At 40.2% G+C, this 60,948-nt stretch overlaps 1 protein-coding gene across 2 annotated transcripts; it reads left to right on the top strand.

Annotated features, from left to right (window-relative positions):
- Positions 1–608: 608 nt before the first annotated feature.
- Positions 609–40,855, top strand: epha4a (eph receptor A4a). Of its 2 annotated transcripts, none has more exons than XM_079612669.1 (18): positions 609–831; positions 1,926–1,993; positions 4,278–4,941; positions 20,544–20,699; positions 25,278–25,613; positions 26,909–27,033; positions 28,155–28,314; positions 28,735–28,846; positions 31,260–31,318; positions 32,048–32,161; positions 32,318–32,503; positions 36,116–36,177; positions 36,288–36,497; positions 36,783–36,932; positions 37,036–37,229; positions 38,019–38,177; positions 38,539–39,421; positions 39,794–40,855. In XM_079612669.1, exons 1-17 carry the CDS (start codon positions 732–734, stop codon positions 38,651–38,653), a joined length of 2,970 nt encoding a protein of 989 aa, XP_079468795.1. In that variant the 5' UTR covers positions 609–731; the 3' UTR covers positions 38,654–39,421; positions 39,794–40,855. The 2 variants fall into 2 exon arrangements, with proteins under 2 accessions (XP_079468795.1, XP_079468794.1); XM_079612668.1 differs by having other exon boundaries at positions 36,756–36,932.
- Positions 40,856–60,948: the final 20,093 nt, after the last annotated feature.

Here is a 60,948-nt window from a genome sequence, read left to right as displayed (position 1 = left end):
CAAAATCGCAGTTTAAATGGTCTGGTTTACGTTTTGAACAATCTATTCTTCCCACTGATAGTTTTAGGATTGTTTTAATTTCATTCATAATATTAATTATGTTTCCCCTGAATACATTGCCTTTTAGTAATGCTATGAAAGTATTTATAGACACGAACTAGCAAGTTTCGAAACTCGCTTTTGTCTGAGTGTTGTTGATTTGAGGAATACATTGCAAACACTAGACGGCGCACTTGCTCTTCCCACATTAGAGCTGGTAAACTTAACTTTAATGACTTGCGCGCTCCATACAGTCTTTTGCATGACGTACACAGATATAATAATCATGATCAGGACATTTCCCATATATTATGGACCAATTTCTATATGTAAAGAAGAGATTTAACAACAGCATCTCTCTTTCTTTCTCTCGCGTTCTCTTTCACGCGCACACTGCATTTTCTCTCTCACACGCGCGAGCTTAGTTGTTAATACGCAAAATATTAAAATAAGAAAGACTTCTTATACTTCTCCAATTCTCCAATTATCACATACCTGGGAAATGGGCTGGCTATTTCCCCGAATGGACAGAATGTTGACTTTTTGTGTCTCGCTGTGACAGGCACGTCAGGCAGTAAAGATCCGCCCCTCGGCGGTGTTCAGCAGCGCTCTGTGCATCACTCTCAAACGCTAATTCCACCGGGACAGACGCAACTTCGGTCCGCACGCGGAGCGGAGGAGACGCACACGAAATGACACCAATGGCTGCGCTTGTGTTCACAGCGACTTTTGCGCTAATAATCTGGATACCGACTTTCACATTAACCGCACGGGTCTACCCTCCTAATGAAGGTAAGGATTTACCAAAACCAAAGGAAAATCTCTCCAAGAGTAATTTTTTTGTTGTTGTTTGGGTTACGACTCGGGACGGTATAGAGTGGCACACTGCTACTACGACTGACGTTTATTTTTTATTTGTATTTTTTATTTCGAGACTTTATCCCGTCAGCGAAAAGGATTTATATAATTTTTCTCCGAAAGTCCCTTTGGGGATCTCCAAGTGCCTGTGGTTCCCAAATCCGCAGATCCCATGGAAGACTGCGCTGTTTATTTCATCAAACGAAGTTTAAACTCGGACTCTATATGGAGGAAACACTCTGGCTTCTATTTTTTTTGAAACAATTTTTATCTTATTTATTTATTTATTTATTTATTTTTATTTCAAGAAATGTGCTTGGATGACCAGAATAGAAATTTAGGCGAGCGTATTCGAATAATTTGATGGAAACTTGCACGACTCCTTTATTATTCTTATTTATTTGGAGTTTTTTTCAGAATCGAAATGTACGAAATTCGTTCATCTAACCAACAGAGACACGCACGAGACCAATGATTAAAGCATTTCAGTATAATTTAGACTGTAGCCTCTGTTAAACTCGCATAAATATCTCATTACACTGTATGCTTTTAATTTAGGGTATGCTAGGGCTTTGTTTTGGTGTGCAAAGGCTATAGGCTACACACAAATAGACAAATTCTGAAACCTGTAGAAAAAAAAAAGAAAGAAAATATACTTGTTGTAAACATAAACCTTTTATATATTCCTTGCACATTCACTGATTATGTTCTTCTCTCAAAGGACTGGATTTTGTTTGGACAATAGCCAGATTTGAACACTGATTAAAAAAATACTTAATCATGCCACAATTAAACTTTATAAAATACTTATTTTGGCCAAATTTATGTGTTATTTAACCATATCCAATACATTTCCTTAATAAGCATAAATCAGTGTACTTTGAGGAAATGGAGAGAGTAATAACTGTGCAGTTGGGAACAAAAGGGTAGCAAAAGAAAGAAGTTGTGACTTAAGAGACAGTTTGGTCAAGTCATAAGGAGGTTGATGATCCATCTTCAGTGACTCACAGCATTTTGTCTTTCCGCAGTGACGCTGCTGGACTCGAGAACTGTGCAAGGAGAACTGAAATGGGTTGCGAGTCCGACGGAAGGAGGGGTGAGTCTACAGAGGACAGACAGTGTTGCTTTTACTTTTGTATTTGTGTTGAAAAGATTCTATTGACAACTCTTGAAGGTGCTGATCGTTCTGGAAACTATATGTGCACATGAAAAGCAGACTAGAGAATTTAAAGAACATTTTTGGAGCACAGCGGAATTGCTTCTCCACACTGTACATACAAAAAGAAGGTTTAACTATAAGGCCTCATGCTATGCTAAAAGCACACCAAAAATGGACGGAAAACGGCTTAAGATGCATCACACAATCGGTATTTTCTGCATTAGTGGATAGATGAAGCACAGAAGACTAATGAGATCTACACAAACATCCATAATTATAAATCCTGACAGATGAAATGGCTTTGTTCTTATAATTTGATGTTTCATACAGACTGAGAAACGACTTGAGTTTAAGTGCTTGTGCTCAGGATAATTCATCTAGAAATTTTATGCTTTGTAATTATAATGTTCATTTCTTTACATCATTTATGAGCTGGCATCTTAAAACTTAAAATTTCTTGGTGCACTATATGTTGCATGTACAATAAAGCTAGACTTTTTGATTTATTAAAATGAGTACAAATAAGATAATTGAAATGTATTGAAGGCTACGTATGTGCTGATGGTTAACATGCCGAGATTTAAATATTTAGTTTATACATTTTTCAAATTTTTACATTTATTTAAAAAATATATAATTATTTTGGCCACACTTTACATTAATATTCATACTTAATTATAATTATTATGCAGTCAGCAACTGCATTTATTAGTTTAAGCACATTATATTTACACATTATTATTGTTAGTGTTATGATTTAATTAGTACAACATACCTTTTTTAAAAACACTAAAACTGCATAAAATAATACATTACATTAACAAAAACATGTACTCATTTTTAAAATGTTTTTATTGAAATATTGAAATCAATCTACTCAAGTATAAGTGAAGTTATTTATCTGCGATTTGTTTGATTGATTGATTACACCACAATAGTCTTCCTTTTTCTCTCCGTACCCACTTTGGTTGGTTTCAGGTTTAATAGTGAACTTGGCATTTGAGGATATGTGGTTCCCCCCCCACCCTCTTCTGCTTTATCTCATCCACCCGTTTGATTGACAGGGTCCCGACAGAACCCCCTCCCTCATGCAAACGGGCCGAATGTACAGCTTTATCGGTGTGACAGCTGGGATTTCTACACATACGACTTACAAAGAGTAAAAAAGCGAGAAGAAAAGACAGCGTCATAGATCGTGACAGGCCTTTTCAAAACTCTCCTTCATTGCATACATCTCATTTGAAACTCTCACCAGCAGGAAGCATCAAACTCTAGGCCCCATGGTATTACAATGGCTTAATATGGGATTAATGGTGACCAGGAAGTTAGGGCATTCTTGTAAATGTTGCTGGGTACTGCATTTGTTTGGTAGATGTGCAAGGGTTTTTCATAATACTGTATTTTTATTGAAAACCATACTTTCCCCTTAGTTTTAAGAAATTCACAGCAATCAATCATTTGTAGTATCGCCATATCTATCTCCCAAAAAACAACTGTTTTTGAAGCCCTTGAAAGGCTTAAACGGCACTTTCAGTTCTGATACACAGAAATGGAGCTTCACAATGCTTCGAAGAATCCTATTACCTCAATTATGTTAATTATTTAACAATCTCCAATAACATCTTTGTATGGCCAAGGAGTTTGTTTGCAAAGAAGTGTAAGTTTTGAGTATTAAAACCGCTTGTCTTAAAGGGATGGTTCCCCAAAAAATGAAAATTCTGCCATCATTTACTCACCCTCATGTTGTTCCTAAACCTGTATGAATTTTCTAATGAGGAACGCAAAAAGACATATTTGGGAGATTTTTGTTTAGTTTTTTTATCCACGCTGTGAATATTCTGTGGGGTTCCAGTGATGTTTTGGACCCAATTGACTTTCCTTGTATGGACAACAACAGTTGAAATATTCTTCAGAATTCATCTGCTTTTTGCAATAAAAAGAAAGTCATACAGGTTTGAGTAAATTATGGCAGAATTTTCATTTTTGGGTAAACCAGCCTTACTATTCACAAATCAGTGCACAGAATCTGGCAGATGTGTGATTTAAATTCTCATTATCATATCGTAATCAATGAAATCATTGCATCATTGCAGCTGTTGGTCTGAGGAAAATCTCCAGCTCTGGGTCTGGAATTGTGTGCACCTGCTGTGAAAAAAGTCTCCCTAGCAGAATCTCTATAGGCCTACTTACCTCTCTGTCTTTCCCTCCGTCTCTCTCACAGTGGGAAGAGGTGAGCATCATGGATGAGAAGAATATACCAATCAGGACGTACCAGGTATGCAACGTAATGGAACCCAACCAGAACAACTGGCTCCGAACAGACTGGATCCCCCGTGGTGGAGCTCAGCGCGTCTACATCGAGATCAAATTCACCCTGCGTGACTGCAACAGCCTGCCAGGAGTCATGGGAACTTGCAAGGAGACCTTTAACCTCTACTACTACGAGTCCAACAATGACAAAGAGCGGTACATCCGAGAGAACCAGTTCATCAAAATCGACACCATCGCGGCCGATGAGAGCTTCACGCAGGTGGACATAGGAGACCGCATCATGAAGCTGAACACGGAAGTGCGGGATGTAGGAATTTTGACACGGAAGGGCTTCTACTTGGCCTTCCAGGACGTGGGGGCCTGCATCGCCCTGGTATCCGTACGGATCTTCTATAAGAAATGCCCCCTCACTGTACGCAACCTGGCCCAGTTTCCAGACACCACCACCGGTGCGGACACCTCATCACTAGTGGAGGTACGCGGATCTTGTGTGGACAATTCAGAGGAACGAGAGGTCCCTAAAATGTACTGCGGAGCAGATGGAGAATGGCTGGTGCCTATTGGAAACTGTTTGTGTAACCCTGGCTATGAGGAACACGGAGGAACATGCCAAGGTAAGAGCTCGGATAACTCCCTCGCTCGAGTTTTTCCAACAGAGCGTTTCACCAGGTTCTGTTATGACGAGATTTATGCACCTCCCACATGGAAAGTAAAAAAAACACCCTGATCGGCCAGCAGCAATATATTCCATAATTTAAGATGAGATCATTATAAGTGAGGCTGACCCGGATGCACTTTTCCCCTCTCAGGGATGTGAGAGTTTACTCAGATGTAGACAGCTGGGTGCTCGGCAGATCACTGTGGATTAAGTGTTGTTATTCGAGAGGTCTGGTTATGATTATGAATCGCCCTGTTTGATATCAAAACACCTCCCAGTGGATTTGCGCATGAGAAACGTTGGCGCTAATTATTTTGTTGGAGCAACAGCCGTGTGGTTTATGTGCAGAATCCGCTTAATTAGATCATGGGCGAATGCTCTATACCCTTTTCACTCTCGTTCTCGTTTGCTATCTCTCAAGAGCATGTGCTGTGTTTTTCAATTCACATTAAAGAAAAAAGATGCGATTGGCAAAACACTGAAAGAGCAAAACAGATAAAAGAAGAAAAGGAGAGGATCAGATAGATTGCTTCTGTCACCAGAGGACCGTTTCTCTTTCTCCATGCTGGCTTTGATTCCCAGTGTCCGTAGTCAGGCCATACGGCACTGAAAAAGCCATGATATACTGTTTGGGGTAATGCTGAGGTCAGTGCAAGCAAAAAGGAAGAGCCAGAGGACATGTAGACAGTTTGAGCACGCCCTTTCTTTCTTTTCCGTCTGGTCCAGGAGAGGGTCATCGCTTGAGCGGGGTGATAAACGGCCGACTGGCCAGTCTAACGGCCTTTATTTATGAGCGCTATCTCAGCGGGCTAATTGCATGACAAATACGGGCTGTAATTTAGGGCTTTTGCGGGCTCAAAGGGGGGCGGTCGGCATTCACCGCGGGCGATCTCTCTCTCAGTGGATGTGCTTGTGTGGGTGGTTGAAGGGGTACACTGGGAAAGGCCATTCTCAGGGATCTGGCCGTTTTTCTTGGCCACTCTTTTATTAGCAGAGCTCGCTGGCAGTGGCCGGGTTCCCCACTCGCTCCTTAGCTTTCCGTCTCTCTCCCTCTGCTCTCTTTTGCCGTTCAGATATGTTGAAATGAAGGAAAAAGGCTGTAATTTACCAAGAGCAGAACGGGGTTTCTACACAGACATTTGGTGGAACGTTTTACTTTTAAATCACTTCAGGGCTTGCGTTGATGATTTCATTACTCTGAGATATTTGGAAGAGAGTGGTTTTGATATTTCTGTTGTTTGGCGTCTGCAAAAGTTTTTAGATTTCATTTCACAACTCGCATGTAAAAAAACACACACTAAAACACAAAAAAAGTCCTAAAAGCTGTAGAGGATAATTTTGGCCACTTGTTTGCACAGGGCTGAAGTGTAAGGATGGCCTGCTAGTCAGGTCAGTTGAATAAAACCATCACTTGCTCTTTCAGGACAGTTAGAGTTAGGGTTAGGGTTAGTGCTGCAGCCAGTGCTGAGTCACCAATGTAACAGTCATCGATCTTATACATAAATTTTTACACATTGCAAACTATGTTTGGTTTTCTGTGACTTACTGTATTCTCTATTGTTGTTGCACGTTCTGCTGATCTGATTGTCATCAAAAACGTTAGTAGCTGGCAAACATAGAGGTTGAATTTGCAAAAATGACTTGACCATTTTGAAAGCATAACTAAGAAACTACGTAAAGAAAACTTGGCACTTAATGCAAAAAAAAAAAAAAAAAAATATATATATATATATATATATATATATATATATATATATATATATATATATATATATATATATATATATATAAAAAAACTGCAGTGTTAACTATGGACCAACAAAAAAAGCCCCCCCCAAAAAAACAACAACAACAACAAAAACAACAACAACAACAATTCTTATTGTTGAGCAATGGTGCTGCATAAACTATATTTGTTGTTAAAAAAGGAAAGATTTTCTAAGCAGTTTTTGATATTGGCCAATGCAAAAAGTGACCAATAAAAACAAATCACAATTCATATTTAGAATTTAGTAGCCAATACTCCAATACTCCAAGTGCCTTCTTTACATATCCTTAGACCATCTTCTTTATATCTGTGTTATTTAAGCATGAGTCTGTCATCAATGTCTGATTAAGCCATCACACGCTGTCTTCAGCATGGCAACGGGCAGTTGTTTCCTCATTGAAGCGGGTTCAAAAGGTGGCTTTCTATCCCAGCATGCAGATGCGAGTCACTGTCTGTTTAATAAGTCTGTGTGTGCAGCCCAGGCCAGGGGAGGGATGCAGAGGTTCACCTTCAATGTGAGGGCTTAGGCGAGGGCGAGAACTTTCTCAATGGGGCGTCCCAAGAACCTTGTGAAAAAAGCCCATTGAGGATAAGGGATACAAGCCCTGTACCCTAGAAGGCCTCAATGGGAACCTCTCCCCAATTGTTGGGATGTCGTGATCGGGGATGGGGGTGAGAGGGGAGGAATACTAGACAGGGTCAGGGGTGACCCCTGGCTTTATCCTCCTCTCCTCCCCAAGAGACGGGGGTCATGGCCGAGATTGATTAAGACGTCAAAATTTTGACAGCTGCAGCCTAGATGGACAGGTCCAAGAACAGAGGAGCGAGAGACGGCCACAAAACAGCCGTCGTTCGGTTGGTGAATGGAGCGGAGACTTGGCCAGAGGATTTGGTGTCTTTTCTTCTTTTTAAGAGTTTGCTGTTTTCTCACTGCTCATCTGCTGTGTTGAGTAGGAGGTGAGGACAGAGAGGAAATCTCTGCTTGTTAGTGGGCGTCCGGCGAGCTGGAGACGTGTAAAAGCCCGCTGAGATGCTAGGCTGCAATGAAGAATGACAGCCCACTCTCAGCGTTTCACTACACTGTAAACGTACACATAGTTTAGTGAAACAGCACGGCGATGTAAACCAACATTAGTGAGTTTTCAGCTCTTTTGACTAATATGCATCTTCAAAAAATGTGCTACAGTATTTTTAAAAAATGTACCCCCATGATAGTGTCTTTTAGAAAAGAAGTACTGGTACTGTTACCTTGAAACATGTCCAAACAAGCATGGTAGTACCATGGTACAGACCATGGTACAGAAATTAATGCACCATACTATTTAAATAGTACAAATTAAAACTATTTCAAAAGATAATATGGTATTACTATAGTGCATTTTACAAAAAACATGATAGTACTATGGTACTTCTACAACATTTACAAAAAAAGTATAAAAAAATACCATGGGATTGTAGACATGTAGCATAGTACTACCATAGAATTCTTGGAAGTACCATAGTACATGGATTTTAGCACCATGGTATATCCCAAAGCCATGATACCATCTTGGTACCATAGTACCACAACAGTAGGAGGTTATATAAATGTCCAAAAAAAAAACATGGTAGTTCCATGGTACTGTTCGGTAGTTTGTTGTGATTATATTATATTATATTAATTATATTAGTGCCATGGTTCTTTTTTGTCAGTGATACCATGGTATTTTAAATGTACCATGCAAGTACCATAGAATATATCAAAGTACCATCTGATACATCACTCAACCTTTGTGCCACCGCATTCTTTTTTTAATGGGTGCTAATGTAAAACAGCTCACGCATATTTAAGTAATTAGAAAGGATAAAGGGTTTGAAAACTAGAGCATGATGGGAAGGTGTGATAATTTGAAACACTGCTCTTTGAATCAGAACAGACAGCAGTTTGTGTAACTGGAAGGAAAACGATGCTTGACAAGACATTATTTATGTATGTGAGCTGAGATAGACCCTCAAGAGAACGCCGTTTGTATCGACTTCTCCATGCAAAAGTACATTTTAGCTTTAATCACACATTAAGCAAATTGGCGTACTTGAGAAGAGGTATTGATCCGGTTTTGTCATGTGTTATTGTTGAGACGCAGCTTTTTTTCCCTGTGTAAACTTTGCACCTTAGCACCTGTATGCGGCTGTGTGTGCCTAATTAGAAAAAGCTTGCATGTGTATCTCTTCGCTGTCATAATTATGAGCAGGTGTATGAGACTCATCATCCTCAGCTGTGAGTCGTTTTTGCTCTTTTCTTTGTTAAACAATAGCCGCCGCCTGCCAAAATGCTCCTACGTATGAATATTCATCACTTCCTTTTTGCTTTTGATGGCAAGCACATATGTTGATTCCTGTCACGATCCTCCTCAGTTCTCCCCTATGAGCCCCTCCATCGGCCCCTGAATGGACTGTCAGCTGTCCCAGGAAAGAGAGATGGAGAGAGGTGTCCTTTGATATCAGACAAATACACCATTTGCATATTTCGTCCGTGAAATGCAAAGCCAGCAAACTTGTCTCTCAAAGACAATGGGCGGCTCGTCCTTTCAGCGAGATCGAGCGAAGGTTGGGTCCATCCTCTTCGTTCTGTGATCATGGCAGCATGCTGCATATGTTTGAAATCATTTGGATAATATGATTCGCTTGATTAATTCCAGATCTTTTGAATCGGCGGAGTCTGACGTTCGTGTTTCGAGTTCAGACACTCTGGTCTGTCTGCGTCTCTCCCGCTGTCTCTATGTGTGCAATTGCTTGCTCATGTGTGTGTTGTTCTCCTTGACCTCTTCCTGTCTATCATCATCCGGTGCTCCCATACGGAAGCTCCCCTGACAGCTCGCAGCCCTTCAGTTGTCATGTTGTGATGGATGCACCGGGGGCGGAAAACGGCCTGAAGGACAGAACTGGTGGGAAGGGTGAGGGATGGAGGTGACAGTCCCCCTCCTACTGAACTGTTAGCTTCTATGCTAATGCAAGTTTATAGGTGACAAATGCCCTTTTTTACTGTTCGTTCAAATGATCACTGCATTCAAACTATAATACTGTAGCCTATTACCTACTGATGTAATGTCTGTGCCTTTGTGCAATCACAATAATTTCTAATAGGATATTTTCTACTTAATTTTAGTATATAACATCATTAATAAATTTATATTTCTCAGGAGGAGTTGTTGAAACTACCTGCTAACCTTGTTTTGCTAATGGTCAAACTGTTTGCACCCATGCTAATCTGTTATCTGACATGAAAAAGATTATGAAGAAATACTCAAAATGACATGGCGATACCAAAGTACTCTTTAAAATACCTTGTAATTTGTCTGTGTTTTCCAGGAGATCCGGCTGTCTCCAAGAAATGCCCCTATTCATGGTACCGTTTAGTACCATGGTATATATCAAAGTACCATAGTATGATACCATCACTGTACTTTTTTTGTAAGGCAAAATGCCTGAAATAACCAGATTAAGTACTGTAGAAACTATCCAGCGTCCTTGATAAATTCACATAATTTCCCAAGAAAGTCTGTTGAAACTACATGCTAAGCAAATTTTTGCTAATGTGAACTAGCTCGCTTTCCCTTTTGAGAAATTCTGATAGCGCTAGTCTCATCTCTCTTGTGTTTAATTATATTTTAATTACGCCGTCTGGAACACATTTATTGCCGGCGGTCTGGATCCCTTAGATCAGAAGAGCTGAGCGCAGATCTCCTTTAGCGTCACAGGAACAGCGGTGTGGACAGCACTGTCTCAGCATCCACATGCCAGCGTTTATCTTTTTGAGTGGATGAGCCTTATTGACTCACTGCTTGAGGGTCTGTCCTCCCATTCTTCCTGATTAACCCAGCATCCATTTAGCCGCTGCTCTCCACACATGCTTCATGCCAAAGAGTTTGTGTTCTTTTGACAAGATGTCCATCAACGGCGGACTTGAGCGTCCAACCCAGCTACTTTATGCGATCCTCCCCATCAGTTAGTGCCTTGCTCCTTTCTTTTCCCGCTTCAAACATGGAGCCCTTAAGTTGGCTTCCTTCCAGAGAAAGGTCATAGGTCAAAGGCAGGAAGGCCCGAGCCATCATTTTCTTCTGAAAGAGATGTTGAAACGGCTGACCTGTTTTATGCTAGAGGGGCACGGTTAACTTTACAGTCAGCATGGCTGCTGTGTGTCTTTTGTCTTCGGCTTTGATTCGGACGCTGCCAAAATTTTCTCTGTACAAATGCACCAGATGGAGCCCATGAATGCTGTTGTTCTTTTCTACTAATGAAGTGTTTATGAAGGCCTAATATGAATGGTTTGATTCATAATGATTGATGTCACAAATTAATCTTAGTGCTAGTAGTTTGAACAAAATGACAAAACTTTTTTTCTGCAGTGTGAATGACAACTGAAGTGGCTCAGTGTTTTCTCACTTAGGTAAATATGCAAACGTGAATGAAAGAAATGTTATTCATAGACGCACACAAAAGCACTTTTTGAACTCTCCATTGCACAAACATGCATACTCGGCAGCATACTCAGGGATTCCTGACTGAAGTGCTCTTCGCAAAACTCACTCTCGGCACTTCTAGATAGGACGTCAGTTAACAGATGTCAATTAGCTGAGAGCGTGTCTACAAGAACGGGAGCTGGAGAAAGGACAGACTTAGTAATGGGATTATTTTGGGGGTTGGCAGACCTGTTTCCACAATGCAAGGCAACACTAGTGATTAGCCCAGAGGGGTCACAGCGGCGACTTCACAATGCACATTAATACTAGTAATTATTTGGAGGGGCTGAAGCATGGCTGGATCTAATGCTTGCCATTAGACTTGAGGGTTTATTCCATTCCTGGGGTTTTCGTTAGAGTGGATTGGTCTCTCTCAGACCAGCTGCTGTGGAAAAAGCCACTCGGTTTGTCACTGAACGCAATTAGTTGTGACTTTATGTCTTTGTTAGCGCTGAGAGAAAGACACAGAAAGGCGGGAGGGGAAGATGAAGAGCGTTTGCTGAAGCACTTCGGTAGACGTAAATCTCATCAAGGAATTTCGAAACATAGGAATGGGATCCTTAGAAGCATTGTAATGTAGCTACACATTGTTGCTTAGCAGTTTTGTTACCAAAAAGTAACTGTGAAATGAGAGAATGAGTTGGTGTCCTTGAGGAGTAAAAAGTAGCAAAAGTGTGCTAAGCTACTAAGGTAAATTTTTGAATTGCATACACATTGAATTGCAAACTAAAGCTAGTTTCAAATACACAAACCAAAAAGCTTAATTATAAGTACTGTACCTGTATGGCATTTTACTTCAGTTTTTTGCTAAATATTTTATATACTAAGTATTTTTTAAATTTAGTAATTAAGTCATCCTAATTGAGATTTATACATAGATGAATTTATTATTGTACAAATATTTTCTAATAAATCTTATAATATAATTTTAGATATTTACACATTTATCTCTTTAATAGCTTCAGTGTTGTTAGTTACTTTTTGTTAGTAGCTTGTTGTATAGCTAACTACTTATTTTTCCAAGTGTTTACTAGAAAGAATGCTGTAATCTGAGAAGTTCTTTAGAGATGTATCGTTTAAATCGATAGTTAGTAAGGAACCAAACTTATGCATTTTATAAGTAGAACACACTCCTCCTGGCCTGTAAATGACCCTTAACAGCATTACAATGTTGCGTGCCTCCTATAACACATGTGGCTTACTTAAAAAACCCTTAAAAAGTATGTTTCCCTTAACAGACTCCCAGCGCATTTCTGTGTGTGTGTACACAGACTTTTGCAATCCAACCACACATGCATTTCTCTTGATTATATTTGCACTACTCAACCTTCAAAAACTAACACACGTGACCAAAAGCAAAGCTGTAATTTGAAAAAGAGACTGTTGCGAAGTGTAATTCACTCATCGTTGCCGTGGTGTTGACACATTTACCCTTTAATATCCCTTGCTGGACATTAATCCGAGAATCCAGAAACTCTTTCTGCTCGCTCACCACCTCATCGGCACACACCTCTGCTCTGAGGCACGAGCTTGTGGCCGCACATTCATAGTAACCACAACCCATAACCCTTTGCATGTGCATTCAGTATGTCTAAGGAATTCTTGCGCTGTGTTGAATTTTGGATCACTTGAGAGGGAAAAAAAAATCTAGTCTTAATGTTGCTTATTTTCACTGTAAGTTGTTACTGCTTTCTTTGGCTCTGATTTGATGCATGTAATCAAACTGTTAGATTTTATCCGTTCCATTTGAGATTTAAAGAGTCTGCCTGTTTCTCCAGTGCAATGTTCTCTATGTCATGAGCTGTTCTTGGTGTTTTTTAAGGCATAGATTGCGCACTAAGCGGGCAGCACAGTGCATTCTCCCTGTCTTTGTGTGGCAGCCTCCCTTTGAAGGCCCTTGGCTAAGAGGAGGTGGGGGACCGAAGCCGACAGCGAGAACATTAGCATGTGAAAAGCTCCTAGAATCAATAAGGGCCTTTCTCTATCTCTCCTTTTCCCTCTCATTCTCTATCTCTCTCTCTCTCTCTCGTGCGCAATATCTCTACCCAGAGGCCACGACCCTCCCTGGCATCTACCAGCACCGAACAGACCTTACCTTCATTTTTTCTGTGTTCACCGTGGTCCTCACGGGGCAACTTTAGCGTCGGTTCTATCTGGAAATCCGATGCTGAAACTTAAAGACCTTGAGCATTATATGATGACATGAACTTATGCAGGTTTTAAGTTGACAAATTTTGAATTTTATTTGAGAAAACAGGAGGTGATTTAAATTGACCACATGAGCATCACAGCTCAGTGTGCAAACCAATAAGCCGTAGCTCATCTTCTGGTTTTGAAATGCACATTTCTTAAGGCGTTTGTCTTGGAGAATCTCCTTTTTTTCACCATGAGCTGTCAAAGCATGTCCCGCTGCTACTGGCTGCAGCCCAGCCCTGAGTAGCCCCTTTGCAGTCTCTGCGGTCTGGCCGCTGAACAAAACAAGTGGACGGGACACGACCTGTTCTCAGAAGCATCAGCTCTTCAAGAGAGCACCACTTAGCCAGGGTTCATGTCGAATACACCGCCCCGACCCCTCTGCAGAATTTAATATAGCGGTCCAGAGAGAGCCCACTGCCAAGCCTGCTTGAAGCGAGTGCTATTTGCTAATGATTGTAAGAGTAATCCTGCCTGTGAGATGTGTTGAAAGAGACAGACAGGGCTGAGAGGGGTGGTTTATGGGGTGCCAGAAAAGCAATCGCAGGCCAGAGCATTTGCAATGAGGGGAAAAATGTTGGCTTTGCAATGAGGGGACAATGATTCTGCGCTCTATGGAGCGAGGCAATTATGACCATGAGTGAGTAGTGGAAAAAGACAAGAGAGAAAAAAGAGAAATCGATGAAGTTAGAACAAGGGAGTGAGACAGTGTAAGTTAGAGAACCTTCGAGGAGAACATCAATATTTATTTGATGCTGATAGTGGACAAAAGGATATTAGGATATTAGCTCCATGGTGGTATTTGTGGAAGTACCACTGAGTACCATGTAGCAGCCATATCACCCTGTAGCCCAAGACTAGTTGCCCATTGAAGCTAAGCAGGGTTAAGCCTGGTCAGTACATGGACGGCAGACCTCCTGGGAAAACTAAGTTGCTGCTGGAAGAGGTGTTAGTAAGGCCAGTAAGGCTCACCCTGTGGTCTGTCTGGGTCCTAACGCCCCAGTAAAGTAATGGGGACACTATACCATCAAAGAGCACCATCCTTCTGATGAAACGTTCAATCGAGGTCCTGACTCTCTCTGGTCATTAAAAATCCCAGGATGTCCTTTGAAAAAGAGTAGGGGTTTACCCCCAGCATCCTGGCCAAATTTGTCCATTGGCCGGTGTCCATCATTGCCTCCTAATCATCCTCATATATACTGATTAACTTCATCACTCTCTCTCCACCAATAAGCTGGTGTGTGGTGGGCATTCTGGCACAGTATGGCTGCTGTCGCATCATCCAGGTGGATGCTGCATGTTGTTGGTGGTTGAGGATATTCCCCCTTTCATATGTAGATATATTTGAGTATGCAGACAAGCACTGTATAAATGTAATAAATTATTATTATTATTATTACCATGTAAATACAGTGGTACATGAATTTCACAGTAGTATCTGATACCATCACTGTAAAAAATCAAAAATGTAAAAAACGGACACACATTTTTTGGTTTCCACCAGTTCGCAAATCACACTTCTGAAAGTTCAAAATTGCACATTCTTATTTGACTATAACTCCTTGTTTTGTAGATATCTAACCCTACATGTTTTTAGCCACATGAGAGTGCATAATATTGATTGAATTTGCATCTTTTGGGTGAACCTCCCCTCCGCATACACACACATTGCAAGGCAGCTCCTCCTTGTTTGCTATGCAGGAATTGTTTGGAATGTGAGATGTTTGGCCCCCTGCCTCTCTCAGCTGCCCGCTGCCCTCAGAGGACAGTAGACAAGACAATGAGCTGCATTTCAGAGAGACTTCACCTCCATATCCCTGCTGCTGCACCGTCCCTGCCCCCACAGCAGACTGAGAGGAGAAAAGAGTGTTTTCTTGTCACCTGCCTGAGCCAACCCTTCATAAAGAACTTCCTGAAATGCTGTGTGTGTGTGTGTGTGTGTGTGTGTGTGTGTGTGTGTAGTGTAGGTGGAGTTCCTGTCTATCAGATCTGAACCTCTAGCTGGGATCTTGATATGATTCAGAAAGACCTACCCTGGAGTTGTTGTCTATACTGCTTTGCCCCCTTCTTCCTTTTCCTTCAACGCGTTACGTAGCTCCTTATATAAAATACAGCAACACACACACACTTCTGTACAGCAGATGGCCACGTAATAATTTACCTCAGAGCGGAGCTCTCGCACATAAAGGTTAACACACGTCCTTTGTGTGCATTCGCCTCTAGCTGTACCACTGTACCTTACTTTGGTAAGACCTTGGGACTGTCTTTAGAAAAGTTTCAGGAAACTTTTGACAGGTTCAGGGGGGATCAGAGAGCGAGAGAGGGCAGGAGAAGGGTACGAAGAAGCAGAGGCAGACAGAAGAGCGATAAATAAAACCTAGGCGAATATATATAGATTAAAGCCAGTAGAGTTTGACGCAGCTTGGCCCCTCGCTGACAAACAAGCTTCTCAGGGTTTAGAGCCACATCAATCACAGCATCATCTTGCTCACGCACAGTACAGCGATGAGGAATGCTTGCATGCAGTGAGTGGATCAACGCATCAGTCACTGCAGATGTAATTAATAAACAGATGAAGGTGGGAACCGATCAATGAGAGAATTGGTGTGTTCGAGCTGGAGGGCAGAGATTATAATCATCTCTCTTTTTCATGTCTGGTTTTTGCTGTATTTCTTTTTCTGTACATTCAGATGTAGCCTCAGATAAGAGTGAAAGCAGTGTTTGAAAAGTAAAAAAAAAAAAAGGATCACTTAGGGAATTTTGGTCAGGTATAAACCAGTGGTAAACTGAGTAGTGACTGGTGGTGGCAATGCTTGAATAGAATTTAGTAAACATATAGTAATGACAGATAAGTGTGTAAATACTATATAGAAGATAATATAGATATTATTTAACTATATATTTAACAGGCAGTATGTGTGTGTGTATATTTATATTGCAAATAACATAACAAGGCTGTTAAATGACAAAAGGGGCAAGGAACTGCATTAAAGACCATGAACTAGATAAACGTCATAAAAGGACTCTTGAACCTGGTAACTCATGAGATAATGTGATTGAGTGTGTGTGTGTGTGTGTGTGTGCGTGTGTGTGTGCGCGCATGTGTGTGTGTGTGTGTGTGTGTGTGTGTGTGTGTGTGCGTGCGTGCGTGTGTGCGTATGCGATGTGGATTAGCCGCTGTTGATCCTTCTGAGCAGCGGCTTCGGAGATAAGCCAGCATCATAAAAGTGTCATAAATATGTTAGCCATTAGCTCAGGTCTTGACTTCACTTTCTCTGCCTTCGGCAAGTCTCTCTCTCTCTCTCTCTCTCTCTCTCTCTCTCTCTCTCTCTCTCTCTCTCTCTCTCTCTCTCTCTCTCTCTCTCTCTCTCTCTCTCTCTCTCTCTCTCTCTCTCTCTCTCTCTCTCTCTCTCTCTCTCTCTCTCTCTCTCTCTCTCCGGAGTAACAGCCAAAATTGTCCAATGTGCTCAATTTATAATCAATTTCTCAGTCACATTTCCCAACTTGTAAAGCTGTTTATGAATCCATCCACATATTTCCATCAACATATTTGATTATGGGAATGTTTCAAAATGTACAAAAACCTTCACGACTTACACGTAAACTACTATGATTTTTTTTTTTGCGTAACTTTGTTGTTTTTATTATTGATATGACTTTTTATTTGATAATTTTTTTAATCACTCCGAGGTGCATGATGTGGTGCAGAAAAAAAGGGGCAGAAACGGAGAGAGATAGAGACGTAGAGAGTCACACTTCACTTGTGTTAGAAATATAACCTGGCAGAGTTAAGTCAGTTTTGAATTTCCGAGAGGACACACACACTCGGAAGACCACCCAGTGCTGAAGCTCCATTCACTCTCATTTTCCTGTCCCCCTCTCTTTTTTTTCTTTCCACTTCTCCTCACATTTCTATTTATTTTTCCTGCCGTTTTACCTCTTTGTCCACTATTTATTTATTTGCGATCATCTGAATAGAAACCACAAATGTCTCTATTTACACAAGTATCAGACCTCTTTACGTGTCTAACCGAACGTCCTCGGATTACATGCATCTAATTGAAGTATTTTGTCTCGTTTTGAACATCTTTCAATACTCATAAACCGCCACACATACCTTGCAGAATTCCATAATTCATTCACTTCCCAACACAATGCCCTATCCGCTTTTGTCCTCAACTCCACCCTGCGTTTTGTATTTCTATGGAAGACAACAGGTGACTGTTTTAAGGTCTAAAGCCTATAGAAAGCATTCAGTCTGAGATGGTGTCTTCATTGAGATAGAGATTGTCCCTGCAGTGGACGGTAGGACGAGAGCGCTGACCCTGAATATTAGGGCATGGGCTGGTAATTACGACCCTATTATGTCAAAGGCAGTAAGCTCATCTCTTCAATCGTCCACCAGAGTGGACAATGAGACTGTGATTGTCCTGCTATTGTCCAGCCCATTGGTCATAGGCTTCATGAGGAGAGAGTGGAAAGGTCAGACCTGTAGGGGGGACAAGAGTTGTGTGTGGAATGGAAACCAGGATCTGTTAGGGGTCTCATGAGGGATCTATGGAGGACTTAGGAAGGGAGAGGACAGCTGGTCATCCTCTGTAAGGGTCTGGGACTGAGAAAACACTCAGGCTCTTAAGCAGGTGGAGGGTGTTAGATATCCTAAGTGCTTGAGAAAAGTGCTACAAGTCAATGAGTGCATTCGCTTATAAACAAGACCGAAGCTCCTGCACTCGAGGTCTTCTGGTCTCTCAATCACACCTCATACCGTGGTGTTAAGCTTCCCAAGAATCCTCTTCAATTAACTCTGTCCTCCGGCTGGTGTTAAGATGAACCAAAGCTGATCAGATGAAGCCTCTAGCTCTAATTCCTATCCTTCCCCTCCAACGCACGGCAACAAAGCCCTCAGTCCAGTGGAGGTCGCGACCCAGGTCCACAGCTCTTCTCCCTGAGCTCGTCCTATCTTTCTATCCCTTACCCCCCTACTGTTGTTTTATGGACCCTGTTTAGAAGATGACAAAACTGTGTTAATCTCCTCTCAGAAGATGTACGTTAACTCTCTCCTCTGATCAAACTTGCTGTTGCGGCTGATTGCGAGTGATTGGCCCCTGGGTAGTCTGTGATGGAGGTAGAGATGAAACGAAGAAATGGAGGAGAGTGGAAGGTGGTGATTCCCGAGGGCGAGCACTAATGCAGCCCCGGGGTTCCTGACACTTATGTGAGATTAAAAAAATTGGCCAGCAAAGAGAGAAAATAAGAGAGAATGAGGCAGAGAGTGATGAGGGACACTTGTCTGAAGTACTGTTGGTCTTGACCTCCTGCATCTTGTCAATCAAAAGCAGATAACTTGTCTGTCCTCACTTGAAGCGGACTATGTGATGCAACAATATCATAGCAATCAGTTGGTTTTTCACGTTCAGGGTTTAGGGTTCACGCCAGATTTACTAACAGCTTGCGCCGGTGCAGACCTAACTTAGGAGTTTCCCTTTCAGACGCAAAATTTATGGGAGGAGAGTATTATTTTTTTTTTGTAATTGTACCAGTATTTACTGGTATTTGTGCCATTATTTAACGCCCCAAAAAAGCATGTCTTAACCCATTTTGATTTGCGCGTCGTCAGTAGATCGCACAGAGAACTTTCCAATCTCATCAGTGCTTATGGAACTGAGAGTATTATGGAAATGCGCTCTCACGCTGATTTGCCCTGTTTTGTAAATCTGGCCCTTAATATGGAGTTATAATTATAGTTATAGTTATACATATATTTCACTGTGGCCGGGGCTACGTGGCTGGTTAGGAGCCTTGTAAAGGATAGTCACGCTAGATAATAAAAAATAAAAAATACATTTAGGAACCCGGATGATGTCACGTTCCATCTCAGTATGATGCATGATATTGGTACTGGTTTTTATTTTATTTTATTTTTTATTTTAAGTTTTAAGTTATTCATATTGATCCAAAACCACCAAAATGAGTTTACCCATGTTGGATTTTCTCCCAAGAGGCCAATCATTGATGTTTATATCCCCTGTTGGTCTAACATATTTTTGCATTGCCAACTTGCAGGTCAGAGTTCACCAAACACAACACTTTCACTTTCACCCAGTGAAAGGCAAATAATCTTCACATTTGTTCGCATTCATATGCATGGGAGTGAATGGCACACAAAGCCCAGTCTGACTGCCCTTTAATGCCCATCCTCTCGACACACGAAAGCTTGTTTGTCCTATTTGCCATATAAAAGCCTTGTGTTTCTTTCCCATAATGCTTTGCTAAGAGCATGTATGATTATCGCTAAAGGCATTATATTATGATTTGTGATATTCTGTACAGAGCGTTTACATTGATAGGGCCTTTTAGGGAAACACATCTGCACACTATCTACAGATCAATAAACTCTTAGATAAATGTCATAAGTAGTGCGGCTTTATTCTTGTTCATATGCTATCTGTACTTCTGCGGGTATCGATGGCTTTGTAGAGGGGAAAAAAAAGTCAATAAAAGACCTCAAAGCATTCCTTTGTCTCTGTCACCATAAATAGGAAATTATTCTGTGTTTGTGTGTGTGTGGCATATTAGGAGCAACAGAAGAAAAAAAAGAAGGAAGTAGAAAGACAAACAAACAAAGGAAGAAAAGAATAAAGCTGGAGGGAGGACAAAAATGGACGAGAAATAAAAGAAAGCGGACAAACTTGAAAAGAGAGATTGAAAGACAAAATAGAGCTAGAGAACAAATGCTGAGAGAGAGAGAGAGAGAGAGAGAGAGAGAGAGAGAGAGAGAGAGAGAGAGAGAGAGAGAGAGAGGGCTTGGCTTGGGTGTTAGGATTAATGACAGTGCATTCCTCTGGTATCACTTCCTCTCTTCATTAGAGTGTCATAAAGCCGTGCACTGCTGTCTGTCATTCAGACATTCCACTCCACTCCCTTACAATGTCTTTCACAGGCCTGACATAAACATACACAGGCAGAGTGTCTTTATGATTGCTGGAGGTTAAAGACTACGTTTTTTATCACAACATTATAAGATACTATAGGAGGATATGTTGAATAGTTTACGATCATTAACGTATCAAATTTCTCCCTCTTTCTTTCTCTTTGCAGCCTGCAAGATCGGTTACTACAGAGCGCTGGCTACAGACGACAGCTGCTTCAAGTGTCCCCTGCACAGCTATTCTGTGAGGGAGGGATCCACTTCCTGTGCCTGTGACAAAGGTTTTTTCAGGTCCGAGACGGACCCTGCCTCTATGCCTTGCACACGTAAGTGCATTTACTTTGATTTGGGTTCACACCGACTCCATGGATTAATATACACATCGTGCATCACTTCTGTCTTTCAGGCTTGCATTCATTGCCAATTGTAGTCCGATTTACACTACTTTTCAAAAGTTTGGGATTGGTAAGATTTTTAAATGTTTTTGAAGGAAGTCTCTTTGACTCTTATGCATTATTTGAACAAAAATGCAGCGAAAACAACTGACTTACACAAATTATAAATAACTGTTTTCTATTTTAATATATTAGCATTTATTATTTAATATATTGCAAAATGTAATGGAAATAAACAGCGTTTATTTGAAATAGAAATATTTTGTAACTTTATACATTTTCATATTTACTGTCATTTTTTCTATAATTTTTAATATCACTTTTGATCAATTTAGGGCATTCTTGCTGAATAAAAATATTATTTTATTTCCAAATTTAAAAAAAAAATCATACTAACCCCAAATTTATGAATGGTAGTCTCTAGATGGCAGACAAATCCGAGAAATATTTGGTTCTGTTGTTCCGCCTTAACAAAAATCAGCCAATTTCAGTTGGACTAATGAAATAACTTTTTTAATCATAATAATTTAGATTTTTTTTTTTTTTTTTTTGAGTTAGTTTGTACGGAAGAGGATTAGGGCCAAGCAATAATAAAAAAATAAAACCATCTCGAGATTAAAGTCATTATAATGCGAGATTAAACTCGTTAAATTTCGAGAAAAAAAGTCGAAATACAATCTTGAGAATAAACTCATGACATTTCGAGAATAAAGTCGTTGTGTTTCGAGAAAAAACTCGTTCATTTTTGAGAAAAAAGTTGAAATACAATCTTGAGAATAAGACTCGTTAAATTGCAAAACTGTCTCCATGTTTACTTCGTAAAAACCTTTGCATTGCTGCCAGAATACCATTTTCGGTCCTCATGTCGGCACGGATCCTCTCGGGACACCCTTCTATACTGTTTTTATGAAGTAACTGGCTATTAATTTAGTATCGTTGTTGGTTGTGTACAGAATGTAACGACTGTAACCATCTATACAGCCATTAATGGCAATGCTGTACGGGTTTAATTTACCATAGCTGTCATATGCCAGAGTGCATTTAGGCCAGCGCAAGTGTACTGGAAATTCGTCTTCTCAAGCGTCTCCTTCGTCGAAATTCCACACGTTTGTGTACAAGATTGTATTTCGACTTTTTTCTCGAAATGTAATGATTTTTTTTCTTGAAACACAATGACTTTATTCTGGATATTTAATGAGTTTATTCTCAAGATTGTATTTCGACTTTTTTCTCAAAATTTTACGAGTTCTTTCTCGAAACACAACGACTTTATTCTCGAAATGTAATTAGTTTATTCTCAAGATTGTATTTCAACTTTTTTTCTCGAAATTTAACGAGTTTAATCTCGCATTATAATGACTTTAATCTCGAGATGGTTTTATTTTTTTATTATTACTTGGCCCTAATCCTCTTCCGTAAGTTTGAAATACCTAGTAGGAAGTTTAAAAGATTTAAAGACACTCCTTTTCATAATTACCCACATTTTAATGTCACAGGGTCATTTTACATTTCATTTAGATGGTATCTTCCTGTCTAAGTGTGCTGTTCTTGGTCAGAATAATCTGTAACATGAACCAGATTATGCTTGTAGTCAAAAGTCTGACTGTGTGAGACTAAAAACACAGACGTAAACAAACCGCCCTGGACGTGAGCAATCATTAGACCAGGTCAGGGTTTTTGAACTGAGGAAGCACATATCACTCTGGAGAACCAGCACCGCCTGGACTTGTATCAGACTGCAGCTGTTCACTTCACACACCATTGGAGCTGTTTTCCTAAAGGCTGCTTACCAAAGTTAAGGACAAAAAAAAAAAAGAGCTTGACAGTGACAAATTAGTAGGCTATACGTTTAATTGCAGCGGATGTTATTTTGCATCTTTTATTCCTGCATTGTCTTATCAAAAAGTTTCGTGACAGACTGAAAATGTGTGTAGCAGTAAGTTGGGAGGGGCCCTGTCATGATGAGTAAAGATAGATATGTGTGTCAGACCCTGAGGTGAGTCATAGACTTGATAACTGTGTTCTGTTTGTTAAATAGAGACCAGCACAGTTGACGCGGCACAGCTTTGAGCCAAGACGACAGGGTTAATCGTAAAAAAAAACGAACACACGTCAAATCGTTCATGACACACTCTTTCTTACATACGAATCACTCTGGTTTTTGTAGACACACGCTTAGGCCGAGGTGATCTGAAAAGCGGTACGTGATAAATATATTAAAGATCTCTGGGAAAGGGGCAGAGAGGCACCCAGGCCAGATGTGTTCATGGTGTCAGATTTAATAGGTTTTCCAGATCTGAATGATCAGGGGCGGCAGGTTGGGGTTGGTGGGGGGGGGGGGGGGGGGGGGGGTTGGCACCTATCGGGCGTCCATTTTACGTATCAGATTGTCTTTCTCGCTTCTATCTCCTTTCTCTAGCCTCTCTCTAATTGGAGCTCTCTTTCATATCACCGTCTGTCGTTCACCCAGAAGCAGCCGTCACATACTCAACAGCCAATGCACTAAAAGGCACATTCAAAAAACGAGATAAAAAGGCGCTAGGTAGCAAGGGAGGGAAAAAAGCGAAATGCGAGAAAGTGGGGAGACAGACAGCGAAGAGGCGCGAGAGAAACGACCCCATTACGCTTGCCGAGCTGAGCCTCTCTCTCACCTTATCGTATTAAAATGCAGCGAAGCCAGTCGACTTAATCAGCTCCTGTCAATCACGGAGCGTGTGGCACCGAGGCACCGTGGGAGCGCGCTCGGTTCACCCCAGTCTGCCGGGTGGGTACAGCAGCCACATACTTAATACAGGTTAAACAGAGTTTAAAGACCATTTACACTTAAAGCTCAGCCAGGAGGAATTCAATCTAATCCAGACCTGTGTCAGATATGTGTTTGAAGAGTTTAACTGATTTGGAGGATATGGAGATATTTGAAAATGGCTTTTGCCATATGGGGAGATCTCGAGGAGGGATAATGAGACACATCCTGTTTGAATGTTTGTCCTCTTCACTCACTTCTTTGAGTTTAATGTTGAATGTGTGGTACGCGAGACCACCCACAGGAATGAAATATCTCAAACGAGATCTTTTAAAGAGTGAAGGGAGTAATTCTTTCTTTCTAGTTAAAGTAGTCTTGTCTATCCCAGCTAAATAGGCCAACTTTGGCTTAACCAGTGGTGCGAGTTGGAGGCGGGACTGCCTGCTTGTCCGGCCAGTGGGAGATGAGGAGACACACTTTAGCTTCAATATTTCAATTGTTTTTCCTTGAGAGCAATGAAATTAAAATGACACCCTATATATTGAATGCCAATCCACCTTATTTCTAACAACTGGCAAGTGCAGCCATTTGTAATTCTAATGTACAAGGCTTTTGGTGTCATCCACTACCAGTTATTAGTTGTACAAAAAAGTTATGCTGCTTGAAATTGCAAACTTTTGTTATCTTGATTTTTTAATGTATTATTGTAATAATTTACAGATAATTTACAGAAATTTGCTTACTTCCAGGTTGAAAAATAAAGTGGTTATTTCTAGCTTTTCGGATTTTGTCATGTTAATGAAGACCTTAACAATCTCACATCCTCTGGAGTTTCAATAGAGACCTCAACAGTGTCTCAAACTTTGCAAGCTACCGAAGTCTTGAACTCAAACATTTCTCATCCAGTTTTCTCTGAAAAAAATTTAAACAAATTAAAAGCTCTATAATGTATGTTGACAATTGTCACACTTCTCTCTATGTTTATTTCTCCTAAGAAATTCTAGGAGAAACCTCTAATACTTGAATATACATACCCGAGGACTCAATTAAGTCTACTGATCAATAAAAGAGCAACTCCTGAGCAATAAAAAGTTCCTCTGGGCAGATTTTATGAGAATGTCAACCTGAGACTGCTGATTTAGAGAACCATATTTATGACAAGAATGTCATTGCTTCGCTATACCAGAGATGGTAGCGAGGGCGACCAAATTAGCATTTATGAGATCCCTTATCAGCAAGTTGCTCAATTATGGAGATGTAATCATTCTCTCTCTCTCTCTCTCTCTCTCTCTCTCTCTCTCTCTCTCTCTCTCTCTCTCTCTCTCTCTCTCTCTCTCTCTCTCTTTCTCGCGGGTTTAGTGTATTTCCTTTTTGCGCAGCTAGCACTGCGTCGCCTGTGGTGCTGGTTTGTTATAAATTTAATTATCTTTAAATTCAGCAGCGCCTGGTTTACGAAAACACCACAGAGAAAAACAGCGCCAATACACACAAGCACACAAACAGACTCGTATCCGTCATAGCCTGTAACATCATCTGCCTGCAGTGGCAATAAAAGGATGTGTGTGTGCGGGTGTGTATTTGCTTTCCATTGAAGATTCCCTTGCCAAGGGTGTATTTTGAGATCAATCTCTGCCACAGTCATAATCCTGTTTTGTTTGTTCCAAAACTTCCAGACATCACTGCAGCAAAAATGAAACATAAATCATGTGCATATTTTGTCATAGAATCTCTTAACTGTTTATTTTTCCAAAATTGTCTTTTCGTAGAGCCCCCATCTGCTCCTCAGCACCTTATTTCCAATGTGAATGAGACCTCCGTGAATCTGGAGTGGACGACTCCAGCATCTTCCGGTGGCAGGCAGGACCTTGCTTATAATGTCATATGCAAGCGGTGCAGCTCAGACGGCCAACGCTGTCAGCCCTGCGGCAACGGCATCCATTTTTCCCCTCAGCAGCTGGGCCTACGCACCACTCGGGTGTCCATAAACGACCTGCAGGCTCACACTAACTACACCTTTGAGATATGGGCCGTCAATGGGGTCTCCAAGCAGAGTCCTGGACCAGAACAGGCAGTGTCTGTGACGGTTACCACTAACCAAGCGGGTAAGTGTGTGGTTTATGTTCACAAATTATTGTTAAATATGATATTCCCACTATTATAATTTCATTACATAGCAGGATGATGTCGTCATGTGATCTGGTCACAAGCTAATGTGTTGAATTTGTCACCAGTCTAACACTGAACATAGTCATCAGCTCCGAATCAGCTTCTCGTCTGTGAAAGTGCTCTGTCTTATATCACCACAAAGAAATTTCTAATTACTTCTTGCCTGTGTCTGTCAGAATGGATTTTTATGACATTAAACCGCGTGTCCGGTCAAATTGCGCATATGTGCATTTGTTGGCTGCTCACATTTGTTTGCGTTGAGTGGACTGTTAACTTTTACAAGGTGTTTAATTTCGGGTTCTTGAGAAAGCGTGAGACAGGAAGTGCCTTTTTGTCTGGCTTTTGGGACTGTGTGTGTAGGGCCCCCAGGAGTGGGGTCTTCCAAGTGTCTTTCTCACCATCATTGTCTTGGTGAACTCTGATTGTAATGGCCATGACACCTGTACAGAACACTCTTCAAACAGACCTTCACTCTTGACCGTCTGTTCTTAGCTTTTATGACCCCATATATCGGGGTTCTGAGCAGATATTGCCCTACAGCACTGAAGCCAGATCTGCTTTTCTCTACTGGTGCTTGCTAAGGGCTACATCAGTATTACCCTAGTAACCATATAACATTTCTCTTGCACCCATTGAGAACTGTATAGCAACAGGTTTTCCTGATTTTCGACAGGAAATGTAAAAATCAAGTTAATAGAAGATACATATTAAACACTGATCTGTTTCTGATTATAATTTTCATCTGTGCTGAGAAACTAGGCCAGAATCGTCCCAGGATCTGGCTTAAATTCCCCTTTGGCAACTGTGGAGTGTCATTGATAAAACCCTAAAGATTACAGATAAGCATGTGCTCCCTAGATGACTACATCAATGGACCTTCTGTAGTAGCAGTGGAATTATGAGAGGAGGAAAAGAATCAGAAGCACTTGCTCGATTCTCAGAGTGGATCCGTAATGATGATGATATAATGGGTGCATCACTTTTTGTGATCCAACCTTTTTCTGGGAGTTGCGAAGCTGTAATCACTACAGTATCAGATGCTAACCTGTGTAGCTTCCAGCGTTTAGTTGTTTTTCTGGTTTTCTCAGTTTGATAGCATAAATATCTCCAATCTCATACCTTTTCATTCCTCTATGGCACTATGATGTTTATGTTTCTCTGAAACAGCTAGGTGGTCGGTGCTCCTAGCAACACTAAGCTTTTTTCTCTTTGTGATTTTCTCTTATTCCAGCTCCCTCTCCAGTTACCACCATCCAGGCCAAGGACATCACTAGACATGCTGTGTCTTTGGCATGGCAACAACCCGAGAGACCCAACGGAGTCATTCTTGAGTACGAGGTCAAGTACTATGAGAAGGTGAGATGATTCATGGGAAAGTAGTTTCCAAAAATTTAGCCCTGATGAGATCTAGCTGCTGATCACATATGCAAGACTAGCATATGTGGTCAGCAGCATATGTTGTGTTTTGGATGTTGGTGTACAGCCCAATGAGGCTTCGTGACCAGAAATCTTGGTCAACCAGCTGCACCAGAAAAAAACAAGCTGGTTGATTTTGGTTTTGCAATTCATGGTGGTTTAACATGGTCTTTTTAGCAGGTTGCTCATCTTGACAGCATGCGATTAGGGATGTACTTTTGAAAATGTAGTTCAGGATTAGGCCTTGTGACGTCACATGTCAGGGACAACAAATGGGAAATATGCTGCTTTGAAACCACAGTTTAAGGTGTAGCAATCAATGTGAAGCCTCAATTTAAGTCCATTACATGAGCAGTATGATGTCAGGTACTGTACATCAAAACCAGAGAGCTGCATTTTAGCTCAAGGCCAGACCAGACTCTCTCACAATCGCAGCAGGAGTCTGGTGAACCGGCGGGTCAGAACAGCATGAGGTGGATAGACAGATCTAGGGTGGAGCATGTGGGCCGTTGGGATAGAGAGAGGATAACAGTGTTCTCCTCTCTCTGCTCCTGCTGTGTCTTCCTCTGGCTGACTGATTACAGATTGCAGCAGTGGTCAGATTCCTTTCCCTTACACACTGATGTTTTCCATTGCAAATACACTCTGACACACACATAAGACCAAGACACAAAGGTTATTGTTTCGTGATCCAACAATTATAAGCCAAACATTAGGGGACATTGAAAAAAAAACAATTAAACTTAGTTCCTTTGCTTGTTTTGGTTCAAACTCAACATTGTTTAAGTGGTTTGGATGTAGTGATGAAACGGGGGAATTTTGAACAAGCAAATTCAGGTTACACCCAAGGGAGCGAGCGAAAACAAAGATGGCAGCCTTGTTTTTGTACAACAAGGCTGCGGTTTTCCCTAGAAAAGCCTGGATGTAGTTTCTGTGTCAGACCTTAGACAAATCTCTCTTCCGTTTTGTTTTATCAGGGTTTGATTCCAAATAAAACAATCCTAATGACAAATCCCACAAGTTGGTTCAACTGTTGTTTCCTTTTTCTCTCATCCAATCAGGATCAAAATGAGCGCAGCTATCGCATAATGAAGACCACATCCCGAAGTGCCGAGATCAAAGGCCTGAGCCCGCTTACCTCCTATGTATTTCATGTGCGTGCCCGTACCGCCGCTGGCTACGGAGACTTCAGTGCCCCCTTCGAGTTCATGACCAACTCAGGTAGGTTTCCATGTGCGTGTTACCGAGCCGACAATAGTAAATCTTTGTTTCCACAATTAGAGACTTGTGTTGAATTTTAGGGTGGATCAACCATTCATCCGGAAACTATTTCTCTAAAGTAACATAATTATAGCCTATGTGTATATGTGTTTTCCTTTTCTTTACGATAGTTTCTTTGTTTGCTCACTACAAAGTCACTGGTATTTTTTTAAAAGCACTTTAAAGCAAACCCTGTAACGACTGGAATGTTTTCGAGCTTTGATACTTGGTTGTTTCAGCAGCTTAAAAGAAACAAGATTTGTTCCTCCCTGATGAAACTAGGCTCTTCAATAAGAATTCAAAATGCTGACAAATTTAATCTGACACTTTAAATGAGAATTATGCATTTGAGATGAACTTTAAAGTTATTTTTCCTCTTAGTTCCCTCTCCCATCATCGGAGATGGTGCTAACTCCACCGTGCTGTTGGTGTCTGTGATTGGCAGCGTTATTCTGTTACTCATCTTCATCGGAGTCTTCATCATCAGCCGCAGGTAAGCCACCCGTCCCAACTGGGTGTCAGTCGTCTCACAGATACTGTCTGAAACAGGAAGCATTCCTCCATCTCTCCCCCTGTCCCTGTGGGCGTCTCCGTCACCTCTCCCTCACCCTGTCTGTCATCCTAAATCAGTCTTTCTATCTGTTGTTCTCCTGCTGTCTTCCCCTCTCTCTACCTGTCCATCAGTCTGGTTCTCACGGCTCTTCCACCTTCTCTTTCCCGCATTATCGCTCTTTTTTTTTTCCTGTGGTGTAGCTAGTGGTATTGTGACAGGCCGTTGGCAGCTCTGCCTGATTAGTCTCCGCTGTGCTGCTACGGGTCCCTGTGCCATGTGTGTCGGAATCCGTAGGGAACGCGTACCATTCCCAAGGGAGCTGAGACGCACGGCAGGACGGCATATGTACGTTTGTGTACCGTACTCAATCAGAGCAACTGTCATACTCCCACGGGCGAAATGTCATGTTTGCTTTACCTTAATCAAACAACTTTTTCTTGCCGAACTCTCAGCCAGCTACGCTCTTACTCCATCACGGTTATCATCAGCTACGTTTCCCTTTCTGAAGGCCTCCTCCTTTTGTGTCCGATCTGAGTTTCCCAAGACCGAGGTTAGAGTGTGTATTCTTGCAGTGGTTGACATCGTATCATTATCAGCCGAGATAATCATCTTCGCATCCTCAAAGTACCCGAAAGAGAGCCATCACCCTCATTCAGGGTGAAACTAACAATTTGAGCTAATGAATGGGGCTTTTGTTTTGGCCAAGCAGCCATTAAGCACTTCCTCAGTGGAGCCCATCAGTGGGAGACAAGCCTACACCTCACGAGTAGCTCTCACCTTTGGCCTGCTCCTCTCTACCTCGAGGGGAAACCAACCGCTCAATCGTGGAGGCGAAGAAGGGGGGGTTACAGCTCCGCACAAAGCTGTGAGGTTTATTGCTTCTGTACTTGGATAGCTCACCTGATAATCTCCTTGTTCCTAAAATAAACGTGTACTGGCTGCTTGCGCTGATGGCAGGGCCTCCTCCAACGAAGGCATGGCCCCCTGCAGGCAGAGCTATTTGTAGCTTCTGCGGAGCACTCAAGCGTTAAAGCCTGGCCCTTTCCTCCTGTTCTACCTGTGGATATGCCCCTCTCTCTCCCTCTAACCTTTTCTTTCTTCAGTAGCCCCAAACCTTGGGATTCTTTGTCAGTGCCAGAACGCACTAGAAAAACAATAACAGCAGTTGTGCATTCCTGGATGAGCCCCCCTTTCTATATACAGGCAGGTGACCCCATCCCCAGCAGGGAGTCTTGGGTTAGGTCAATGTCCTGGGCGGGGTTGTTATCTGTTCCATTGCCTCTGTTCTGCCCCCTGCTCCCATGTAGAGGGGTCAGCGGTTGGCCCTAAGGGGTCAGCAGGTGATTGGGTGAAATGGTAACTTTGAAGGTGGCACATTCTAGATCCTTTATGTCATTGTGGACAGGCTGAGAGTGATGTTTTTAGAAGAGGGGGTGGGGTGGTTCTAAATGGGATTTTGTTGCCATTTTGGCCACTTGATGAGTTTGTGTTTACTCTGTCATTCTCTCTACCTCGTTGCTGTTTGCTCTTTATCTGTCAATCTCTAAATTATTTTTTAGATGAGAGGCCAGTGGAGTTGGTTCGTAGACAGAACTTCTTTCTGCTTTGATGATGTAGTCTCTCCCTCTCACTCTGTGCAGCCTTATGGGCTTTACAGATTTTTACTTCCCCACTTTTATGGAAAAGGTTTGAGGTTATTCAAAAGTTTCACCTACTACATTGACTGGCCCACCATGTCTCACACATCTGCCAGTTAGTCTGCTTGAAATTTTTGTATAAGTGTTTTAGGTGATTTCTCTGATAATTTTTCATTTATTTCTTAGAAGTCATTGTTTCATATATAAGGAGACTATGACTCTATAATAGTCTCATATAATATAATAATTATATTATATTATATAATTATATAATATTATTATAAACTCTATAATAAGCTCATATATAAGTTTATTGTTATACATTTCAGATTTTTATTCTAAAGTGCCTTAGTATCTGAAAATCTCAGATATATTCCCATTAAAGTGTCTAATAACCTATATGCAGAACCACTGTTTTTTATTATTTGTTTTAATAATAACTAAAATATTCGTAAATAAATATAAGGTCAACAGCCCACTTTATGAGGTGTTGTAATAATAAAAAGTCAAACAATTTATGCAAAAATATTAAGTTAATTTACCTCTCTGACTTTCACATTGCACACTTTGCTATCTAAAAAAAATCTAAGCACAGTTTCTGACATTGTTCAATCTCAAATAATTAATTGCTGTTTGAAAGAAACCAATAAGATTTGTGATTGTTTTTTCTTCTTCTTCTGTGGATTAAAATCTCTCTCATCTCTTTGTGTTAACAGGAGAAGCAAATACAGCAAAGCCAAACAGGATTCTGATGAGGAGAGACATTTACATCCAGGTAATGCAGTGACCACATAAACAAACACATACATTAAGCGTAGCGTCAGTTCTGGCAGGTCACTTTAGTCAAGCTCGCATCAGCTGATCCACGTCTTCCTATAGGAATACGACGCCTATCACTGTATGCATATATAAGCTCCTTCAGTATTATCAGCAGCTATCGCGTTTCTCAGGAGCTGATTACCCTCCTCCATCCCCAGATCCTCCTCTCGTCAGTCAGGATTTGGCATTCTGATTATCCCTGAATCAGACTAAAATTCTCTAATTATGTTGTACATTAAAATGAATTAATGATATCTGCAATACATTCATGTTGGTTCTGTTCTGTTTACCCTAAGGGGGGTTATTGCTGCTCTCCCTGCTCTAATCCATGCTAGGCTGCATGGATGCGCAGGGAGTTCTTGCCCAGAACAGAACCATACCGTCAATCCTAACTGTATTAATTGTCAATCATATTTGACGATAGTGTTCCTGACTGTAATACACATTCTCAAAGATGTATATGTATCAAATAAGTGTGTGTGTGTGGGGTGGTGGTGGTGGTGGTGGGGGGGGGGGGGGATGTTTGTATGTTCTCAGTGTGGTGGAGGACAGACAGAAGCCAACAAGAGGAGGAAAATGGAAAACAGATGTTGTATATTCATCATGTTGTCTGTCTGCCAGCTATCCTCCCCTCCTCTTCTCTCAACCTCCTAACATGTAGGCACCTCTATTCGTTTCTCCACAGGTGTCCGGATCTATGTGGACCCCTTCACCTACGAGGACCCCAACCAAGCAGTCCGTGAATTCGCTAAAGAAATTGACGCCTCCTGCATCAAGATTGAAAAGGTCATCGGCATTGGTGAGCAAACGACCTGCTGTTTTCCTTTCCGTGTGTCTCAGACTGAGTGTAGCTAGACTGTTACAGTGAAATGTTAGCCCACCGTTCCAGAGATATCTCATGGGTCTTTATGTACCGCTTACATTTTTTATTCAAGCCTGGTTTTTCTGTTTAAAGGAGAATTCGGGGAGGTGTGCAGTGGCCGTCTCAAAATGCCTGGAAAGCGGGAGATCTGTGTGGCCATAAAAACCCTCAAAGCAGGATACACTGACAAGCAAAGGCGGGACTTTCTGAGTGAGGCCAGCATCATGGGCCAGTTTGACCACCCCAACATCATCCGACTGGAGGGAGTCGTCACTAAATGTGAGTCCTTTGAGTGTTTATAATGTGAACAAGCTACTCATTTACTTTGACCACATCCTTTCAGACAGATTTGTTCTGGTTTTGCATATCTTTTGCAAATCGTAACCTTGTTGATTCAAGCTGTGCTTCACTGCCTACAGCCATCTTTCATGAAAAGTCTTTTTACAAAGTGATTCATGATGATTTTTGTAGTGTTGTGCAACAGAAATATCTATATCTTGTAAAGTTTTTTAAAAGAATATATTAAAATCTTTCTCAAATAAATGAAATACAATTTTTTTCTTGTTTTAAGTATGAACCTCCTTAAATTCTGTTCGATTTATACTTTGCAATGAAAAAACTAACTTCAAAAATAAATAATGGAAAAAAATATTATGCAATTGTGCTTCTCACAAGGGCGAAAGGGATGTTTACATATTTTTACAGAAAAACAAGACACAAATACTTGTTAAGAAAATTATTGTTTGCTGTGTTTGACAGCTTATTTGGCCACCCATCGAAGCTCTGCTGTAGAGCTGATGGTTTTCATTTCTTTAGGTTTTCGTCTTTTGTTTGAGTTTTAGCCATCTAAAGCATCTGCCTGAGAATTAGTTCACTTTGCTTCAAACTTTTTTACTGTTGATGCCTGCCTCCTGTTTGCATCTTAAAGCTACAATTTGTAATCAAATATTTAAAAAATCACTTGAACAGTGTGATATATTTCCTGTAGTTGTGGAAATATCCCAAAAGATTTTTAATTTCAGAGAAATTACCATTTTAAATAATGGCTCGTCCCTGTGCACTTGACGTAAATGGCGTAATATCCTTGTTATCCCTGGTTTCCGTTCGTACTGCCATAGTAACGTGGCGACAGACGTAGTGGCGACAGACGTAGACAACTTGCGTTATGTCTAGCGGCACGCTCACACTGTTGTTGTTTCGTTGCGTTACCTCACACATTTAATTCGTTTAATAAACTGACCTGTGTGAGTATTAATTCAGCACTTGCAGGTAGTTCGGTAGAATGAAATGGTGGCGCTGATATCTGTCTCTCAATAGCAGTCGCGACTTCACACCACAGTCATGTTAAAAACATCAATGCATTCACTCATCCATAAACATTATTAGATCCTTCGGCATGACGACAACTTCCATAATTCCGCTTATGCGTCTTCAACCTACGCCTTTGTTATTGTAAGAGGTTAGCGAACCCTAGCGCCGAAAAATTACATATTGTTGCTTTAAATGCCTTTTAGAACCATGCTGAAGGAATGACGCACTCCCCGTTCCCGGATTTGATGATAAATCAACCCTGTCTTTTGTAATGCACCCTTCCCACTACCAGAATGGAATCTTGGCTGACTGGCAGACCTGACATCAAACCTTTTAATAACTCATTATTGATTGAAAGTTGACTCTCTCTCATATGTGTGTTTAAGAAACCTCTAGAGTATAGTTGTGGCCGGCACTCACTGTGCATAACAAATATGCAGAGGACCTGGTGTGTGTGTGTGTGTGTGTGTGTGTGTGTGTGTGTGTGTGTGTGTGTGTGTGTGTGTGTGTGTGTGTGTCCATGTGCATGGAGCTGTGATTTGCATTTGATGGCTTTGCATTTGACAGCTGGACTGAAGAACACCCTTAGTGTCTTCTCACACTGATGTTTCTTGTGCTGTCTGGCAGCTAGAGAGCTCTAGAGAAACACAAAGATGAAGATGTTTTTTCTTTTTTTTTTAGTTTGTTTTGGTAGACTGCATGGAAGAGAGCTGCATTCATATGCAGGGGCTTCTGCAGACATGTAACAATCCCACAATCCCACTGAGTCACATCTTTTCTCCAGACAGCCCTGGCAAATCCCCATCCTCTGATGTATTAGTGAAGACAATGCCAACAGATGGGTTACACAGAGAGAAAGAGAACAGAAGTGAAACAGAGAGCAAGACAGAGACATTATAAGGACCAGGAGAGAAACCACTCATGGAAAAATAAATGGGGGAAATTGTTACACTTGGAATGGAAGTACACCTTTCTGTTACATGAGCCAAGTGCCATTTTCATTGAGTTTGTTTACTGAGCAAGTACATTAACTTGACCAAATTTTATTTTATTTTATTTTATTTCTACATTTAAAATTTTATTTAAAAAAATGAGGATGGTTTTGAGTTGAAAAACTAGGAAAATGCATGATACTGTACAATGTGATCAGAACTTTTCCTATAACAGGGCTGGTGTTGCAGAGCTTAGTGTGAAGCGTTAGACTGCTGTTTATTATTAGCTGCCCTTCTCCCATAATCCTTAGCATGGCAGAAGTAGTCTCTTCAGGAAAACTGTTATTACAAACAGACTATGGCAGCCCTCTCTCGTAGCCTACGCCTCCAACTGGGCCAATTAAACCTGTTAAATAAATTACTAATGATGTAGAAATTGTCCTAAATAAATAAAGACAAAATGCCCCTAAGCCTCTGAGAGCGGGAGAGAAACATGATGCCAGCCGTCTCTGCAGAAAGCTTTCACAGACGGGCTTGGTGGGCGCAGTCTTTTATGCGCTGGCATTAAATGCAAGATTGTATTTGCATAATGAAGGCACCACTAGAACACTGCAATGATTCCTCTGAGGTGAAGTGTGTGCGTGTGTATGCGTTTGTGAGCGGCTCTGTGTAGGTTTGTGTGCGTGTGCCATTGTCCTCTATTGTGAAGCCACTGCGCTCCATCCTTTTGGCTCAATGAGAGGGGCTTGCGTTGCCATAGCATTGCCTTGTCTCTGTACTGACTGGCAGGTAATGTGGGAATCCAGTCCTGATAGCCTCCAGCAACGGCTGCATTCAGTAAACAAACCCACACAGAAATCCCACTCGCAAACAGGAGCGAAGAGGAAGCGAGGGGGGAGTGTGAGAAAGGAGGGGCTTGCAAACTAACACTTTAGGGCTTGATTGGGAAGTGGCATTCAAATGTGCTGATGTGTGCCTTGAGTGCATACGACTACAAACAAAATATAAAATCTCTGCGTTTTGATCTACTTTGAGTTTTGAATCACTGTTTGACTGTTTTTGTTCTTGAAGGTGATTTAAGCAGATAATTGGTTCAGTACCCAGATTTACCAACTCTGATTGGTTCTGAGAAGGGCAAACTGCATCCAATCAGGTGCTATTATGTAGCTACAAAGGATCCGCTGGCTTTAATGTTGCTTTCTGAACAGAAATCAGATTTCCAACTTGGAAACTCAAGTGAAGATTATGATTTAGCTAATTAAATGCCTCCTAAGATTTAACATAGATTTGCACTACCGTTCAAACGTTTTGGGTCGGTAAATGTTTTTGAAATAAGTCTCTTATGCTCACAAGGCTGCATTTATTTGATCAAAAATAATTTAGTTTTCTATTTTAATATATTTTGAAATGTAATTATTATGGCAAATCTGGATTTTCAGCATCATTACTCCAGTCTTCAGTGTCACATAATGCCACATAATATGGTGCTCAAGAACCCTTTTTATCAATGGCGAGAAGTGAGAACAGCCGTGGTGCTTAATATTTGAGTGGAAACTGTTATTATTTATACATCTCTTTACTGTCACTTTTCACTTACATGCTATGAAATGTTAATTTATTGATATCTTTTTTTTATTTCTCTGCGCAGGTAAGCCAGTTATGATCATCACTGAGTACATGGAGAACGGATCCCTTGATTCTTTTCTCAGGGTGGGTTTTGTTTGTGAGTTTTTTCAAGCACATCATTTTGACACGGCAGTTGTTTAGTACTGTATTGGCTTAAACATCTTTTAACTATGAATGTTATTCCTTCCATATAGAAGAACGATGGGCGGTTCACAGTAATTCAGCTGGTGGGCATCCTGCGTGGTATTGCTTCAGGAATGAAGTATCTGTCTGACATGAGCTACGTCCACCGTGACCTGGCGGCACGAAACATCCTGGTGAACAGTAATCTGGTGTGCAAAGTGTCCGACTTTGGCATGTCTCGAGTTTTGGAGGAAGACCCAGATGCTGCTTACACTACCAGGGTAAGTCTGACACCTACGTTTGAAACTCATTTGTTTGTACTTGTGTTTGCAGCCCTAACACAAACTTTTTAACCCATTATCTTCAACATTTAACCCTGCATGTGTGTGGTTGTTCTTACAGGAAGTGCTGTAAATTTTCAAATAGTATAGAAATTAGCAAACTAACCCCAATATTGAGTGCGAAGCATGTGGGTGTGTGTGTGTGCATGCGTGTGTGTGATTAACCTCGATGCATGTGTTTGCTATTTCTTTTGAAAGGAAATAACAGGAACCTATCAATCACAGGGAGGCAAGATTCCTATTCGCTGGACCGCCCCTGAAGCCATTACATACAGAAAGTTCACCTCCGCCTCCGACGTGTGGAGTTACGGCATCGTCATGTGGGAAGTGATGTCATACGGAGAGCGGCCATACTGGGACATGAGTAACCAGGATGTAAGTGTTTTATAAGTAATGGACGAGGTTGATTCAGAGCTTAAATGTTTAAATGTTCCGCTGTTGTGTTTAACTAACTCATTTGGATCCTTCTCTGTCTCAGGTGATAAAGGCAATTGAGGAAGGCTATAGGCTGCCTCCACCCATGGACTGTCCAGTCTCTTTGCACCAGTTGATGCTGGATTGTTGGCAGAAAGAGCGCGCTGAAAGGCCAAAGTTCAGCCAAATTGTCAACATGCTGGACAAACTCATCCGCAACCCCAACAGCCTGAAAAGGAAGGGAGGAGAGATAGCCAGGTAATAAATAAAATCTCTGTCACATAAGCCAAAGGGCAACATGCACCTATTTTTCGAGGGTGCACCAGTCACAGTTCTGGTGCACTTCTTTTCATGTCTGAAATGTTTCTATATCCGTTTTTGTTTGTTTGTTTGTAAAAAAAAAAAAAAAAAAAAAAAAAATTTGGAAGTCTAAATAATTATTACATGAATTATTATGATAATTTGTATTATTAATTAGATTTTTTTTGGAATTTGTATTTCTAATAATAATAAAAAAAAACTTAGAGTTACAATAGGGTTTCAGTGAATTTTTGGAATGCAGCTTGCAAAATATATTTGTTTTAAATAATATAATTTGCATTTGTTATTAAATAAATGTCAATATTGTTTTAGAGAGTTTTACATATCTGGTTTAAATATTTTAATTTTGATGTAAAATGTTTATGTATAATTTGTTTAAAAAAAAAGTTGCATTCAATTGTTATTAGTCCAATTTCATTATAATAATAATTTCGTTTTAAAATCCACTTGGCTCAAAGTCAGTTTGAATGGGCATGCCGCTTCTCATATAGGCCATGTTCTTGGGTCCAGTCTCCAGTGATTATATTGCTGTAAATGTGTTTTCAGCTGTGGCACATAAGTGCATGTTAAACGCATGACTGGCAGTGTTATATAAACGTGTTCCAATGAAGTGATGCTCACAGCAATAAAGTCTTTTATAGTTCTTTCATACGTTGTTCAAAGTGGGCAACACATAGCTAGCCCAAGCTCTTGGGGCTCCTAACTAAGTCTTTTCTCTTTTTCTAGACCCAACACCACCCTCCTGGAACCCAGCAGCCCAGAATTCACATCTACCCTGGGATCAGTTGCCGATTGGCTGCAGGCCATCAACATGGAACGTTACAGAGACAACTTCACTGCTGCTGGCTACACCACCCCAGAGGCTGTGGTCCACATGACACAAGAGTGAGTCACGTGACCAAATAATGGGCACTATTAAGGAGTTGGGAGATGTGTGATGTGTGTATGTTGGCTTCGGGCATACTTTTGACTAATACAAGGGAAAGAAACCCAGCTCTTAAATCAACGCTCAGGGATACACAGTCCTGACGTATGGGTTCAGTAGTCACATGTCCGTGCAAAACTCCTGTAGATGCCAACGAAGCATTGAGAACTTCTACTTTGGCATTCAAATGTTTAGCCAGGATCAGGTTCTTAGATTTCATGTTAAAAGCAAATGAGGAGAGAGGGACAAAAACAAAAAGAGTTTGCAGAGAGAAAATTAAACATGTTCTCATCAGCTCTGTCTTGTGTTTCATTGGAACAGAGACATGGCGAGGATAGGGATCTCCTCTGCCGCACATCAGGATAAGATCCTCAACAGCGCGCAGGGAATGCTGTCCCAGATGCAACAAATGCAAGACAGGATGGTTCCTGTCTGAACCCATGGGATCAGAACACACAAACTCGAAACATACTTTTGGACTTCTTTTTTTATTTTGGTTCTAAGAAAATCCATTTACCTCATCCATGCACTTTAAATAAAAAATTTTGGGGAAAAATAAAACGGAAAACAATTTCAGAGGAACGATACAGCACTTTTCTTTCGATAATGCCATCCCCGCCGCCGAGTCAAGAGGATCGTCCCGCGCTGTACTGATGCTCTGGATATGATTGTAGGAAACTTTTAATTTCAGTGAAACAACGAAGAAGTTTCTCTGTTCATTAATTTGATTTTTTTGTATGTATGTGCCTGTAAGTAAATGTATAAATAGTACTGGATTTTTGCCATTTCATGGTTACTTGAGTCAGCGGCATCTGGCGGGAATTTATCACACGAAATGGAGACGTCGGAGATAGAGATTTGATGCACTCTTTACCGCTTTTTTCCGGGGATTTCACAGAGGCATTCATCTTCCAAACGTCCACAATGGAAGACCAGTTCTGGAAGGTCTCCAGGTCTCCCCACCCTCAGAATGGAATATCTGTCTCCACTCCGCAATTCTCCACACCGCTCTGCTTGGCCTGGGTTGGAATAGAAAAATCGTCCCTCAGTTTACATCTTTCTCTCTCCACCTCGGTCTCCACGGTTTTTCCCTGATCCAAACGTGCCCTCTCTCTCCTCGCCTCTCTGTCTCCGGAGACCTTCGGCGGGCCGTGAAATCAACACATGTCTCCCTTACTGGAAGTTCCATCAGAGCTGAGCTAAGGTAAGCACAAAGTAACAAGTCCTACCCAATGTTTATGGGATCTGCTCTACTTCCTCTCTGTCCCCTACAGTTATTTATCCGCTCATTAGTTGGGATTAGAACCAGTACCAATGAACACAAGGGATATATATTGGTGCTGTTTGATGGGATGAGCTCAAAATGAAAACAGCGCCAACGATGCAAAATGTGTTTTTCCCAGACTCCCCAGCAACAGAGCAAACAGAGCAATTTCAGTTTCCATACTCTGTGGATTACTTCAATTAATGCTGCGTTTGTGTGTTCTGGTCTGTTTACAGGACGCGCTTTGAATCCCTGAATCATAATCATTTTCTTTTTCTCCCTCCCTCTCTCTCTCTCTCTCTCTCGCTCCAGAGTCACCTTCACACATCTGCTCCGCAGCGATATCCTCGCATCCATTGCGGTTTCAATAACTAGATTTACTTGACACCGGGACAAAGGACATCAGTTCCCATGATTTCCAGCAAATGCTGAACGCTTCCACGACTGGAGACTGAAAACATGACAAACAACCCGAGGAGCGGTTTAGGGCCCTTCGGTTGTCTCCTCAGAGATTCGATGAGCGATATAATGAACATTTTCATTTGGTCTCACTCTTGTCAGGAGAAACTCTCCGTTCTCACTGCAGCGTGTTGCTGTTTTCTTTGAAGGATGACAGTTTGTTTTGAGGCGCATACACAAAGGACATGAGCACATGATGTGTGCTAAGACTGCAGAACTTTGTGGCTGCTCTCTGGAGACCGACATACTGGAGTTGTTTGCTATATACACTAAGTCACTGCTGTTCTTCGCTTCTTACCAATGCTGGAGATTGTAACTAAAAAAAACACGCCACATTTATTTGGGTCCTTTGACTCAAATGAAGCTATTTCAATGCTAATTTGAATGGTCTGAATGCGGACTGCAAGAAAAGGCACGTTATTTGTACCTAAAATAAACTTATTACAGGAATGTTTATAAAAAAGGGGGAAAAAATTACATTTCAAGTGTGCATCCATCCTTCCAATCTGAGAGGCTTCTTATTAATGTGACGCATTCTCGTATGAAATGCTTTTGACTTGTTTTTTCCTGTTTCATCTTTCGATATTCCCTCCTTACCTGTTTAGGACCTCTTTGGAATATGCAATGAATGTGAGAGGAGAGAAATTCAATAGACTCTACCGTGCCAAGTCTCCTAATGTAGTTTATTCCTAAAGAACACTAACAATTCACATTTTTGCCCAGATGATCTAGACATGTTAGGTTTAAGGTTGTGCACAATTGTGTCATCGGTTTCCCTCTCTTCCATTTTTTATTTGATGAATTTAGGTACATGAAACGTCATTTATTTATGGTCTTTTTTATCTAGTTTGTAAATTGTAAAATAGAGCTATGAGAGAAATAAATGATTGCCAAGTGCATTGTTATTAATGTCTAAAGTGATTTATGTGGCTAATTCCGCTAATTCTCCAAAACGGATTGCTGGAAAGGTATTTGGATGAGGCGTCTGATGAGGTATTCTCACATGGAGAGAAATGGATCCCGTGTTTATAGCCACATAAAGTGGCAGCCGAGGGTGAGAGCGGACAGTTGGCTCCAATGCTGGTCACATATTTCTATTACATTTTGGCCGCAGTTGAAACGAAACGGTCGAATGTGGTGGTATAAACAGGTTTGCCGGTCTTGCCAGTAGCATTCAGATTATTTTGAGTTTTCTCTTCTCCTTTTCACCCATCATTCCTCTCCTCGTCTCTTTCAGAGCTTGAAGTGAGTGTTTGTGTAAACGCTGATTGGGAGTAAAAGCAGCTTGGCAGGGATAACCAACACATTAAAAGCGTATCAAAAATAAGAGGAAAAAAATGAGAAAATTCTCCCCCGAAGAACAATTTCAACAATCAAACCGTATTATGGTTGAAGCAGCGGCAGAAGAGGGGGCTGCCCGTGAGTGTCTGCGTTTCGTCAGCCTTTCTTTCTTTTTTTTCCTTCCTTTTTTTTTCTTTAAACTTTTTTTTTTCCTGTCCTTTCTACACTTTGAATGGGCCGTAATACAGCCGCTTTGGCACGGTACGCCTGCTTAATCAGTAAACATCTGTTTCCCACAGCCGTCCCAGTCGCGATGAGGGCTGATTGTGGAAAGCCTTTGATAAATAAAGGAGGGAGGGAAAAAAAATGAGGAGAAAACGTAATTTTAGAATCCCAGAAAACCCTGCCGTGAGCCAAGCAATGTTTTTCCTCTGACAATCATTCTAATGAGAGATGCATTCATTATGCATGTATTTAGACGCCCGTCACCCTGGAAAAAAGAAAGGATGGAGCAAAAAGAAAAAGTTAGAGGAATTACACTTTGCTCAGGAAAGACTCACCAGCTTGAATCTGGTTGATATGTAATGAGGAAGAGAAACGGCATTCCTGCAGGATGAGAGCAGAGAGAGAGAGAGGGAACAGGAACTAGTGTGTTTTGATAGTTCTTGATGAGGTTTAACAGGACCTGGACTTAGACTCTAAGAGGGTGGTGAAGGATAGAGTGTGTCCGAGGACCCAGAAACGGCTTACAACTGCAGTCTGAGAGAGTTATGCTTTACAAAACCAACCCTGAATCCATGTTTTAAATCCTTAAGCCCTGGAACAGTACAATCTGGACCATCAGGATATAAGCCAGGTCTTACATTTATATGAATTTGTCCTACAGTATCTGTATTCTGCGAGATCTCTGTGTATTGCAGTGCTGGCGTCTTTTATCAGCTAGATATCAGTCTATTTCAATAGCCACTTTATCAGTTCTTTCAGCGACTTCCAGCACATGGATTTATAAAAAAAGCAAGAAAGTAGAAACAAGTTTAGCAAGGAAAAGATTAACAATTGAAATATGGAACGGCAGCAGCAAATGAATTAATTCCCTCTCTTTTCTTGTTTCTTGACATTTTCTTTTTTTTTTATATAGCATATTGTTTCATTATTTATTTGAAGATTGGGGGAGGCAACCCATATTATAAAACCCATATTGACCAAGGCTGTTGGGGTTATATGACCAATGACTGAATGTTAAATGAGTGATAAAACCAGATCTTTTCAGCTCTTGACAAATGGTTGGTGGGAACTTCTGCATTCTACATTTCCATAATCAGCCTTAAGCTGTACAAGACCTCTGGTCCATTAATCCCTATACAAATAGTCGTCCTGGTGTGTGTGAAGACCGTTGTTCTGACCTCCCTCCGAACTAAAGGAATCTCTCTGGCTCTAGATCAAGACGGCATTTAAGGACACACATTTCAGTGATACACGGCAGAATAATAATTCAGAATCAGATCAGAACAAAAAAGTTAGTCTTAAAATGTGAAAGAAAAACAATAGTGAAATCATTAAGGAATAATGTCAATTGGGTCCCACAGCATAAATCATTTCCTTAATTTTGTGTTTTTTTTTATTTTAAGGTTAACATATATTTTAAACAAAGATATATTTACTAAATGATATATAAATAAGTTAGGAAAAAGTAGACTCAGAATTTAGTGAGGTTTATGCCTAAAGCAAGGGGAAAAAACATTTACCAACAGCTTTTTAAAAAACTTTTAAACATCAAATCTATCTTCTCAAATTAAAGTCTTCATTTTATACAATTGTGTGTTTTAATGTATTTTGTTTTAAGGATTATTTTATATTTGTGTTGGAAAACAAGGCAAATGATACTAATTGAGCAAACACTTTTGCAGTGCAGACATTACAAATGTGGCCTTTGCGCATCCTCCCTCTAAATGAATGAAGCTGATTTTAACTTATCACTTGATGCTGGATTACGTTTAATACATTATCGACATTTCATGCCTATTAATATGTGAGGTGTATAAGTGTGAGTGATTGACTTTGGCTGTGCGCACATGCTGTGGTGAGCTTCATACAACCCTGCATGATTAATGAGAAAGAGATGACAAAGGTAATGAGGTTTGCTTAACAGTGTCATACTCACCCACAGGCTTTTACCGGAACCACACAACTAATGGAGAGAGAGAGAGTTAGACAGAGAGAGCAGAGGGGGTTCAATGCAATTAAAATCTTCAATTTATTTTCCTTTCCCACTGTCTCTCAACTTCTGTCATAACGTCATATGTAGTGAATGTTTTCATTGCTCATTTGTCTGTACTTTTACTCTTCATTTGCCACTCTCTCAAGGATTTCTGATTGATTTTACCAAGCTCTCTCAAGGATCAAATTTCAAATCCTAGTAAGATTCCTGTCCGTCTTCTACCTAGGCAGCATACTAAATGAAATGAAGCCTCAAAAGTGACTGATTTGGGATTGGGGCAGTCTACATAAACAGCAACTCTGCACATAACACAAATAGGCCTTTAGTATGAAACCTTAGGAACTCAAAGTTGATTCTAATGGACCTTTTTTTACATTACCAGGTTTTTAAAGTAAACTTTAGCAGGGTACATTTCTGTACATGGGAGAACACACCAAATATTACTTTTGCATTCCCAATTGCTCCAACAGCAAAAGAAAAACAATCACTATAGCATTTCCACGATTTTACAAAAGAAAATGATATGGAGAGACGAATTACGGCAGCCAGGGGAGAGAAAGATGTCAAATTTACAATCACTCCCTGAGCTGCGTATTAGAAACACAATTGCAGAAGTGCTATTTCTGTTTCTTTTTTTAATTTACCAGGCAGTGTTGCAAATATTTATTCACAAAAAAAAAAAAAAAAACTTGGTCAGACTTACCTTAATTTTAGTAGAAATATGTGTCATCACACTCTGTGAAAAGGGTCCAGTGTTTGCAGTTAGCATGTTGCTAAGCTAACAACACAATATTCTTAGCATACATAAGTACTGTAAAATGCACAAATATTGGGTAAATATTAATCAACGATTTATTTATTGTTTGATACAACCATTTTGGATAAACTCTTTCAATGAGGTTGTTGCGATACATTCTGGGATTGTTTTCACTCAAAATGATTAATGCAATGCTCCTTTCAGAATAGTCTTAGAAGCATAGTCATGCTGCCTACTGTTTGAACACGCCTTTGTGTTGGTTGGATATATACCTACAACTCCTTAAAATACTGTTTAGGTAGGTAGCTCACTAGGTTTTGGAACAATTAAGGCTGTTGACTTTCTCTCTAGTAGCAGGTGTTGAGTTAGTAGGCCTACACTATGTAGGCTACATGAAAGCATTACATTTAAAGGGGTGGTTGAATATGATTTCACTTTTCTAACTTTAGTTAGTGTGTAATATCACTGTTTGAGCATAAACAACATCTGCAAAGTTACAACACTCAAAGTTCAAAGCAAAGGGATTTGGTTTTAAAGAAATTGTTTTTTTTTAAGGACTAGGCTACAACAAACGGCAGGTATACATGACATTCCTCCCGGGTTAGTGACATCACTCACCCTAAAATGTACATAAACCCCGCCCCCGGAACACGATTTATAGATTATCAAGACAGAATATGCTAATCAATGATGAGAAGATAACTACACATCTACATAAATTAATCAACTACTCATTCAGGAATGTTGTCTACATGTTGTCACTTCTTCTTGAGTCTGTCCATCTGTCTGACTCTGGTTTGAACATAAAAGGCTGAAAGTGTTTTAAATTTCCAGTGCATGTCTGTGTAAAGTAAAAGGACACACGCTTTTGAAGCTCTGCCCCCTGTGCTGGGAGCAGCACCTTATTTGCATTTAAAGGGACAGACACAAAACGAGGCGTTTTTGCTCACCCTCAAAAAGTGACAACTTTAACATGCTATATAAAAATATATGTGGGGTATTTTGAGCTAAAACTTCACACACACACTCTGTGTGTTTATTTTACATCTGATGAAAAGGGCATTATAGTGGTATTTAAAAATGTATAGTGCCCTTTAAAAACCTCCCTGTGGTGAAAACCAAGTTTTTTTTTTTTTTGTAGTAGTAGTAGTAGTAACTTTTATTTTCATTAGGGTTAGGATGCTGATTTTTAGAAGGCACCAGTTTGACTCTGAGATGGGGAACGGGAATATGGTATGTGTAACAGTAGCAACTGTTTGATAATGTAGTTAAGCCAATTGCTAATCATATCAATTGTCGTAATGTGTCCAATGTTGAAGAGAGCAATACATAAAACGCATTACCATTCTGATACATGGACTTGTAGACGACCCTGTATAATTCGCACTTCCTCTTCTCCTGAATCAGTTTCTGATTCAAACTAGCTGAATTAAACCTGTATTTCCATTTGCCCTTGTGTAGCATTTACTAGTTGACCGAGTGGATCTTTGAGATGTTGTGACTGAGTGGAGGCGAGGACTAATTGGCATATTCATGAAACGGAGTATAATAAATGAAGCAAGGGTTTAGAGTTACAGTACATTCAAGCTATTTTAAGGCATGAAGAGATTTTCACTGAAAAAAACTTTTAAATAATGCCATTTTGATAATCAAAGATGGGTTTTATGGGATACAATTATTGACTGCAGGAGGACTTTATTTTTAAAGTTCATTAGAGTAAAAACTCTATTTTTACTTTCTGTAACAATACTGTTAGTCCAACATGAGGTTCTGATACCCAGCCATTTCCCACAGCATCTGCAACAGAGTATCCTCATCCACACGCCAAACGGAGTTTGGTCTTCTATCAGACTAAAACGCTGCAGACACCACTGCGGCCAAAAAGCAGTCCGCTTAATTTCTTCTCCGTCCAGTGTGTAAGTATTTATGAGATTGTGTAAGAAAAACCCAGCAGTATAAATCAGACGCGAGCAGGGGTTTAGGCCGTGCCAGCAATCTTGAAATCCTCAACTTAGGAAAAGTTCAACAGATCCATCTCTATAATGCAACAAAGCTCTGGAACCTTTTCAACCACAAAGTGTGATATAGAGAACACTTGTGTGATTCATCAGAAACGAGAGATAGAGATAATGATGGAGTGAGGGATAAATATTAAGAGCCAGAGAGAGTGAGGGAAATGTTTGGACAAGACCTTGAGCTTAGTGCCTCGTTTTGCATGTGCACCACAGGACAATTCATACAGACCGCCATGCCAAAAGTCCCCTGTGCTGAGTGCAAACACATTTCTTTTCCGAGGCTTTAGGGTTCGCCATGGTCCAAGACCAATACTGAGTCGAGCTTAAGGATTTCTACAAAACTATACGTCTTTGTCAACTTCTGGAGCTTATGGAACGGGATTTATAGACGAACCTTTCACCAAAGGACAAATATGTATGAATTACGCACAACATAGAAGAAGTAATCCACAGACCGTCCTCATTATCTCTAGCATGCGAAACGCAGCTCGATCAAAACACACACGCTGCAATCAAATGGTATTTCCATCCCATGTTTTTGTTGAAATCTGTCTTCCAAAGCGAGGGAGAGGGGACGCTGCACTGGTCTGCAGTGGTCTGGCCGGTGTCCATTTCTGACTGTGGGGACAGGGGGCAAATGGAGGGAGAGAGAGAGAGATAGAGGCGAAGCGCACGAGGGAGAGTGGGACGGAGAAGGATGCTGTGAGCCGTTCTGTTGAAACGTTCAGCGGTGGAGGGAAGCCATCTGCTGCATTACAACAACCTGCAGGAGAGAGAGAGGTGAAGGAGGTAGCGTTGTGCCTCAGGTTATGATCTCACCCAGGTTGGACTGAAACAAATGCACACGGTATTCTGCTACAGTGACTTCAATCTGCTACTAGACATTTATGAGCAGGTGACAAAACACCAGCCAAAACGGTACACGCACACACATAGACTGAAAGATGACCGCATCCTAGTGGAACGTTAAATTGCTCAGTGGTTGCTCTTGCAAAGATCAGGAGGCAAATAGTTTCTATAAAAATGTATCTGATGTTTTGCCTTAAATTCCTTAGGAAAAAAGAAAAGTAGAAACAAATGAGACTGTTGTTGACGTACAGTAAGATAAAAAAATAAAAAAACAAAAAAAAATAAAAAAAACAAACAGATAAGAGGATCTTGGGGGACATTATTTGACATCTTGGTGCAGTTTGAAATAATGTTGAGATCTGAAACTCCTCTGCTGTAAGTCCAGCAAATGTAGTGGTTTGGATTCTCTCAACTAGTTTAAACTCGTAAGATTTAATTGGTCAACCAGCAATATTTGAAAGGTTCCACAAACTAAGAAACTGATGCTTATCTACAATGGAAACTACAATGTCACGAGGCGGGGGACACGTGGAACGAAAAGGTCTCTATTCACAATTTGGTGTCTTTGCGGTCACGAAGAAACACCTAGTCACAATGTTATGGAAGTAGTGATAGATCTTCTCTTCTTTTCAGATTTTCTGTGTATACCGAGAAGTGATTTTTGTTTTCATTAAACTTTCACAGCATGCGATTAGATCCAGATCTTTATTTTTTAACGTTTCGCAACCATCACTGACACCAGGGAGAAGTCTGAAGATCAAGTTGTGAGATTTTGATTAAAATTAGGGGCTTTTATTGATTTGATGATGTTCTCAGAATAAGATCAATTTGATGTGTTAGATAGGATCAATTTCCATTTCATGCCGACTGAGGAAATATCTGTATGTTCTCATTTAACTCATTTTTGTCTTGCAGGATAAAAAATTAAAATATTAAAGTCTGAAAAATGCCCTATTTACTACTAGTTTAATCTCACTGATGATGAGTATACTGATGTATTGGACATCTAATTTGCCAGGAAAAGTCTCAATTTATTTTCTATTAAATGTCTTTGCTGTGAAAAAAATTAAGATCTCATTTGTGATTTTCTTATAGAATAACAATCAACAAACAGAAAATCTAATTATATTATCCATTTGACCGCTAATTACCTTCCCACTGCTTTTTACTTGCAGATAAAATGCTTCACAATAAGAACATTTGTCATTTGTTTTAGGAGAAATAACCGCCTATATCACGGTTCGGTCGCCGTGTCAGCTGTATCAAAACGACATGGCCCTGACTGCACAATCGACCATGAAAAACGCAGAGATAAGGCCATTGTTTACAAGGAGGACGCTTTATTTGGAGTACATCATTGACATTCCCGTTCGGTGCAGGTAACAGAGATAATATTGAGCCAATTGCCTCGCTCCAAAACTGGCATAAATATTCACCAGCCCTGCCCGCACAAAACAAATTGATTTCACATTCAAGGTTACTGATAAGATAACATCCGTGAGTGAATACCAATCTACCTCCCATTGACTGAGCTGGAGCAGACTTTGGTCGGGTGGGGGAAATCTGCACGCGTTGTGTTGTTGAATGATGAATGGACCAATTGAGTCCGCGGAGTTCTATTACTTTCCATCATCAAACGAAAGTTGCTGAGGAGCGCTGCTCTCCATTTTAGAGCAGGAACAGATTATGAATGCAAAATGAGGACAGAATTAACCCTTGCCAACTACGACTGAAGCCTGAAGGCAGCTTCTTTGTGTTCATTCTTTTCTTTCTCCATTATTTCCCCTGACCATTCTCTAATAATGTTATCTCGCACTAAAATGTACTATCTTGCTATGTATGTTCGTTCCCCTCCCCCGAAATCATCTTTCCTGCTTTTCTCCAGACTTCTGCTCTCCAGTCGCTGTCCCCCAGGCTCAGACTATCTCCAATATGAGATATAAATATCCTCAGCATTTAATCTATGCACTTTGAGTCTTCTTCACGGCCGGAGGTTTCTCTTTGCTCCCCCAGTTCTTCCATGTTCATCCCCTCCAACTACAGAACAAAGTTTGATCCACTGACGGCAGTACTGCAAGAACAGCATTCGAGAAACATTTCACATGTTTTTACTGCATGCTCGAGTAACGTGTAGCCTATTTTACAAGCAGTTAATTTAACTGCTAAGAGAAAAACACTTTTTTATGACGTTATGTTCGGTTGACGGCTGACCGAATACTGTGGAATCCCATTTGCGCCATAAGAAAAAAAGTAAATCTTGATTATGACATAAAAAGACGAAATAATGAGGGAGTCGAAATTGACGACAAGTTATTATTATGGGTTAAAAAGTCACATTTATGAGATCAAAAGTCAAAATTATTCATTTCTATGTCATACCGACTATCATTTATGACTTTTGATGAGTTTTTATGTCATAGCCTACTTATGACATTTTAAGTCAGGATTTAAACTTTTTACCCTTTTCAACTTTTGTATGACTTCGCTTGTCGATTTTGACTTTTTATCTCATAAATATGTCTTCGTATGTCATAATTTTTACATTTTATCGCATAATTATGATTGTTTCTCAAGTGGTGGAAATGGGCTTCCATAGGACACCATACTAAAATACTCTAAAACTATTCCTCACTTTATTCAGTGAGAAATATATAGCGCTACCAGTGGAGTCCAATTCTCGAATGAGTGCGGAATGAATCACTGAAGCGGAAGTTGTTGTGTCCGACTCCATGAAACAAGGGTAGGCTACTTGTTTTTTGTGTGTTATTTGTTCATTCAGATATCAAAGCTAAGATATTAAGCTTTTTTTAAGCTTCTGAACCTTAATTTCAGTTTTACGTCAACATTGCACAGGCTTAATGTTGGGACTCTGCTGATTTGTTCTCTATCTTTTAAGGCCATGGCTGCGTCCAAAAACTTAGGCTGCTGACTTGTTACCCAGCTGCCATATCAGGCAATGACTTTGTAGGCAGCTTTTGCGCAAGAAGGTACTGTACCTCACGAAACAAATTTCAGACAGACTTCAGAGGCAGCATTACGGTTTAATGATCTACAGCAGAATAGAGTGAGCTTTGGTAATAACTAAGCAAATATTTAATTACTACAATAGTCATTTCTCACTAGAAATGAAATCAGAAGTGGAAAACGTTTACATTTACAAAAAACATTTACCCACACTGACCACCAACCGCAACTTTCAGACGGCATCTTTATTTTTAGCTCAACTGTCACAAAATGGAAAGCACAGGATTGTGGGATATCAGAGGCAGCGAAAGATACATCTATGCTGCCTTCAAGGTATCTCAGGAGACAGGAAGTGTATAACATTGGATTCAGAGGTGGCTTGATGCCTTCCTACCTTTGAATATGTCCTCCGAAATGCAGCATTGTTGAGCTTTCGGACACAGTGCATAAGATTCAGAAGTTTAGAAACACCAGCCGATTTAGAATCTTACAAGCCTAATTACTGAAAGTAATTACTGCGAGTAATTAAGCAATAAAAATGCAAGTGAGGTTCTGGAGAGTAACATTTGTACCCTTATTATTTGGTCAATGTTATTTTTATTGATGAGAACACATCATTCAGTAGTACTCACCATATAAAAGGAAATCTAGGCTTGTCACGCTACAATGAATAAAGTCTGGCATTGTTTCGGAAAAAAACCCAACTGACTATCGATTGACCAACTTGGATTGTTATACGTGATATCATAAATACGTGCTATCAAAGGGTACCCGCAGTTTTAGGACACCAATTCAGTAACAATCAGTGAGTTACAGTAACACAAGAGTGTAAAATCAAGTTCCTCCCAACATTTTTCTTGTTCAAGAAACCATTTCACTTGGATATACTGTAGATACAATAGGGAAGAAAAAAGTATTGCGCAACTTCTGTGTCTTGCCCACTTGAATCTTATTGCTGTCCAGCAGAGACAATTGAGATCTCATTTGTGATTTTCTTTCTTTCCAAAGGTTTTTTCCTTTTTCTGTTGTTCCTCCTCCACTCGCCAGTCTCTCTCAATATCTCTCTCCCTCTCTTACTTCATTTATCTTCACTTCTCTCTCTGCCTTTGCTGATAGATCGGTTGTTGTGGGTTTGCTGACAGGATCAGCACGCAAACAGCTCGGTTTATTTATCTTCTGTTCTGTCCCTGATCCATCTACTACACTGTCACACACGGTCCTGCTCGCCCTAATCACCGCCATCTGCGAGCGCGCGGGAGAAACAGAAAGCCGTACTCGGACATGTGACCTTCTGCCGCCACTCACCGGGGCTAATCATCGCCTGTGTTATCAGCTGTTGGAGAGTGGGAGTGTGAAGGGAGACTGAGTGAAAAAATGTATTTTATGATGAGAGATGTTGCTTTGATCGATGCAATTCAGATTTCATAACCTCAAATCTCTTAAAGTGGCCACACTGCAGTAAAGGTCAATCATCATAATAAAGACAAGGGGCTTGATAATTTCACTGCTTGAAAATGGAATTTAATTTGGATTCTCATCACACCACAACAGCTTGTTACACGCTGATTCAGAGTCCAGTAGACTGGGCATCTGGTCAATGTGAAACAGTGTTTGCAACCCATTTTACTTCTACAATGTGACATATTTTTGAGTAACAAAATGATATTCAAAGAGAAAATGGAGGATGGAATATGGAATATGATTGAGCCTAAATTGACTAGAATGAATCAGACCTGAATGAGAATGCAGATTTTTTTTCATATTTCAGACATCAGTCATATTTTGGATGCAGTTAAAAAAAAGTTAAGAATGTTGTACAAACCACTGAACTGCAGGACATTTTATATAGGCATTTTATTTAGACATTTCATTACTTGTCAGACATTTTATTTCAGTTTTAAAATAACAGAATTTCTACATTTAGCTAAATACAAACAGGTCAAATTACATATGTAGAACACCTTTTTGCAAAGTATAAACATAAAAAGCTTACAGATTTAGTTCAATAGCAAATTTGTCGCAAAAATGGACAATTGACCACAACCGTCCAATATTTCACTTAAGTAAATTGTGATAATTCATATTTCAACCTAAAAAAGCTGAGTTTTTTTTACACAATACATACATTTTTTTAATCACTCAACTTTGCAAGGCAACGTAAAATAATTATATATAAAACAATTTTTAATACTTTTTCCCCCTTTGGAATACGATGCATTGGTGTTTAAAAAAAAGAAATTAAAAGGATGATTTTTTTCTTCCATGGATAGTTTTGGCATAATGTATGTATATATATATATATATAATATATAGCCTATAAAGCTTTAATCCTTGTTTTGTGTATTTTCATAAGCTAGTCAGCAGGCAGAACTCTCATGTTAAAAACACTCTGAGCTAATCTGTGCAGGAGGAAGTCGAGGGAATTTAAAAGGAGCTGGTGTGTGTGTGTGTGACTGTGTGTGTCTAGGACTGCAGCGTAATGTGTGTGTGAATCAGAGAGGGTTTGTTAGCCTGCGGGCGGTCCGGTCTTGGGACAGCAGGAAGTATCTGCACTATGCATCTCGCCAGCTCACTAAGCCCTGTGAGTATTCATAAAGTTTGATCCAAGGAAAACAGATTACAGATCTTGTTCTCTTTACTGCCTCTGCCTGCCACAATTATTCCCCTTGTGCTATCAGAGGTAAAATCATACCTTTTGACACACACCTTGCCTTCGATGGGAACTCAAAATAACACAACGCGATATAAACCAGACCAATGTGCTGGAAAAAAAATGGAAGGGGTGTGAAAAAGAACAGACAAGAGAGATGTAAAAAGAGAAGAGCACTGCAATGACAGGAGACCAGGAGAAAGTGAAAGAGACGGGAGAAAGGGTGAACAAAGGTGAGGCTAAAATTAATGGCTCTTTTATAAAGAGACTGGTGTCAAAGACAATGGCAATGAAAAAGTGGACATAGCTAAATGGTGGAAGATTTCAAGCAGCTTGGCGCAGACTGATCTAGGAACGTGTGTGTGTGTGTGTGTGTGTGTGTGTGTGTGTGTGTGTGTGTGTGTGTGTGTGTGTGTGTGTGGACCTTCGGCCAGCCACTGATAAAGCTCCTGCTGAGGGCTGCAGGGGTCTGATTTCATTCATCCTAGGCTGGTAGCTGAGAGTTGATGAGTTCGGCTCGCAGGTCTGCATGGATCGTCTTTCTGTGTCAAGATTGGCTGTTTTTCTTGGCCTGAAACAGCATCTCATTGGCCCCGTGCAGCAGGTCATCTGTACCAGTGACTCACTGTCCATCAGATTATCACTCCAAAACTCAACTCTCCATGAAGACTTTGATGTGGTTTTGCTTCTTTTTTTTTTTTGCTGCAGAGAGGTTATGGACATAACATGATCTGGATTCAAACCCGCATTGCCTGCATGAGCGCTATGGTTTAAGGTTTATGCGTTTGCATACTCCACTCACAGAAGAAAGAAAAACAACTAATTAAATATCTCATTCACTGTAAAAAAAAAGAAAAGAATATAATAATAATAAGTCATGGCAATTTTGACATCATGACATTTTTAAGATTCAAATATAGGCAACATTTTTTGAATACGTGAAATGACTTGTCCAGCCAACTTGATTTTACTTAGAAATTCAAGGCAACAACTGACCGTTTTTAAGTTGAAATAGGGGATACAGTATTATTATTATTATTATTATTTTTACAGTGTTTGGTTCTCAAAGAAATCGAGATTTTCTCAGTTTGTCTCCACCCTGGTAGTCACGCAATTGTATTCTCTTGATTCTCAAAATATATCTCAACCATTATTATTATTATTATAACATTTATTGGACCAGGGACATTACACAGTAGACACCATTAAAAATCCTCTCGAATAATGGATTTAAAATGTTTCAGAGACACCAGATTGCAGCTTCAATTTTTATGAAATTCTTTCCATTTTCTAAGCACATTAATAGCCCTGTACTTGTGCTATATGTCAACAATTGTGCTTGCATCTATTTTTATTTCTTAAGGAATTTAAAGGGAAACATCTGAAACAAAGTTGATCCGTAAATAAAACATAGCATTCATTCTCCTGAGGTCTGAAAGCAACCTTTAAAATAAAAAGCCCTCCAGGCTAACCATTAGGCCACGACTCCAATCGTGGTGTTGCTTCCTTGTGAATATCTGAATAATTTCACCACTGCTGAGATTTTCCTCCGTCGTGCTGCTCTATATGCGGTTTGTTTGTTTGTTGTTTAGATCAACTTTAGCAGGAACCTTATTTGTATTCGCTGTGCATACATTCATTAACTTACTGCGCCCAGCTTCAATCAGTCTTGTGCGGCCCAGTGTCTGTGGTGCGCGTGTGTGGACGTAAGCATTGACTAATGGAAAAGAGAGTCGTGACAATAACGATTAGAGCCGACCCTGTCCCTAATGTATCAGGAGTGAATACAGAATTAGGAATCATCTTAAATCACGGCAGACAATGTCTAGTGTTTCAAAGAGCACGAAACAGATCAGTCTGTCTGTCTATATCTAATCGTTCGCCTGTAAAAAAAAAAATTGCATTCTATTTTTCTAAAGTCACTATGTATTTTGAATTATTTTACGTGAGAATGCAGTATGTCTTTTTCCCTTTTCAATATCCAACTTGTTGTTGATGGTAATGTATACTATATTTTGAAGCTGAGAATGTCTCGAGGTGATTCATTTCCTAGCCAAGGAGAAAATCAGTGTCTCAAACTATTCCGAGCAGCATTATAGAGCTGGCGTGTCCTAACAGCTGCTGTCAGGAGACATCTCCTGCCATGTAGGTAACAACTCCCATATCTCTGTCTTTTCAGCCCCTGTATTACCCAGTCCAAAGTCCCACTCCATTCTCCTCGCCTACAGGAATGCAATTTAGTAGCCGGCAACAAAAAGTGGATTAGGTTTGGGAAGGAAACCCTGTGTCTGTACTGGCCCTCCCTCTCTTTAAGCTTGATTTTCTGCCTGATTGCAGCTCTCCAATGAATGAACCAATGAATGAATGAATGTTTCAGAGACAGATCGGAGGGAAAGAGAGAGAGTAACTTGCATGGTTCGCGATCTAAATGTAAGAATTGCAGTGGTAGGGGTGAAAAAAAACTGATGCTGATAAAACTATAGAAACCAGGAGCAGATTTTTGGACTGGTTGCTCATCCCAGCCATATGGTTTAAGGATTTCAGATGACTGCAAAGTGTTCAATTAGACTATTTGTTATCCTTTGTTGCTGCAGAAGAAGAAAACCCAGATTTATGCCTTTGCAAAGGTTCGCCTCACTCGTGTCTGTCACAAATATTCAAATGCCTTCATTTTCCAACGATTTACATAAAGTGGGATCAATATCCCTGAACTCATGGAGATGACAAACAAATCACTCTCCGCACTCCTCGCTGCGATGCCCAACCTCATGCTCTTCCCATAGTGCAGCGCAGCTTTTTGCATACCATCCTAGCCTCAGGGCGGTGTGCAAACAAACAGACATATAAATACACTCGGAGACGTTCTGAAACAGCTGCACCATGTGAGTCTGGACCGGACCACTGTGAGGCTGAAAGGCAGCCCTTTGGGTGCGGGGTGCATCAGAGAGATACGAAGGGGGCGGCTGCTTTGAAGAGCTGATCTCTTTAACCACGTTAGACACAGCGGCCTTTCATTCTGCCCATTTTATTATGACATCCTGGCACCATCATCCGCTCTCTCATGTCACTCTCTCCCGTCTCAGCATGCGATCCGAGCGTGTGCTCCGCCTCTGTGCCGGATTCTCGCCTGCGTGTTGATCCTGATGGATCGTGACACGCAAGAACGACACACAATCAGCCGGGGAAGAGCAGTCCAGATTGCATTATGAGCATATTTTGGGGTGGGCAAACGGAATAATATCACTTGAGCTGCCGAGGCACAGTTTAAAATGAACCAACCCTTCTCCCCTGTCCTTTTCGCTCACATTGTCCCCCCTTTATATCACCAGATTAGTTTCTGTAAAAGGATCTCCTAATCTTCTAAGCCTGAACATCGCGGTGTGCCGGTGGGGTGTCTTTGCTGCGCGGCCAGCCGTGCCCAAATGTGTGCTGACGAGCTAAAGGAGAGAAGGGAGATGCCTTTAAAGAGCTGCCTGCACTGCCCATTTCCATTTAAATGCCTGCTGGTCTGACCAGGGCCTGGCTTTAGGGGTTCCCACGGCAACCTTGATTCCGAGCTTTTTAGGAGAAGATTTTGGAATACTGACCCTGGGTGAAGGAAAGACAGGCATTTCTGCAGTTGTTCTTTTCTTCACAGCTGGGGTTGTTTGAAATTTTGACAACTCAATGAGCTCACTGCGAGGTCCGTCCGGCGGGGAGATTGGCTACAGATGAGGCTGAAAAGTGGAGGCTTTCAGTGTGGGTTCGGAGAGGCATGTCTGCTCCCACTGACATGCGCCATTATTTCCACATCAGCTACCTGCGCTGACAACATCGTAACAACAATGTGACGAGAGGGATGTTTGCACATCCATTATCACAAACATATACATATGGACATATACACACAAGCTGTTGAAAGCTCACATGCAATCAATTAATCAAATAATTTTGATATAATTTTTTTGGAAGTACAAAATGTGTTATTTATTTACACTATGATGCCCAGGTTACTTTTTCAAATACTTTACCAATGATTAGTTCACCTCAAATTAACATTTTGCCATCATTTACTCACCCTCATGTTGTTCCAAACCTGTATGACTTTCTTTCTTCTGCAAAACCAAAAGTAGAATTTTTGAAAAAAAAAAAAAAAATCATGGTCAGTCTTTTTAAAATAATGATAGTGAATGAAGATTGGAGCTGTCAAAAAAGTATAATCAGAGTGGTACATATAAGCTTTGTGTGAGGAACAGTCATTATTTACTGAATTTACTGGGACCGAGCTTTTGCTATAGTAGGCCCTAAACTTTGGAATAGCCTACCAGTATCGATCAGAAAGGCGTCACCTCTTTCTGTTTTCAAATTAACTGGGGTCGGCGGTCGCGCCGGCGATACCAGCTCGCTTTTTTTCTTATCAGTGCAAAAGAGACTAAAAATACTCTGTTGATTTTGATCTTATGGTAGTATTTTGACATATAAGTGTTATACATTCAAACCGGTTAAATGTCTTATTTTATTTGTGTACACTCATAATAAAAACAAAATGTTGTGTTTTTCGTAAAATAAACATGATGCGCGTTCTGCCGTCTCTCTCAATGTGAAGTTCATTCTGAAACGCGACAGAAAATGACCTGTAACTCAAATGTTGAAGTCAGCAGGACTCCATCAGTGGCATCTGGTCCCTGTATACATGTACGACACGAGGATTTTATGTTCGATAATAAAACACAGCATGATATAAAAGTAGGCTAGTATACTCTATAGTGTATAGGCAGGATGATTTCAAATCACATTGTTTTGGAGCAAATATTCTAGGCTACGTGATACAATTTTCAAAAGTCTTGTGAAGAAATAATCAATCAGTGTGGGTTTCAGGACCTTATTTCAGTTACTTTTTTTTTCTTTTTCTTCACAAACCACGCATAAACATCATTATGTCAAAACCACAAACTTTTAAATACATGCTGCTGACATATTATTGTAGCAGAGTTTGTGCTAAATACACTGTAATCAGACTTTAGCCATAAAAATGTCACAAGTAACAGAAATAAGCACAAATGTCAGAGCATGTCAGAACAGTTCCAGGGCCCAGAAAACACCTCAGACCCCAGAGGGTTAAAGCTTAAAACTCACTTTCTTAATGTGAATCTAATACTTCATGAAATTTTTTGTTTTGTGCATGCTATTTCTTAATATGTATTGTAATCTGTATGTCCTTATTTTTTTATTATTTTTTTATGTACAGCACTTTGTATTTTGAAAGTCCTGACATCTGCTCTAGCTCTCCTTGGCATGTTCACAAGATAAACTGGCGATGACTAAATAAGGAATAAAATGTTCATTTGAGTCAAATGTTTTCAACGAATCACATGATTCACTTCACAAAATTTAATGAATGATTAATTTGGTTCTTCAGTTCAACTCATGATTCTGTAATACGGTTTTGTAATACAGTAATACCGATTTTTCAAACTGATTTAAGGCGGATTCGCATGGAATCCAATTTCCACAACATAAGGAAATAAAAATAATAATGCTTTGGAAGATGCTAATTATGACATTGAACAGTCTAAATTATAAGAAACTAAGTGATAAATATGAGATAAAAAGCTGAAATTATAATACACAAAACAACAATGCTGAGATAAAAAGTCATGACAAAAGTCATAACTATGACAACTGTAAACAAATCTGTAGTAAAAAGTATTATGACAGATTATTTTTATGTAATAATTATGACTTTTAATCTAAAAATAATTTAGACTCATAATTTAGACGTTTAGTCATTATTTCTTATGATTTACCAAAGCATTTTTTTCTCATGCACTGAAAATGATTTCCCATAGATGTGTTCACAAATTGAATATTGATATTTTTTCTCAGGAGCTCTGATGAACGTTCCAAGGAGAGCTAGTGCAAATAAACATTTTCAATCAATAATTTTGCATTCTATAATTTACTTACACATAAATGCAGCTGAAAACGTTCCCCTCCCTTCACTAAACTGTTCACGTAGGCTGAATCAACACATGTGACAGTGTGGCTACACTGCAAGCAAGTCGTGCAACGTGACTGGATTGCTCCCATTATAATCAACAGCGCTGTCTTTACTGCAAGCAATGTCTTTCCGGGGTAGCTGTTACATGCAAACTGCGCTTTTGTGACAGCACAATATACCACTTCAAATTGTAGAATCCACCTGGAAGCCAAGTGCTACTGCTTTGATAGAGAGAGAGAGAGCATTAGTCAAGAAATGACAAGATAATGCAACATTTCATAGAAAGAAAAGTGAAATAGTCAAATGAGGACAAACCCAATAATGCAATACATTATTTTTTGAAAATTTTCAATTATTATTTTTACATTGCCCAACACTGCATATGGATGCACATACTCTCTCTCACACACAGTAAGGATCATCAAACACACATCAGATGCAAGCAGTAAAATCATTCTAAGTGCTGACAGCTGAAAGCTCTGCGCTTCTGGGATGCTCCTAAAGGAAGCTGTAAATTTGGGTCTGCGACGGGCCAAAAGCCCAGTGCTTTATCCAGACCGATTCTGCTTCTCTCACCATTTTCTCTCATGCACAAACAAACAGAAGATGCTGAGCTTTGAAGACAGTATACAAAATAAAGCCATCAGCACACTAGCTCATTCAGGCCTTGAGGATTAAGGGCTCATTGGCACTGGATGGGCGAACGGCGCTCACGGTGGCTCACAGGGAGAAACTTTGTAATTCCCGGGGATTTTTTCCCTTTTCCTTGTTCAGAACAATATGGCACTTCAGTTGTGTTTCAATGCACAATGGAATGGCCTAACATTAGGAAACCCAATCATGTGGAACATCCCCTTGCCCCTTTAGTGTGTGTGTGTGTGTGTGTGTGTGTGTGTGTGTGTGTGTGTGTGTGTGTGTGTGTGTGTGTGTGTGTGTGTGTGTGTGTGTGTGTGTGTGTGTAGGTGGATCATTGAGACTGTATCCACAGGCCTGAATTGTATGGATGAATGGCTCTACCTGAGTAGTAATTGACAGATTGATGACACTTAAGAGATGCTGACAGTGTGTGTATGTGCTTGTGAGAAAAGTCACGGGTCACTGAGACAAGATACCAGCTGACCAGATAAAGTGCAGTGTGTCCACATAGATCCTCCCACAGTGCCACGGCCTGACCTGTCCACCTCCTTTCTCCAGGACAGAAATCCAACAAAGACAAATCAGAGAGGTCCCAGTCTTAATGAACATTGTCTTCAGAAAAGAATGGCCTGCTTTGTGCAAGTACACAGAAATAATTCAATGCAGCATGACCCCCGACCTCGCCCCTAACGGTAGTGTAATGAGAGATGAGAGCTCATTGTTGGATCAAGATTTGGGAGTTCTACACTAACCCAGCAGACTGCCCATCTGTCAGGTACCAAACATATCCATTTTCTTCTGTTTATCTCACACGTGGCCCTATTTACATTTAACAACTGTATCTCATGCACTACAATTCAACAGATAAATAACCCAGAAAATGGGATACATTTGTACATTGTTCACCATGCACATTTCATCTAGTACTATATATTATAGTAATACAATATAGCCTAACTCTATGTTTATATTGTATACACTATGTTGACTGGTCAGAATGTATACAGACATATATATTTACAAAAAACTGTAATGATTATAATTTAAAATAATAATAAATAATTATTTTATGTATTTTAAAATTTAAGCTGAAATCATTATGCTGATTTGGTGCTGAAGTAACATTTCTTATTATTGTCAATGCATAAAAAAACAGTTCTGGAAACCATGAAACATAATTTTACAGGATTATTTGATGAATTCAAAGTTTTAAAAGAACAGCATTTATACAAAAATAAAATATTTTGTAACATTATAATGTATTTAATGTCTCGTTTGATCATTTTAATGCATTCTTGCTGAATCGAAGAATAGATTTATAAAAAAATAAAAAAACTTTTACCTCAAACATTTGTCCGGTATGCGTAAAGAATATACTGTATATTTAATATTAATAGACTGCCACTGTCACGCCACAGTTTCATAATGATCCAAAATTGTTACACTTCTCATAAACCTACACTTCTCATGTATATAGCCTATGTGTGTAAAAAAACAACTGAAAATTGTCAGTTTGATTATTTTTTAGTTGTCTGTCTGGATGTATAATGTACAACTTGATTCTTTCCAAGACAGCCTTTCTCTAGGGTCATTATCGATACTCAAATCTAAACTGCACACTTTTATCCTACATAGTAAATAGAGCTTCCATCTCTTCA

The sequence above is a fragment of the Phoxinus phoxinus genome (assembly GCF_949152265.1).
Source record: "Phoxinus phoxinus genome assembly, chromosome: 5".
NCBI lineage: Eukaryota > Metazoa > Chordata > Actinopteri > Cypriniformes > Leuciscidae > Phoxinus > Phoxinus phoxinus.
This window is presented reverse-complemented; position numbering and strand designations above follow the sequence as displayed.

Coding starts and splice junctions, on each gene's coding strand:
- epha4a (XM_079612668.1), top strand. CDS start 732: ATGACACCAATGGCTGCGCTTGTGTTCACAGCGACTTTTGCGCTAATA. Junction 25,614..26,908: donor GGTTACCACTAACCAAGCGG/GTAAGTGTGTGG, acceptor CTCTTATTCCAG/CTCCCTCTCCAGTTACCACC. Junction 31,319..32,047: donor GGAGAGACATTTACATCCAG/GTAATGCAGTGA, acceptor GTTTCTCCACAG/GTGTCCGGATCTATGTGGAC.